We start from the raw sequence: 72089 nt of genomic DNA, 5'->3' as shown, positions 1-72089 counted from the left end.
CAATATGCGCTGATCTTTAGAGCAGGTTTCAAAGAAACCACATCATTGATGTCAGGCAGGCTAGTGGAATTCAACAAAATTTGCCACAAAACTCTATTTTTTCTAGGAGAGTTTCCCAGTCACAACCCCTAGGTTGCAATTCCACCTTTTCAAGTATGGAGAAGGAAAATTTCTTGAAATCATTACGTCTTATACTATGTCGAAAAAGGGCATTACACTGGTGAGACCTTTTTATAGCAAAAGTGTGTTGGTAAATACAGGACTTAAGGGCACCAATTCTCTTTCCTATGTAGAAGGTGGACAGGAGGAACAAAAGGCAATATAAACCAGCCCCCTGGTGTTGCAGTCATATCTGCCTTTAACAGGAATCAAATATGGAAAGCCAGACACTTAAAAACTGTTACCTTCCAGGATGAACCTATATTGCCTACATGAACCACATTTCTTTATACCCCAATTCCGCATAAATTTATTTGAGTTCCTACCACTCCATTCAAACATGTTTTTTAGATTCCAATTGTTTTTATAAACAAATCTAGGGGTAGCCCCAAGCTTCTCCAGGAGACATAAGCTCCCAAAAACTGTGGTCCAGTGGCTTTTTATAGCATCCTGAAGGGAATCTATCCCTCTACTGTATAGCAATACCAAAGCCTGAACATAGTCATTACCATTCAACTCTAGCATAGGGGTTACTGGATCTCGACCATTGCTGTTGCCATCACCGAATCCCAGGATGGGATGGTATCTGGATGGTCAATTTTCACAAACATACCTAGACACCTCCTCTACCACAGATCTGGGTATCCCCTCTCCTTAAAATTATCAATCAGAATCTGAACTTCATGCAGAAATTGGGAATCATCAGACACCAACTGGCTTGTTCTGATAAGCTGGTCTTCACCAAGTTACGCTTTTGCCATATGGCGTGCTGGCTATCGTAATGTAGGTAAGAGTTAGAGAAGGTAGCTTTTCTGAATATCGTAGATTCATATTTTTGCTTAGGTGTGTTCTCGTACAGCATAATGTCTAGGAAACTAATCCTATTTTCATCAGAATTACAGGTAAATTCCAAATATTCTGTGGAATGGTTCACAAAATGTATGAATGGAGACAATTGTTCATCATTAACGCCCCATAAAATAAAAATATCATCCAACTATCTCAGATATACTTTGAGATAAGACGAAAAAGGTGAATTGAACACTACTGTGGTCTCCCAAGTCCATAGCACCATATTTGCAAAAATGGGGGCAGATGCTGCCCCCATTGCTACACCCCTGTGCTGTTTAAAAAATTCACCTTCAAAGAACACAAAGGTATTGGATAATACAGTTTCCATACATTGCAACAACAGTTGTATGTCAACATTCCTCAAGTCAGTTCCCTTGACCATTGCATGATGAAATATCTCTAAGCTTCATCACGAGGTATAACAGAGAACATGTCTTTAATGTCTGTGGTAACCAGTATTGCATGTTAAAAAAAAACTAGTACTCGAGATTACCTCCAAAAAATGCCAGGAGTCCTTTAACAAGTGTGGTTTGACAACCATAAAAGATTTTAACATCATGTTCACAAACTTGGCCAAGGGCTCAGTTTTAGACCCACCCGAAGCCATGATAGGTCTCAAAGGAGGGTCTTCCACACATTTGTGGATCTTGGGGATATGAAAGATTCCCGGTATATGAGGATCTTTAACCGTAAAGACGTCTCTGAGCTCAACAGAGGGAAGAAAAGTCAAAAAAATGTCTTCTATAAGATAATCAATAGCCTGATAGGCAATGTTGATCTTGTTATGGGAGGCTTCTACAAAGACTCTTCCATTGTGTAAGTATTCAAGCATATTGGAAGTGTGAAGACTCTGGTCCATAATAACCACACCACCACCCTTACCCAGATTCATGATACAAATATTTTTATCCTTGACAAGGACCTCCACCTGTCAACCTTGGGATTCTGGATCCTGGCTAAGGCTCTTGCCACCCCTATAATGCCTTTTTTAGGCAAGATTCAAATGACAAATTCACCACCGTAACAGGTACAAGCAAGGAAAATCTGAGGGTAATGCTACTCAATGCTAGAAGTCTAAACCTCAAAATGCACTCACTCGAGGCACTCCTTAAAATGAAGAACATCGACATCTGTGCAGTGACAGAGACCTGGTTCAAGGTTCCAGAGAGCACCCCTGCATTACCAGGCTATAATTCATACCACACCTTTCGGCCACCTAACCTGGACTGAAACACTAAAGTCAGAGTCATGTTCATATTCATTAAGGATATCCACACCTCCAGGCAAGTTGCTCAGCATAATGCATCCTAGATTATCCAAGTGCAACTAACTCTGGGCAAGACCGCAATCCAAATTGCAGCTTGCTACAGATCGCCAATGTGCCCCAGGATTCCTACTCCTCATTTCCTGATACACTGGAAAATATTAGGGTACAACCTAACACCCTAATAATGGGTGATTTCAACTACCCCACCATTAACTGGGAAAACTACTCATGTACCAACTCTTGTGTTTAACGTTTTCTGGAATTCATAAATTCCAATGCCTTGGATCAACTTATCCACACCCCCAACAGGGGTAGCAATAAACTACACCTGGTCATTACCAACATGGGTAACCGATGCTCCACACCAGAGGTCATTTCCTTGTTGGTCAGATCCAACCACAAGCTAATCACTCTAGACATCCACATCCCACCCCCCCACCCCCCATTAGGGAAACCACCGTAAAAACATTTCTCCAAAGTCAACTTCACGCTTCTTAAGACAGAAGTGGCAAACTTCTCGACACCCATGCTGACAGACATTATGACTGCTGAATCCTACACAAATGGACTTTATAAGAACCTACACGAGTGCATGGATCGTGTAATCCCTAACAGAACTAAGATGCTATCCTCCTAAAAAAGCAAGCCAATCTGGTGGTCCCCTGCCATAAACAAACTCTACAACAGAAGAAACTGTTGCAAAAAAGAGTAAAATCCCATGATTGGAGGAACTCCCTGGTTAGCCTCAGTAAGAAGCTGAGATCCCTCATAAAATCCTCCAAAGCTAGTTACGAAAACAAAATCGCCACTGATTCTAAAGACAACCACAAAGCATTCTATAGCTATGTCAAGAATCGCAATGGCAACACTCAGATCTGCTCTGAGTTACAGCACAATGGCACTAAATATACAGAACCAACTGATATTGCCAACATCCTGGCAGATAGGTTCAGTGGTAACTTTACCCACTCTCATCCCCTAAAGGACCCATCTCTATACTGAAAGAATGTAAAGTTCCTGTAATCATGGCTGCACAGGTAAAAAACACACTCTCCAAAGCCAAGAACACAGCATCCATGGGACCTGACAGCATCCCAGGCTGCATTCTACATGAACTACAGAATGAACTGGCACCCCACCTAAGTACCATGTTCAGTCATAGCCTCACCTCAGGCTTTGTGCCCAATGAATGGCACACAGCAACGATTATCCCACTCCACAAAGGGGGAGCCACCACGGACCCCGGGAACTACCACCCCATTAGCCTGATGAGCCTGGTCTGCAAGGCTATGGAATGTATCATCATGGAACTTATAAACAATGACATTGGTAATCTCCAAACTCTGGACCCCACCCAGTTCGGGTTTGTAAAAGGCAGATCATGTCTCCTAAACCCGATTGACTTCTTTGAAGCGGTCACCAAAGCCGTAGATGTGGGTAAGGTGGTTCACACAGCTATCTAGATCTCGCCAAGGCTTTCCACTCTGGAATTATAGATAAACTCACTAAACTAGGTATAAATCCCTATGTCACAGGATGGGTTGCCAACTGGCTCAATGACAGAACCCACACTGTGAAAGTAGCAGTCTCCAAATCCAACTTCAGACCAGTGACAAGTGGAGTACCACAGGGTTCAGTCCTGGGTCCTCTCCTGTTTGGCATCTACTTCTCTAAAGTACAGGCTAACAAAGAAGGTCTTTGGCTAATGAAGTTAGCAGATGACTGCAAACTAGGAGCCATAATCAAAACTCCTAATGATGTGGACAACCTTCAAAAGAGCCTCAGTGAGACAGATGCCTGGTGTCAAAGCCATGGCCTCAAGCTCAGTGCCAAACAGTGCATTGTCATCCCTTTTGATAAAAACTTTGTACCCATGAACTACCACAGAGGCGGTAGTCTACTTAACACTGAAAGTGTGATAAGAGACCTTGGGACACAGGTGGACAGTAGTCTCTCCTTTGATAATCACATCACCACAGTAGTCAGGGAATCCTTCTCCGTGGCACACCTTATCACAAAAGGTTTCTCATCCAGGAAAAAAGAGGTCATTCTACCTGTCACTCATTAGACCCATTATAGAGTACAATGCCCCTTTTGGTATGTACTTCACAAGACATCTATAACAACTGGAAAGGCTGCAGAAATACCTCACAAAAAAGATTACTGGCCTCAAACAGATGCCCTGTGCAGACTGTCTCAAAAAACTCCAGCTTTGCTACAAAATGAACTGGCATCTCACCTAATTGTCATGTTTAATCATAGCCTCACCTCAGGCCTCGTGCCCACTGAATGGCACACAGCTACAGTTATCCTGCTCCACAAGGGAGGATCCACCTTGGATCCCGGGAACTACCGTTCCATCAGTCTGACAAGCCTGATTTGCAAGGGCATGGAACACATTATCATGGAACTTATAAACAAAGACATTGGCAACCTTCAAACACTGGACCCCACCCAGTTTGGGTTTGTGAAGGGCCGATCTTGTCTCCTGAATCTGATTGACTTCTTCGAATCAGTCTCCAGAGCTGTGGACAAGGGTAAGGCAGTCCACACAGCCTATCTGGACCTCGCCAAGGCCTTTGACACCATCCCCCACTCTGGAATCATAGATAAACTTACTAACCTGGGCATAAATCCCTACGTCACTCGATGGGTTGCTAAATGGCTTACTGACAGAACCCAGACAGTAAAAGTAGCTGACTCCAAATCCAGCTCCAGACAAGTGACAAGTGGAGTACCTCAGGGTTCAGTCCTGGGACCACTCTTGTTTGGCATCTACTTCTCTTAAGTACAGGCCAACAGTAAGGGACTCTGGCTAACAAAGTTTGCAGATGACTGCAAACTGGGAGCCATTATTGAATCCCCAAATTATGTGGATATTCTACAAAAGGGCCTTACAGAAACAGATGCCTAGTGCCAGAGCCATGGGCTCAAGCTTAATGCCAAGAAATGTATAGTTATCCCCTTTGGAAAAAAACATGTACCCATGAATTACCACATAGGTGGCAGGACACTAAACATCGAAAGTGTGATGAGAGACTTAGGGGCACAGGTGGACAGTGGTCTCACTTTCGATAACCACATTGCCACAACAGTCAGGAAATCCTTCTATGTGGCACATCTCATCACTAAGGGCTTTTCATCCAGAAAAAAAGGAGGTCATTGTCCCACTGTACTCATCCCTCATTAGACCCATTATAGAGTATAATGCCCTGTTTGGTATGTACCTCACAATACATCTGCAGCAGCTGGAAAGGCCACAGAAATATCTCACTAAAAGAATCACAGGCCTAAAGCAGATGCCATATATTGACCATCTAAAAAAACTCCAGCTATACTCTGTGGCATATCGTCTACTCAGAGGTGATCTCTGCTTAACATACAAGGCCATGTCAAACCCTGAGCTGTTGGACATGCTCCACTTAAAGAAATCCCAATCCCTCAGAGCCACACGTTCCAGGGATCTAAACCTTGTCATCACAATGAACAAAACATGCTGGAGGGATAGGTTCCTGACCCAGAGACTCCCCATACTCTCGAATAGACTGCCCATACATATCAAGCAGAGAGACTCATTGGCCCTCTTCAAAAGGAACCTTGATGACTGGATGGGAGATAGAAAATTCACCCCGGGGATCATGTCAGTCGCCCTGCTAGACAGGGGCCTGGAGAAGTAAATATTGTGGGAAGAAATATCCAGGGAATTGCTATGGCTAGGCTTGCATAGGCCCTAGGGCCGATAGCCTAGTACCAACCTATGAACCTATGAATCACATATTGCCTACTCTGAGGCAATCTCTGCCTAACATACAAAGCTATGTCAAACCCAGAGCTGTTGGACATGCTCCACGTAAAGAAATCCCAATCCCTCCGAGCTACACGCTCTAGGGACCTAAACCTTGTCACCACAATAAACAGAACATGCTGGAGGGATAGATTCCTGTCCCAGAGACTTCCCATACTCTGGAACAAACTACCTATCTGTATCAAACAAAGCTCCTCATTAGCACTCTTCAAAAAAAATCTTGATGATTGGATGGGATTTAGTAAATTCACCCCGGGGATCACTTCTGTGGCTCTGCTTGACAGGGGCACAGGAAAATAATTTTCTTTGGTGGCAAAAGCCAGGGTACCTTTTGGCTAGGCTTATATAGGCCCTAGGGCCAATAGCCTAGTACCTACCTGTGAACCTATGAAGGAATTCCTCTCAGCAAAAGTTAAATTGTGGAATTTGGATTTGCTGTTCTTTTGCCTCCATTTCCTTACACTTCGCTCACAAAGCTGCTCAAATAAATTAATACCAGGTAGCAAAGGAGGGTTAAAAGTACTGGCCCTTTAAGGTCAGATGAAGTATTATCAATAGAAGGTGGAAGGATACACCTGAGGTTAAGCTTCGTAGTGAAACATTTAAGTTCTGTAATAACATCCCCCACACCAAGTTGCCTAGAAGACACAAATTTAAAGTCTTTTTGTAACAAGGAACCTAGGGCATCTGTGACCATGAAGACAGAATAGTTGAATGTTTTACAACCCCCAAAGCTGAAAATAGAAACAGTACCTGATAAATTGTTGAGGGAATTGTCTAAACATGTCATCTCTGATATTTCTGATTGCATTGCCCTCTGTTCCAAAAGTCCTGGTTGGAAAGGTTATTCCTGGATCCACCCTAATAGTTATTTTCACCTCTTTTCCTTCTTTCCTCTATTCTTTTACACCTTCTTGGACTACTAGAGTGGTCGTTGTGGTTGTTAGGGTTGGTACAATTATCTTGCCCAGCCTGTTCAGGTACCAGGCTAATACATTCCTGCGAAACTGCAGTACCAGGGGGGGTTGGATAAGCCCTCTTATTCCTGTAGTCACCAATGCCCCTGGTAATTTTCTTTTACTTCTTCTGAAAGGCACTGCACTTGTAGTCATAGGCCTGATGTAAAACATCCTGAAACTCATGAGAGCGAGGAGGAAACAGCAGATCTTTCTTGATGTCAGAGTCGAGCTTTAGAAGTTCCTCTTCATATCCCGAACTATAAGGTTCATAAATTCAATTCCTGTACAGTCAAAAAAAATCAAGCAATTCCATGTGAAACACTGATCCGCTATTCACATTGTTTGGATATTTAAAAATATGTAATCCTTTCGGGACCAGTTTGTTAGTGATACAATAATGCAGGAAAGAAGTGTCCATCTGCAAATCTTTGAATTTAAACAGTATTTTTTCAAACTGTTTTATTTTAAAGTCCAGGGTCAGTTCTTGGTCAGAACACTGTGCTGATTCAAGACTGTCAGCACCAGAAGAGGTTTCATTAAACATGAACTTGGCCTCAAGGCATCCCTGGATATCCAAAGTAAAATCAGGAGATGGTTCATGTAATGGCTGCCCACCAGCTCCCACAGTCATGTTGCTGTCAGTATTGAAGGCATTACCACGAACAACATTGTTGATAGAACACCCTTGACTGTTAGTACACATAGCTCCATTTTGGGTTAAAGCAACTGCTAAAGACTGAATTTGGTCTCATAATTTGTCCATACAATCCAAAAGGATGGTTAACTCTCCAGATGCTTCTTTGTTGCCTGAAACGGCACCAGGGGACCTGGAACTATATCCAAATAGCATTTTGGTTTGAGACATAAAAAAAAATGAACAACAAACCAAAACAAGGTTCCACAACATCATACTGTCAATCCAAAAATACAAAATAAATACTACAAGGGTAAATCCAAACCTTTTTAATGTCTTAAAACTGGAAGTCTTAGCGCTTTCATTCACCACCATTGAACTTCATCAGAAACTGGTTAAAAATAAACTAAGTCCCCTTATGTAACCTTTTGAAAATTGTGCCAAAAATTTTAAAGTGACATACATCAAATAAAAATTACACAAACCCATCACTTTAAAACACAGATCATTCAGTGATGTAAAAAATACAGCTATGAATTGAAATGCATCTTATTTAAACTAAAACTTAAAAGGTTGTAAAAATGATCATAATACGGTGCAGAGGTGTAGTTATGGACAAGTGTCTTTACACTTCCAAAATGCTTGAATACTTACACAATGGAATATTCTTCATGGAAGCCTCCCATAACAAGATCAACATTGCCTATCAGGCTATTGATTATCTTACAGAAGACATTTTTTTGACTTTTGATCCCCCTGTTGACCTCAGAGACTTCTTTACGGTTAAACATCCTCATATACTGGGAATGTTTGGTATCCCCAAGATCCACAAATGTGTGGAAAACCCTACTTTGAGACCTATCGTGGCTTCTACTGGGTCTAAAACTGAGCCCTTGGCCAAGTTTGTGGACATGAAGTTAAAATCTTTTATGGTTGAGAAATCACACTTGTTAAGGGACTCCTGGCATTTTTTTTTGTGGTAATCTCGGGTACTAGTTTTTTTGAACATGCAGTACTGGTTACCATAAACATTAAAGACTTGTTCTCTGTTATACCTCATTATGAAGGCTTAGAGATGTTTTATCATGCAATGGTCAAGGGAACTGATTTGAAGAATGTTGACATACAACTGTTGTTGCAATGTATGGAAATGGTATTATCCAATAACTTTTTGTTCTTCAAAGGTGAATTTTTTAAACAGCACAGGGGTGTAGCAATGGGGCAGCATCTGCCCCCATTTTTACAAATATGGTGCTATGGACTTGGGAGACCACTGTAGTGTTCAATTCACCTTTTTCATCTTATCTCAAAGTATATCTGAAAAATATGGATGATATTTTTATTTTATGTGGCGGTAATGAGGAACAATTGTCTCAGTTCATAAATTTTTTGAACCATTCCACAGAATGTTTGGAATTTACCTGTAATTCCGGTGAAAATAGGATTAGTTTCCTAGACATTATGCTGTATAAGAACACACCTAAGCAAAAATATGAATCTATGATATTCAGAAAAGCTACCGTCTCTAACTCTTACCTACATTACGATAGCCAGCACGCCATATGGCAAAAGCGTAACTTGGTGAAGGCCAGCTTATTAGAACAAGCCTATTGGTGTCTGATGACTCCCAATTTATGCATGAAGTTCAGATTCTGATTGATAATTTTTAAGGAGAGGGGATTCCCAGAATCCATGGTAGAAGGTTTCTAGGTATGTTTGTGAAAATCAGCCGTCCAAATACCATCCTATCCTGGGATTCGGTGATGGCAACAGCAATGGTCGAGAGCCAGTAACTCCTATGTCAGAGTTGAATGGTAATGACTATGTTCAGGATTTGGTATTGCCATACAGTAGAGGGATATATTCCCTTCAGGATTCTATAAAAAGCCACTGGACCACAGCTTTTGGGAGCTTAGGGCTCCTGGAGAGGCTTGAGGCTACCCCTAGATTTGTTTATAAAAACAATTGGAATCTAAAAAACATGTTTGAATGGAGTGGTAGGAACTCAGATAAATTTATAAGGAATTGAGATATGAAGAAATGTGGTCCATGTAGGCAATGTAGGCTCATCCTGGAGGGTAACAGTTTATTTTATTAATTTATTTATCTTTTGTATACTGGGAAAGTCCAACTTAGAACAAAGCCAATTTTCAGTGGAGGCCCAGGGAGAAATACTCTAGACGCATGTCTTTGTTATGTTGGAGGAAACTGGAGCACCCGGAGGAAACCCACAGGAACACAGGGAGGACATGCAGACTCCGCACAGAAAGTACCCCAGCCAAGAAACGGACTGGAGAACCTCTTGCTGTGAGGTGACAACACTACCACTGCACCACTGCACCATCCAAAGCCAGTTTTCAAGTGTCTGGCTTTCCAAATTTGATTACTGTTAAAGGCAGAGCTATGACTGCAACACCAAGGAGGTGGTTTATATTGCCTTTTGTTCCTCCTGTCTTGCCTTCCCTTATGTCCCATATTTACCAACACACTTATGCTATAAAAAGGTCTCACCAGTGTAATGCCCTTTTTCAACATAGTATAAGATGTAACGATTTCAATAACTGTCCCTTCTCCGTACTTGAAAAAGTGGATTTGCAACCTAGGGGTGGTGACTGGGAAACTCTCCTAGAAAAAAGAGAGTTTTTTTGGCAAATTTTGTTAAATGCCACTAGCCTGCCTGGCATCAAAGATGTGGTTTCTTTGAAACCTGCTCTAAAGATCAGAGCATCTTGTATTTCATAAATGTATTGTGACTATAATTACACCCTTTTAAGTTTTATTTTAAATAAGATGCATTTCAATTCATAGCTGTATTTTTTACATCAGTGAATGGTCTGTATTTCAAAGTGATGGCTTTGTGTATGTTTATTTGATGTATGTCAGTTTAAAAAGTTTGGCGGAATTTTCAAAAGGTTATATAAGGGGACTTAGTTTATTTTAAACCAGTTTCTGATAAAGTTCAATGGTGGTGAATGAAAGCGCAAAGACTTCTGGTTTTAAGACATTAAAAAGGTTTGGATTTACCCTTGCAGCATTTATTTTGTATATTTGTAGACTTAGAAAATAGAATAGGCTTGCAGTAGCATGAGTTTACAGAAGGGAATTATCCAACTCCAAACATTAATGGTTTAACACTAACTGGCAGAAAAACAGAATTTTATGAAAAATGGCCCAAACATAAGGCCAGACTTTAGACATTCTGGGAAAACTGTACAGCAGAAGTATGTCCCTTTATGTTAGCCCCATGACTAGTTCCTGAAAACTCACCTACAATGTGCAACAATGATGTATCCCGGCAACATATCATACCTGAAAAGGTAACATTGCCACAATACTATGCTCCTGGTTAATGTGCTGCCTGGTTTGAAACCCCTTAAACACCTACACAACCACAAACATCCCCTTCCCCCAAAAATTCATTACTTCACTATGACACTGCTGGCTAGAACCCTAGCCACAGCACTCAGAACTAACCTTAACCCACCCCCCTCAACTCGCTCTTTCCTAATGACAGTCCTATTTAGTACCCTCACAAAGCTGAACATCCTTAATCTGTTGCTTATCCCTGACATTTCCTTTGAACCTTTTCTTCTCTTATGTTACCTATGCAGCTAGTGAGGAATTAAAACATGGCCTACATCTGCAAAATTCCCAAAACATGCCTTCCTTAAACTTCTAGCTCCCACATAAACACCATTCCCAATATATCTCAAACCCCCCCGCATACCTACAATATTTCCTGAAACCCAACCGACAAAATTCACCCACAGCAGAAGTGAAATGTTTCTTTTGCTACTCTCTCTAAAACCTTAACCTGGCATGTGACATTACCAATGCCTACTTGGGGGAGAGATTTGTCATCCAAAGATACTATGCCTAAGGAACAAACTCCAGCATCCTGTCAAACAGAACCAAATTGAGCTTGGCTGGCTTGCAAGAGCCCTATAGCTGTTAGCCTAATAACTTCCTATGCTCCTATGATTGTTGTGACTCAACTCTACCTGGGAGAACCTCACACTCCCCCTAAACCATCCCCAAAAGTGCTTTACCCTGGCCCCAACCTACCTCTACCTCACTTGCCCCCAGAGAATCCAAAACACAGTACTCCAATATGCCTTACTGATCCATATACATAGGACTACCTGTGACCTCGTTGTGCTCCACTCCAGACACCAACGCATTCACCCCAGCAGAATCCATTACCTTGCAACTCCCCTCAGGCTACTGTCCATTGCTCACTCTGTGCACTGCCCTATGTGGGCTTATTATGCACCATTCTGGCAACCAGGACATCCACTACAATAGTCTCCATCACCTTTCGGGCCTCCTTCATTCTGGCCATTGATTGAGGTCCGGTCTGTGCCTCCCCACCTGTGCCCTCACTCTGTGGAGCTCCAGAAAAACCCTTCGCTGCAACATCCATCAACTTTTGAGACCAGATAATTTAAACCACCAGCTGATACAATCTCTGTCCTGACAACAGCTGTGACCACATAATGTGACACTCCAACAGCTGAAACACCCCTCGTAGCACCACCATCTGCAAAGAAAAGAAAAATGTAAATCATCTGACATACAAGCACATTTGAAGACAACCTGCCCCCTGCTGAATGCTCGCATTAAATACACCTTCCTTCATCACATCTAAGGCCCTACAACTACTTAGGCCAAAACCTCAGAGTCTCACAGGATGGCACATTACCTCCTCTTCGACTGCAAGGCTGTATGTGGGCACACTAACTGCAGTGTAGTTATTTTGCTTACTTCACATACACACTGTGAGGTGGAGGTGTAATTGTGCCATTAATTACCAGAATGTGAAGAAATAATGGCCAGCACTCTTCTACCTCCACCAAATCTATGCTAGCTTGACCACAAATAACTCAACCCACTGAGCTTACTCTCCCAGGCAATCAAACTTATAACCTGCACATGAACGCACACAGTCTCAAACCTCCTCCAATGAATCCAGGGGTCTCAGCCGCAAATTGCAACCATGGGAATTGACTTTTTTTTTAAATCTGGACATTCTGGGAATCAGTAAAATTGTGAGGCATGAGGCAAACACTCCCCCGGGTACCTGCTCCACCAAAGGAAGATCCATTCCTTTCAATGTCTTAATGCAGGCAATCTGAAGAAGCTTGACAGAATGAGAACACAAAGGCTCAAAATAGGGTTGCATTCGAAGTATTGCTCTGACAAACCAAGAAGGATGTTAGACAGGATTACAGTGCCATCTGTACTATGTGATGGCACTGCCCACTCATGATGATCATTGCAGTAGACTAGTTGTAATGCAACACATTTTCACAAATCACAAGTTGCCTATCCCTTAGGCACAGCTTTAAACCAAAATTGGGTACATTTAATTGAATGGAACAAGAACACATGAATCCAAAACCCATTCGATGCATGTAATACTCAAGAATGACTCTTCCACCTAGAAGAGCTCGACAGATCCCCCCGCCACCCTTCCCACTGTTAGACCTGGGAAACAAGCCTGAAATCCTGTCACTGTAAGAAATGCAACTGATCAAAGCCAGTATAGAAAGTCAAAATAAAACATACAAGGCCATGTCAAATCCAGAGCTGTTGAACATGCTACACGTAAAGAAATCCCAATTCCTCAGAGCCATATGCTCCAGGGATCTAAACCTTGTCATCACAATGAACAAAACATGCTGGAGGGATAGGTTCCAGACCCAGAGACTCCCCAGACTCTGGAATAGACTGCCCATACATGTCAAGCAGAGCGCTTCTTTGGCCCTCTTCAAAAGGAACCTTGTTGATTGGATGGGAGATAGGAAATTCACCCCGGGGATCACATCAGTCGGCCTGCTAGACACGGGTCCAGGGAAGTAAATATTGTGGGAAGAAATAGCCAGGGAATTGTTATGGCTAGGCTTGTATTGGCCCAAGGGCCGATAGCCTAGTACTAACCTATGAACCTAAAATAACAGAAACTAAGCATATACTAAAATTCACTATGGAACAGTACTCTTTCTGTCCATTTTATCTGACTTTTAATGGTTAGAGGCTGAGAGATAGGACACCACAAGCCCCTGGCTCCTCCAGAACCAGGCAAAGAAAGAATACCCTAAACATTAGGGAAAGGGAAACACACCTAGGAAAACTGTACTGTGCACACCGATAATACAATATGTAGAACACCATCCACTTACCATGCCACTAATTTGCAAGCAAACTTTATTAAAATAGACCAAAGCTATGAGGTAAAATTCTTGACATTCTGTGAAAATCTGTACAGTAGAGGTATGGCATGGACCAAATGTCCACACAACCACTACACCCCCTGCAATGCCCCAGCTAGCCAAATGGCAGGAAGCCCCTCCAACATCCCCACACCACCACGTCAGCCAGACCAATAAAAAAAAAACACCCATCTGCACACCATCTCCGAACCATACCCTGGCATTACCTGTATGCATTGAAATCCCATCCAAAACCTCCCAACAACCAGGGGTTGCACAGCACACTAACCACAAAATGACTCAGTAGCAAGACAAGAAAAATTTTGCCAAAGGCAGGAAAATGGCCTTTCCTCCCCCCAGCATATGGTTCTGCATTAGCATGAATTGACCGAAGGGTATTAAGTCTGAAAGTCAAATGTCTGCCCTTATTTCCTAAATGCTGTCCCTGTGGGAGAGCCATTACTTGCTAGAAAACCTCAGCTTCATTAGCAGGACAAAATATGAGGAACACTTCCGACATTCTACGAATCTGTACAGCTGATAGGTATGCAAAGAGTTGACTTCCCACTCATGCACAACACTCACCCATTACTTGGCTCACACCCCAGCCTGTGAAAAAACAGTCACTTCACCTTCAACAAGCAAGCCCAACAGTGAGGTGCCATCATTGCTACTCCACCACCACCAACGGTCATTTCCCAATGCAAGGATTGCTGTATTGCTACATGTATAAAAGCACCTATCCCTAGCATGTTACCTCTGCAAAACACACAGTTATGTCTACCTGTAGAAAAGACCATTATTAAACTGATCGCTGGATGAGTCAGATCAGTAGGAAAATGACCATCCTGCACACACTTCAAGAAATTCACTCAGCGCTCATTTGTAAAGACATTATTAACTAAAACCTTTGTGCTTAATGTATACCTCTTAGGTCAAAAAATGCATACATTGCAATTCATACTAATGTGCTTTACTTTGACCTCCCCCACGATAGCTCCTGTCCTGGTCTGTACCAACTTTCAACTCACCTCTATAATTAAACTATCTGTGCTTCAAATAAAACTCTCATTAACTATAGCACATGGCTGAAGTGTGCCTTAACATGAGGTTGATGCAGTTGAAACACAGCTAAATTATCACCAAGTTGAATAGTAGGTCCAAGATGAACTGCAAGAGTCTTGGAAGTAACCACTGCAAAGTTTATTTTATTTGGAATACCATCACATATCATTGATGTCCACCAATACAACAAAGTTATGAGTCATAAACCTTTCTATGCTACACCCCCCCAATCTCCAATGCAAGACATGAGCTAGTGACCATGACACGAAGCAGTCGCTCCATCTTTTTGAACAGCAGACAGGGGAAACGTAACTGCAAAAGTGTCTTTTAAGACCAAACCTTAAACCCTGTGCTTATCTGCTCACACCTAAGCCATTAAACCAAGTCCCACCCATACAGATGATAAATACCGCTCTTACCCCATAGGAAGGTATTGGATTTATGTCAGCATGCCTATTCGGAAGTATATGAAGTCTGCAACACAACTGCCATCCTTTCCGTTAACTACAATCTCTGTGACTCACAGAAAACCACCAGTTCCAAGGGAATAGACTAAAATAAAGAAACCTGGACATTAAACAAAATCAAAATTTTACTTTTATTCCTTTTAACCCCATCCTCCCCCATAACGGTCAAGCCACAATACGCATGCGCCATGAACCACTGTAAGCTAAAAGCCCTTGGACACAGCACTTTGTTATCCACAACTCTGGTTGGCACAGTCCAGCCATAAGAGACAACGAGTCACTACCCGATCACCACCAATGCCCCTCTAAGCCGCAGAATCACTCCCAGTAACTCACCCAGCCCTGTAACTGTCCGACAAGGAATAAAACAAAATATTTATAGAAAACTTAGAACCACAAAGAGCTGCTATCAATGAGTACCATAGGATAGCTTCCCCAAGCACCCCACCAATGATCCATATCCACAAAATGATAAGCAGCCTGCCACCAACTGCCATACAACAGCAGCCATTAACCAACCATACTGCAAGCCAAAGTTTAAGTTGTAGGGTCTGTAAACTGAAATAGTCCCAAAATATAATGCCTACCAACCTGACCAACCTGAGGAGGGGGAAAAATTGTTTATAGCTCCACATAAACATTACCTACCTCTGCCATACCACAAGGCCTATCTGAGCGCAGCAGTACCTAAAGGTCGTCTCGGATGTAAGCCTGAACTGTAGCAGGTTTACACCAAAATGTGATATCTTACCCAGTTGCACTCTCACAAAACTTAAGCCCTTCTCTAAACTTACCTCACTTCCTCCCAGTCATCCTACTTCCTATTTAGCCATCCCCCCAACTAGCTTCTTCCTTTAACCTCTTGAAAGGCATTACTATTTCCATCTAAACCCCCCTCTGTAGATGTCCCTGGACAAATTGGTCTGTTACCAAACCCTATTTACTATATCAGCTTTCCACATTTATAAGAACAATAATTAGAACAAGTCCCTATTTTGGGCCTTTGTCCCCCATTATATTTGGCTTTGTCCAGATTTATTGTACTAAGAAGTTAAGACTTGTTAACTGCTAAGCTCTCTGGCCAGAAGTACTACTTTTCAAGAAAAAAAACAGGAGTACCACCTAAGTGATTTGTTCAGAATCACAGAATAGGTAAATAAAGGTGAATGGAGTCAAACTCTGTACCACTGGCTACAAAAAGTAGTTTGTCAGCAGGGCTGTTTGTGTTAACTGCCAGATAATGTGCCAAGGTAAAACATAAGAAAGAAAGATGAACTGGTTTATTATAAGGCCATGCAGAAAATATCACATGAGGGATAAAGGAATACTGTAATGAGGAGATTGTCTTATAATGAGGGACATGTGTACTATTTACCTGGGAAAAGTCCATAGAAGTTTTCATATAACAAATGAAACGACAGGTTTTAGTATGTTTTTCTCTTTTTTTTTTAGTTTGGTGACATAGTTACTGTATTGTATGTTTCACAGAAATTTGTTGTAAATATTTACATATCTGTTAAGATTAATTTAAGCTGTCAGAATGTCATTTGCTTTAAGGACATAAGTGGTAAGTTAGAATATCTAAGAGGCATTGATGGTGGCCTTTTTGCGATGTGTGTTTGAAGAGTGGTCAGTTATTTGAAAAGGATTTTATGTACAAAAAGAAGTTGAGGGCACTGAATGCAGTTTTTGAATTATGTCTGGTTTAAGGCTTTCAGTGTTAAACAATGTTGTGTTCTGATATGCTTTCCCAAAGGACGTCTAGCTATTTTGTGATAACTAATTCTAATCTGTCTAAAGTAGACACCTGGACATTTTGTAAAGCAATAATTACAAAAACAAGTTGCTGTTAGATATTTTTTTTCTCTTGCTATTTTACTTTTTCTATCACCTGCTCTCTCTATCAACTTCCCCCCTGCTTCTGATTACTGATGTACACGCTGTTGTCTATAACAATGAAGATTTGATATACAGCGCTTTCTGTACTCTTAACTTAAACTTTGAGTTAATTGTCATTACATCCCCTCTATATGGTGAAGTCCTTATGTATTGGAGATATATGAATGACTTTATCATATTGTTTTATTGCCTTTTTTGTAAATAACACCTTTAAAATCTCATGCTACAAGGGGGAAGCCAAGCATTATAATGCATGTTTATATTACATCATGTATATTGTACTGTTTGTAAACATTTTTATGGTGTATGTAATACTTTGTGGAGCTTTTCTACCCAGGCCTCTGCTGAAAAATGGCACAAGATCAGTCAGATATTCCCGGTCAACAAATGTCAAATAAATAAATAAATAAATAAATAATGTATTTCAGCTCTACTATAGTTTAATGGCGTAGTAACATGGAACGCCAGAATGGATACTTAAAATGAAGGTGCTACTGAAGTGTCTCATCAGACATGAACAACCCTTCATCAGATATGTCCTTTATTAAAAACTTATATTATTAATGATGTGACAATGAATGTGGCAATCAACTAACCCAGAAAAAGGTGTGTTTACTAGTACATTCGCAGCTCTTCTTTTCTAATTTCTTACTTTCCAATTGCTTGTTTGCCACATTAGAGCCATTGTCGAATGTGTATTAGCTTCTTCTTCTTCTTTCGGCTGCTCCCATTAGGGGTCGCCACAGTGGATCATCTGTTTCCATTTCTTCCTGTCCACTGCATCTTGCTCTGTCACACCAACCCCCTGCATGTCCTCTCTCACCACATCCATAAACCTTATCTTAGGCCTCACCACATCCATAAACCCTATCTTAGGCCTTCCTCTTTTCCTGTTACCTGGCAGCTTCATCCTTAGCATCTTTTTCCCAATATACTCTGCATCCCTCCTCAGCACATGTCCAAGCCAACGTAATCATGCCTCTCTGGCTTTGTCTACAAACCTTCCAACCTGGGCTGAGCCTCTAATATACTTATTCCTAATCCTGTCCATCCTCGTCACACCCAGTACAAATCTTAACATCTTCAACTCTGCCACGTCAAGCTCTGACTCCTGCCTTTTTGTCAGTGCCACTGTCTCCAACCCATATAACATAGCTGGTCTCACTACCCTCTTAAAGACCTTCCCTTTCACTCTTACTGGTACTCATCTGTCACAAATCACTCCTGACACTCTTCTCCACCCACTCCATCCTGCCTGCACTCTCTTCTTCACCTCTCTTCCACACTCACCATTACTCTGAACTTTTCATCCCAAGTACTTAAACTCACCCACCTTCACTACCTCTACTCCCTGCATCCTCACCATTTCTCTATCCTCCCTCTCATTCACAAACATATATTCTGTCTTAGTTCTGCTGACCTTCATTCCTCTTCTCTCTAGAGCATATCTCCACCTCTCCAGGGTCTCCTCCACCTGTTCCCTACTCTCACTACAGATCACAATGTCATCTGCAAACATCATAGTCCACTGGGACTCCTGTCTGATCTCGTCTGTCAACCTGTCCATCACCATTGCAAATAAGAAAGGGCTCAGAGCTGATCCTTGATGTAATCCCACCTCCACCTTAAACGCATCCGTCACTCCCACCGCAGACCTCACTGCTGTCATACTACCCTCGTACATATCCTGTACCACTCTTACATACTTCTCTGACACTCCTGACTTCCTCATACAATACCACAACTCCTCTCTAGGCACCCTGTCATATGCTTTCTCTAAATCCACAAAGACACAATGCAACTCCTTGTGACCTTGTCTGTACTTCTCCATCAACACTCGCAGAGCAAACATCGCATCTGTAGTGCTCTTTCCTGGCATGAAACCATACTGCAGATCATTAATCATCACCTCCCTTCTTAACCTAGCTTCCACTACTCTTTCCCCTAACTTCATGCTGTGCCTGATCAATTTAATCCCTCTGTAGTTACTACAGCTCTGCACATCACCCTTATTCTTAAAAATTGGTGCCAAAACACTTTTTCTCCATTCCTCAGGCATCCTCTCACTTTCCAAGATTTCATTAAACAATCAAGTTAAAAACTCCACTGCCATTTCACCTAAACACATCCATGCTGCCACAGGTATGTCATCTGGACCAACAGCCTTTCCATTCTTCATCCTCTTCATACCTGATCTTACTCTCTCCTTGCTAATCTGCTTCACTTCATGATTCACTATCCACACATCATCCAACCTTCTCTCCCTCTCATTCTCTTCATTCATCAACCCCTCAAAGTACTCTTTCTATCTGCTCAACACACTTTCCTCGCTTGTGAGTACGTTTCCCTCATTATCCTTTAGCACCCTTACCTGCTGCACATCTTTACTAGCTCAGTCCCTCTGTCTAGCCAATCGGTACAGGTCCTTTTCTCCCTCCATAGTGTCCAACCTTTTATACAACTCTTCATACGCCTTATCCTTAGCCTTCACCACCTATCTCTTTGCCATTCACCTCATCTCCTTATACTCTTGTCTACTTTCTTCATCTCTTTGACAATCCCATTTCTTCTTCGCCAACCTCTTTCTCTGTATACTCTCCTGTACTTCTTCATTCCACCACCAGGTCTCCTTGTCCTCCTTCCTCTTTCCAGATGTCACACCAAGCACCTTTCTAGCCATCTCTCTTACTAGCTCTGCTGTAGTTACCCAGCTATTCAGTAACTCTTCACTGCCACCCAGAGCCTGTCTTAACTCTTCCCTGAACATCACCTCACAATTACCCTTTTTCAATTTCCACCATTTGATCCTTGGTGCTGCCCTCATACTCATCCTCCTCTTTTTGATCACCAATGTCATCCTACAAACCACCATCCTATGCTGCCTAACTACACTTTCCCCTGCCACCCCTCCAATCTCCTTCAGACTGGCCCTTCTACATAAGATATAATCCACCTGTGTGCATCTTCCTCCACTCTTGTATGTCACCCTTTGCTCCTCCCTCTTGTTAAAATACGTATTCATCACAGCCATGTCCATCTGTACTAGCAATAGTGTCTTATTCCATCGATTTTGTTCAACTATATATGCCCAAGTGAGGTCCCTATTCCTTTCTTACTTAATCACCACATCCTCACCCTTGCCCGCTTCCATTTTAAAGTTTGTTTTCACACTTTTCATATCGAATGTTAATAATCAACATTTAATGATGGAAGAATTCTCCTTACCACGGAGCATATCAACTCTTACATTTGACGCAAAAAGTGTGTTATTTTTTTTTTTTATTAATTTTGTTGGCATCGCCCTTGAAACATTTCCTGAAGCTGTAAACTTCTAATATGACATCATGAAAGGTCAAACCCACAATACCTCAGTACCTACGCTAGTCTATACCCTACAATTTTTCCATGATAAGTACAGGAAAAGAAGAGTCTTATACCCTAGTAAGACATTGTGTGAGCTGTGTTTCACAGGCGAATACCCTACATTGAAAATGAACATCAGATAATATATTAGGAAACCCATAATGCACAAAAGTAGCTGTATCTCATAAGAACTGTAGTGTTTTTCATTACCCAAAATACTTTGCTGCTGTTTGCTAATTATTGCCAATACCTAACTTGACATCATTGTGTGGCTGTGGTCATAAGGAGATACTGACTCAAAAGTGAAACTAAAACATCAAAAAAATGTGTCACAATCCTGGTTTTGTTTTTAAATCACTTTCAGCTTTAACATCATGTATATATCTCCAAATGATATTAACTGTAAAATATATGACAAGTGTAACAATACACTAAGATATTATCTCATGTCTTGGTAAATTGATGGGGTCATTGTCTAGGCTTGAAATCATCCACTGGATCAAAATCCTAGTATGAAGGTTATAAATATGACCATATGGGGCCCACATTCCTTTTGTTTCCTTTGTTTCCCCTTTATCACCTTTCCCTACTTTTATAAAAACAACAAGTGTAAAGGATGTTGAGTAGAAGACTTCTTTTTGACTAGTTTGTAGACACTGTTTGCAAAAATACAAGACAAGGACAATACCTATAGAGAGGAATACGAATTTTTGTGTTTTGCTGAATAGCAAATGTGGACATAAGATGAGAGTAGCATTTTGCTGGAAGAGTGTAGTTTACTGATTTATGACCCAAACTGTCTGAGATGTATATGAGTATGTTCCTGGAACAGCAGTGTTGTTTGGACTGAACTATTACCACAAGAATGGAGGACTGCAATGGTTATCCCACTTCACAAGAGTGGACCATCAACTAACCCTGGAAGGTACAGACCTATTAGTCTGACTATCAAGACCACTGGTTCAGACCCAAAAGTATTTTATTCTCTAGCACCTCGGTACAAAACCTTCCAGGAGTTACAATATTCAGCTAAAAATGTGCTACTTTTATACAAAAAACACAAACACAATCAATCAACATTACAATCAAACAATTAAATAAAATACTCCATTAACCTCTCCATTCAGTCCCATACGGACCAAATTACCACAGCATTTTAACAACAGAAGAGGCAGGTGGCAATGACTTTGTTAATATTAACTGTAATATGGTTGTAAATCTCTCTGGATGTATTTTGTCAGATGAGCAATTTGCTGTTTTGAATTTGGGGCTGAAATATGTCCCTACTGTGCTACCTAGGAGACATATTTTAAACTAGGAATTTTCCATTTTGTTCGTAAGTTGTATTGTAAGGTTTTTTATACTAATAGTGATATTAAGTTACCATGTGCTGATGTTTCTATGGAAGAAAGTTTTCATTCTTGTTTTTCAGATTTGAATATGTCAATGGAACGTGGAAAATAATGCGTATTGTTCTATTGACACCTCTGTTGTGTATATGCAAACCAGTTATATCCTCCCCTATTCTAATGAAAAAAATATATATTTTAATTCAATGTTAAACTTTGCCATGAATGAAATGTGTGATAAGTTGTTATATAATAAGAACAATATTTCTTATAATTTGACATTAAGAGAGGGGAAATCTCTAAAAGAACTACAAGAAATAAGGGATTTAATTATAAAGCCATCGGATAAGGGAAATAAAATAGTAGTAATGCATTTTCATCAATCGCACAAAATGTGCTTGGAGCATTTACAGAATAAAGATGTATATGAAAATAGTGACATGAAAAGTTATAAACAAGCTATAACTAAGTTTCAAGAACTGCTACAAAAAGGTGTGAGGCGAGGGTATTTTACAGATGATGAAGCACATAAAAAATTAATAGTGAAGGTTGTGTTCTAGCTACATTTTTCTGTTTGTCTAAATTGCACAAAAATGAATAATCCACCAGGACATCCCATTATTTCAGCTTGCAAATATTTCATACATGGAGTTGGGCTTTTGTTACATAATGTTTTTTTATCGTATGTTTTGAAAATTCCATCCTATATTAAGGCTAGTTTTGATTTTTTGGATAAGATTTCTCATGTTAAGTGGAATAAAAACATGTACTGGATAACGTTAGATGTTAAAAGTTTATATACATCAATCTAACATAAGGATTGACTTCATGCTATAATGTATTTTGGGCGATAGCCCCTTAAATTATTTGGTTGATTTGACTTATTTTTGTTTATGTAATAATTTTGTTACATATAATAATGAAAGTTTTAGTCAAAAACAGGGAACAGCCATGGGGGCACAATTTGCCCTCATCTATGCAAAATTATTCATGGCTTATTTTGAATTAGTATGTTTGCATAAATGTAATTTTGTTAAGAATTATGTAACATATTATTTTTGTTTTATAGATGATTTAATTTTTTTTTATATGTGAAGGGGAGAAGAGTGAAATTTTGCAGTTTGTTGCTGATTTACAACAAAATACATTCAATTTGTCTTTTGATGGGCTACAATATGGAACCCAGGTCTCTTATCTAGATATGACACTTGAGGGTTTGGATGATGGCAAAATTTGTACTGGGTGTGATGCCCGTGTACTGGCCCAGCAATCAAGGAGCCTCAGTCCTCACCACTAACACTAGTGAGGGGCATCCATATAGGGAAAGGATAATAAATACACACACAGTAAAATACAATTTCCCTTAAGAGCACACAGAGATCACAGTCAATCTGGGGCTGGTTTCTCCCTTTCTCTCCACGTCCCCAATAAGACTCCCCACTGGCACAGCTATAGGGTCCAGATCTCAACCTAGTGGGAAAGCTAAAACCTTCAGCACTCTGTCTGTCCAACCAGTGCTTCGTGTCCCTGCCCAAGTAGCTGACACACACACACTTTGAGATAAGAATGTATACAATCACACAGACACTCCTTGGGAAGGCTGGCACAGGTTCTCCAGCTGTGCCTGTTTTACCCAGACTAGACGGTAGTATCACTTGCCACCACCCACTAATATTTATCAGCTACTAAAAGGCCCTTATGAAAGCGTGTCCAATTATACTGTGCAATATTATTATCCAAATGGTAAGTGTAACTGAACAGTCAAGGCTTATTTGGAGTGACTTGGACAGTATCACTATAAACATGCAATGTACTCTAGAGCTTAAATTATCTCTACATAAAACAGCCACAGTTGAAAGGTTTAAAAATATTTAATAATAAATAATAAGAACACAAGACAATACTTCTTACTACACAGTGCTAGTCAAGAGTTCAGAGAGCACAGAGAAATATTTAAAATAATACAGTAGAAAAGTTCTGACATCAATACAGAAAAAAAAAACTAATCTAATCTTCCTAGTTCCTAGCTATATCTAAGAGCAAACACAGTTCTAAAATAAACTTACATATAGAACACAGGCAGAGTGCTGGAGAGTTGGGTGTTCTCAAGACAAATGCTAAATGCCCTCATTCTTTCTGTCCTTTAATTGATAACACAGTACCACTGATTCATTTCAGATTATTTATTATTATTTATTATTTAACATTTGTTTACCAGGATGGTCCAACTGGACAACTAGTGTCCACTTTCAGCGGAGTCCTGGGGGGAAAAGCGCTAGAAATAAATTACAGAATATAAACAATATACATACATATATATATATATATATATATATATATATATATATATATATATATATATATATATATAGCAATAACAGATCTATATTATAACCATGAAAGCCCATTTCAGCAAATACGTAAATGTCGACACATATTGCACGACCCACAAATACACCAAACACCCTAAACCGCAAAATTCAAAATCTCAAATCTGCATAGTTGGCCCTTCTGCGGTATAGCTCCATAAGGTAAGTGTGCGATAGTTATGGACCTTAGGGTTAGAGTGTGGGTTAAGGTAAGTGCAAAGATACTAATGTATGTTAGGTTTAGTGTAGGGTTAGAAGTAGGGTTTCGGTTAGTGTATGCATGTGGTTTATTTAATTTGTTTGGGTGGGTAGTATGTAGAGAGCGATGGGGTTGGCCAGCTATGCCGGTTCGAGATTTTGAATTTTGCAGTTTAGGGCGTTCGGTGTATTCACGGTTCGCGCAATATGTGCCTACGTTTATGTATTCACTGAAATGGGCTTTCGCGGTTATTATATAGACCCGCAATAACACAGGTTACAAATGTAAAAGGTTAATACAGTAATACAGAGGAATTATAAACAAGAATAAGTGTACTACTCTGTAGTCAAGTAGAATTATAGTATACTATAAGCATGCAAACAATATTACAATATATACAAAGAAAGAGGGAGAAATACAGTAGATTGTTTGAGTGGACTCTCCATAAGCAGAATGGGAGAACAGAGAGGTCCTCCTGCAAATACCCTCCATTAGCAGATTAGGAGTTCAGGGAGGTCCTTTGCAGGTCTGAAGTCAGGAGGCAGGATATTCCAGTTCTTTGCAACTTCACTGGTGAAGAGAGAGTTGCTCAAGCTATTTATACATCGGACACTTTCTAGGAGGGCTTTGTTGGTAGATCGTAACTGCCTGTTAGGGTTGTAGAAGGTTATGAGGCTGGACAGAGCAGGGTTTTTCCAGGATAGTATAGTATTTGGTGTGCCAGGTTAAGCTGGTGGTATTGTAGTAAATTTGGGAATTCTAACCAGTGTAGTTTGTTCAGGGATTGGCAGTGGTCGGACCGTGAACTGGTGTTGGCAGCGAATCTTGCGATTTTGTTAAAACGTGTGGAGAGTTTGTTAAGGTCAGTTTTATTTAGGTTTGTTAGTACTGGACATGCATATAGGATAGTTGCTAGCAGGTGGGTTCTGGCTATGGTGATTCTAGCTTCTGAAGTTAGGTATTGTTTACAGCAATATAGGGTTCCTAGCTTTTTGTGTACTTTGGTGACAGTGAGGAATATGTGTTTGTTGTGCTTTAGTTGTTGGTCAATGGTGAGTCCAATTAACTCAGCTTCTGGTACTGGGGTGATGAGAGTCTTATTACCTGAGGATATGGAGAAGGTAACATCCTGGGTTTTGGTAGGGTGGAACAACATAAGCTGTGTTTTCTTCGGGTTTAATATTAGTTGGGAATTATTAAGCCAATATTCTAGTTCAGTGAAGGATTGTTGTTTTTTTTTTTTGTTGTAGAAGTTTAATGTTGGATGTGGAGCATATTAGGGTTGTGTCGTCGGCATATTGTACATTTCTTTCTGGTTCCCAGGCTAACAGAAACACAGAGGTTAATAGCCCTTTAGATCTTGCAGCTGGTCAGGAAGCCAGATAAATAAAATAAATTATACATGTAAATTCTAGTCATTAACCCTAGCCTCAAAACAATAGGGAGAATGCTTCCTTCTAGACATCTCGGCTATGAGTTTTAGATCCAAGAATTTCACAATGCTTGACTTATCAGCTTTCTTATAGCAGAGTGCACAGTTGTACATTTTTTTTCAATTCAACATCCAATACAGTCTTTTCACATTTAAGAAAACCAGCCTGTGGCTTACATTAATATTTACAAATGACAGAATTATCTACAAAATTCTATCTAGCTAGGCTGGTAGCCTTCACCTATCTTCACACTAGGGTACATAGGAAATTTTTAGATGGAAGCCAGCACTTGTACTCTACTAGTTGTCATCCCCCCATGTTCTATCATCTTTGCCATATGGTGAATTTTCAAGATTATCTACAATATGTAATGTTACTGCGGTGGTGGTGCTGTGGTAGCGTTGTCACCTCACAGAAAGACGTCCTGTTTGATTCTCAGCTAAAGTGTCTTCTGTGTGGAGACATGCGTGAATGGGCGTACCTTCATTGAAGGTTGTGCGTCAGAGCTGGCAACTCGGTACATAAAAATCTACTGCCAATTATTAGTGGATCGGAGTTCTGCTGTGGCAACCCCTAACCGGGAAAAGCCGAAAGATACAACAACAACATCTACAATATGTAATGTTGAGACAAATTTGTTGGAAGAAATCTACAATACTTCCATCATGTTTTATAATAGAGGTTATAGTAGGAAAGCAACAGAAGAAGCTAAGCAAAAACTTTTTGTGTTAAAATCAAAAAATAATGTTAGTGACAGGTTGTGGGTCAATGGGGGGTAGAGAGAATGGTCGAAACAAGAATGAGCTAATGTATTTTGTTAGCACATATAACATTCAAAGTGAAGAAGTTAGTAGTATTGTAAAATACTATTGGAATTTTCTCCACAAAGATGGAGATTTGAGTAAAATTTTGAGTAAGCACCTTATGATGTCATACAAACAGGGAAGACGTTTAAAGGGCACGCTTGTTCATGGAAAGTTTCTCTTACCAAAAAGTAACTTAAGTGTTTGTCCAACATCTATAGGCACTTATAAATGCAACAGTTGTTGTATTTGCAAATATATAATATGTTCCTTTGAATATATGAATAAAATCAAATATGTACCAAGGGGATGTTTTTCATGTAACATCAAGGGGGTTATTAATGCCTTAAGATGCCCGTGTGGTTTCTTTTATATTGGTGAAACAAAAAGAAGTTTTAAAGTGAGGTTAATGGAACATAACAGAACATAAAAAATCAAAAGGAAGACAAGATTTTGGCATGTCATTTTAGAGATGTACATGGCAGTCATTTTTCTGTGCTTCAAGGTTATATTTTAGAGCAAGTATTTGTTGAAAATGCTGATGAAATTCTTTTGAAGGAAAAACTGTTATACAAAGAGTCTTATCTTTATTCTTAAGTATGAGACTTTTGCCCCTATGGGACTGAATGGAGAGGTTAATTGGAAGTATTTTATTTAATTGTTTGATTGTATTATTGATTGATTGAGTTTGTTTTTTTGTATAAAAGGTAGCACATTTTTAGCTGAATTTTGTAACTCCTGGAAGGTTTTGTACCAAGGCGCTAGAGAATAAAATAGTTTTGGGTCGGAACCAGTGGTCTTGATTTTCTCATTGTTGCTAGTTGTATGGACTATTAGTCTGACTAGTCTAATATGCAATGCCATGTTATGGATTATCATGAAAATGATCAATACAGACAGGCATTGGACCCAACCCAGTTTGGCTTTGTCAATGGAAGGTCATGCCAACTAAATCTGGTGAGATCACCAAAACAATGAATTAGCGGAAATGGTGTATACCACCTACCTGGACCTGGCTAAGGCCTTCAATCCAATAACTCGCTCAGGCATAGTTGACAAACTTCTCAAATTGCCATAGCCCCCTATAAAACTCACTGCAATGTCAGTTGGCTCACCAACAGGACCTAGGAAGTCAGGATTGGTGAGACCATATTCATTAAGACACTGGTTACCAGCAGTGTTCCTCAGGGTTCCAGGCTAGGACAGCTTCTATCTGGTATCTACTTCTCAGAGGTAAAGGATATTGACAAGGGCCTTTGGCTGGCCAAGTTCATAGATGACTGCAAACTGGGCGACATCATTGATTCTCCCAAGACACAGACATCTTGGAAGAGGCTCTAACATAGACAAATGACTGGTGCTTTCTAGGAAAACTGCCAGGCAGTGCATTACTCCATCAATAAGATACCCCTAAAAGTTGACCCCGTAGTCAAGGTATCCGGCAACATATGTAAACGGTAATCTGGCCTTTGGCGAAAATGTGGCCAAGATAGTAAGAAAATCATTTTATGTTGCCCAACTGATAAGTAAGGACATGGCATCCATGTCCAAGGAAGTCACAGTGCCACTTTATTCAGCACTTATCAGGCACATTAGTAAGTATAATGCCGCCTTTGGTACATACCTAAATAGACATATGCAACAGTTGGTTCGCCCACAAAGATTCCTTGCCAGAAAAATGAAGGGTATACCTGCATTGTACTACATGGATCACCTTAAACCCTATTTCTATACTCAGTCTCCTACAGGTTACTGAGAGGTGATCTGTGCCTTGCATACAAGGCATCCCTGGATGCAGTTCTGATGGACCTTTTGCATATCCTGAAAATGAACAACATCAGAAACACTAGATCCAAGGATTTAAATTTTGCTTGTGACATAAATATGTATCTCACAGGATGCCTTTGCTCTGGAACAGGCTCACCACCCATGTGAGGCAGAGTTTATACCTAACTCTATTTAAGAATAACCTTGACTAATAGATGAAAATTGGATATTCTCCCCAGGTCTGACCTCTATGTCCCTGATAGACCAAGGCAGACAGTAATGCCCGAATTAACATACCCTCCACAGAACTTCTAGAAACCTCTTAACGAACATACCTTCTATTAATATATGCTAGTGATACATAAGAATACAGTTGGGTTGGACTGCATGATTAGGCCTGTAAAGGCCCTGGTGGTCATTAGCCTACTATATACCTATGAACCTATGACCATATTTTCAATGATTTATAGCCATTTTTGTAGGAATGGAAAGAAACCACTGTCATGGTTTTGTGTTAAAAGTTTCAAAGGCTATCACTATGGGCCACACCAATAGCGACTTTAGAAAAGACAAAATGGATATGACAGCACTTTCACACAGAAGGTACATATTAGTGGTAGGGAATAAATAATCAGAAATTAGGTGATATTAAAGTTTAGGAATTAATTACCTGAGGTGAAGAAGAGAAGACAAGTCAGTTTTGGAGACAAGTAATCTGTACAACTCTAGTATAGGTGCTCTACTTACTGTGGAAGCCTTCTAATTTTCAGAAGTTTGATTATGTTTAGTAAATGAGTCAGAATGAATGCAGATGGCTTTGATATTATTTAATTAGGAGAACAGAATCCATTAGTTCCTTACCACCTTGTTTTTGGTTCAAGTTAGGCAATATCATACAAGTTAATTGAAGCCATTTGTGGATGTATGTATGGGTCCATGTTGTTGGCCTAGTCAGTGCTAACATCTCTAGTATAAAGGTTCCAGAGCTGACATTAGTGGATAGCCACTGTAAAGATTATTTATTCTTATTATGAGGGTCATAATTAAGTTTCATATACAAGTATACAATTTTCTGATGTACAGTGGGTGCTAGAAAAACAGGGGAGACAGGTGACCATTTCATCCCATGAAGACACTCACCAAATAACATTAGAATGACATTAACCAGTCAATTATTAAAGTCAATTATTTTTCCTTGATTTTGGCACACATTTTGGTGCAGGTAGTATGCTAGCCAGTGCCAGGACCTTGCTTTCTTTGAAGACGAGCAAAGCACTAAATAATGTCGATTTGCATCTTCTCAATGGTGAAATGCTGAAGATCTTTCATTCCCACATGGGTAAAAATTATGTTATTTTATTAGTTTTTGTAATAACAATGTCATAATCGTATACGGGGTGGTACAAGAAGCTAATAACCCTAGTGATATCCTAACCCTAGTATCAGAGAAGCAGCTGTTAACTTTGTCCTGTGACAACATGGCATGTGTTGTCTCTGTGTGTCTGACAATGAAGAAACTGATAATTATGATATTTCTGGAATGTGCTACAGGCTTACAGGACTGTAAGAATACAAACTTGCAGTACAGGTGACATTTAGTAGTCTTAGGATTGGTGCATTGTGGGTGTGGTGTAAGTTTTTGGTTAAGGAAGACTTATGACGCTTTATATTTGTATGTTTGTATGTGTTTATATGGGTGTATATGAATGTGTGTATGTGTGTGTGTGTGTGTGTGTGTGTGTGTGTGTGTGTGTGTGTGTGTGTGTGTGTGTGTGTGTGTGAATATATACATGTATACATGTATATATATGAGTATAGTATTAAAACCTTACATTAAAATATTATACACATTGCATTTATTTCTACTGGGTGAAACTTTAAGAAATGGCCCGTACTAAACCAGTCATTAAAGGTAAAAATGCTCTCATTTTCTTTATAGTCACCTTAAAAAACAAACAAACAAACGTAACAGTACATGCAGTGAAAATTTGTCTGAAAAGTGGCACTGTTACGAGAAATTGTTTTAGTAAGAAAATATGTAGGCTTGGGGTTAGGGTCAACAGCACGGTTAGGATCAGCAAAGGGCTGGGGTTAGAGGTGACAGTAGGGTTAGGTTTAGCACAGCGCTGAGGTTAGGGGTGACAGCAGGGTTAGGGTTAGCACACACAAGTACTGATGTCCTAGCTGTAAGCATCTGTGCATTGCTTAATCAGGCCATGCATCCACTGTTGGACATGATTATACACAAATGAGTGTGATTGCAAAACAGTTTGTTGGCCTCCTTTTCTTCAGTTGACCTGTATTTAGACTATCACAGTTTGCAGACTATGAAGGTTTACGTTGAAGGTGCAAGGGTGCTATTTTACTTGACATGTAGTGGAAGCTTGTTCCAGAAGTATTACTTTTTGGTTTGGTATTGTTGCAACACTTTGGTTGTCAATGAAAAAGTCTGTTTGCTGAGTTCTATTTGATTATATGAAGGTTGACTGTTTTTGTTGACCACAGACCAAGGCTAATGTAATCACACAGACACACGCATTCACATATACACGCATAGACATGCATACACATGTGCACGCACATACACACACATACACATTGCAACATATTGAGCCTAATTGGAACCAGCATGTGATGACACGTCACAGCTGGAAACGGACTCTGGCCTTTAGAGAAACAGAGTCTGAGGTGCTCAGCAGGCGTATGTAAAATTAAAAGCTATGCAACAGTACATTGTAAATAAACCTGCAATTAAAACATCACTGCACCACATTCTGTATTGAAGGACAGCTGATATTACATATAATGGCTTTCCAGCTGATATATTGTTTTGATTGGAGTTTGCAAAAGTTGAGACTTTATAGAGGTACAAGACAGAAAATAGAAAAGACAGATAATGCAAGAGAGCCAAGCTGCAAAACAGTATACAAGGGAAACTGAGAGGAAACACAGAAGTAGTGGAGATAACCTGAAAACAGGTAGGGTCAGCAAAACCAGACAGCTGATATAGTTGAGATAAGAGTCAAGAATGATTCGAGAGTGTATCCAGGAAGGAAGTAGGGATAAAGAGCAGATCAGGGTTTCTGAAAGAAAAAAAGTGGAGGAAACACAACACGTAAGGACACATAACTTAAAAAGTATTCTTGAGAAGGTACATTTCTGAAATGAAAAGGGTGATAAGGGTAAAGAATTAAAATATATGCAAAAGAGTGTGAATTTTTTAAACACGCACACAATAAGAAAACAAGCCCTGGAAATCTGTCTACCATACCTCTCAACTGTCCAGATGTTTGCAAAATGTCCAGATTTTTGCCTTATATATTTGGTCTATTCCTCATAAAATACATGTCTTTCTGTGAAATCACTGAAGACTGAAATCACTAAATAATGATATACATTTGAGTTTCAGAGCTCATATCCGTGAGAAAATGTGCACTAACATGAATCATGTCATTCTAGTAACTTTCTGAGTTTATACAAGCAATATTTAAAATCTGTCCCTACTTTTGGGCTTTTGTCCCCCTCTATATTAGGCTTTGTCCAGATTTCTTATGCTGAGGTTGACAGCTATGTTCTCTAGACATGCAATAAACAAAGAAGATAAACAAAGGCAGAAAAGCAAATGGCAGATAAAATGCAAAAGACAAAGAAGTTATAGCACATATGCAAATAGCATCTACCTGGCATGATCCTCTAGAAAAAAAAGTATGCTGTAATACTACAGAAATCATTTTGTAAAATTCACACACTTAGTGACTATTGCAAGTTTTACAGTGGGTACAAAAAGTTTGCACACTCCTGTTAAAATGCCAGGTTTTTGTGATATAAAAAATGAGACTACAATAAAGCATTTCAAAAATGTTTCCACCTTTAATGTGAACTATAACCTGTACAATTCAATTGAAAAACAAACTAATCTGTTAGGGGAAAAATATAAAAAATAAAAAAACGTACAATACACTGGTTGCATAAGTATGCACACCCTTAAACTAATACTTTGTTGTGTGTGAACACCCTTAAACTAATACTTTGTTGAAGCACCTTTTGATTTAATTACAGCATTCAGTCTTCTTGGGTACACACCTGCCGGGGGAAGGCTGGCACAGGTTCTCCAGCTATGCTCCCTCCTGCCAGGCTATAAGATAGTAATCACTGCCACCAACTACTCTTATCAGCTACTAATAAGGCCCTTCCCAAAGGGTGACCAATTTCACTGTGTAATATTACTGTTATCCAAATAGTAAGTATGACTGAGCAGCAAGACTATTGGAGTGGCTTGGACAGTATCACCAAATACATGCAATGTACACTAAGAGCTTAAATTATCTCTACACAAAACAGCCACAATTGAAAGGTTTAAAAATATTTAATAATAAATAATAAGAACACAAGACAATACTCATCAATTCAGCACAGTGCTAATTAAGAGTTCAGAGATCACAGGAAACGTTTAAAACAGTATTGTAGGATAGTCTGACATAAATATAGAAAACAGCTAGGCTAATCTGGCTATATTTCTATCTAACTCTAAGACAAATACTAAGTTCTAAATAACTACTTACATACAGAGCAAAGCAAGTGCCTGGTGAGTTGTTGTCAGCTTTAGACAAAATCCAAAATGCTCAAACCTTTCTCTTTGAGATAGTCTTAAATTGATATACATATTACTGCTGAGTCATTTTACATTACATCATTTTTAACACCTCTGCTGGAGTATTCCAGGCTCACAGACCTCAAAATTTAACATTTGTTTGTAATCTTGCACCTGCCAGGAAACCACATCAGTAAAGGCCACTTTCCATATAAAACCTAGTAATTAACGCCTGTCCTAAGACAATAGAAAGAATTTCTTAATCCAGACATCCTGTCTCCGAGCTTGAGATCAAACAGTCACAAAATGCTTCACTTATAGGTTAAAAGGTTCATACGTGTGTACTAGGCTAATGGCCTTGGAGCCTTTGCAAGCCTATCCCATAGAAGTGTCCTGGCATCGTGCAGCCTGACATTAGTTCCCAGTGCCTCTATCAAGTAGAGCCACTGGAGTGTTTCTGGGGTGAACTTTCTATTTCCCATGCACTCATCAAGATTTCTCTTGAAGAGGGCCAGTGAGGTGCTCTGCCTGACATGTATGGGAAGTCTATTCCAGAGTATGGGCAGTCTCTGGGTTATGAACTTGTCCCTCCATCATGTTCTGTTGATTGTGGTAATGAGGTTAAGGTCTCTGGAGCGTGTGGTGTGGAGGGATTGGGATTTCTTTAGATGTAGCATATCTAACAGAGCTGGGTCAGGCATGGCTTTGTAAGTCAAGCAGAGATCGCCTCGTAATAGACGGCATGAGACAGAGAATAGTTGGAGGTTTTTGAGTCTGTCCATGTAGGACATGTGTTTAAGGCCTGGGATTCTCTTTCTGAGGTACTTTTGTGGCCTTTCCAGCTGTTGCATGTGTCTAGTGAGGTACATGCCAAATAGGGCTTTATACTTGATGACTGGCCTAATGAGGGAAGAGTAGAGAGAGAAATGACCTATTTCTTCCTGGATTCAAAACCCTTAGTAATGAGATGTGCCATATAGAAGGACTTTCTGACCACAGTGGCAATGTGGTGGACAAAGGAGAGGTTGCTGTCAACCTATGTCCCCAGATCTCTTATAACACCTTCAGTGTTCAGTGGGTCCCATTGATGTGGTAATTAGTGGGAACTGAGTTTTTCCCAAAGGGGATGACTCCGCATTTTTTGGCATTAAGCTTAAGGCCATGGTTTTGACACCAGTCACTGGGTCTCAGTGAGGCCTTTCTGTAGGATGTCTGCATCACTTGTGAAGTTAATAATGGCTCCCAGCTTGCAGTCATCTACAAACTTGTCCAGCCAGAGTCCCTCCGTGTTGGCCTGGACTTCTGAGAAGTAAATGTCAAACAGAAGAGGACCCAGGACTGATTCCTGTGGGACTCCACTTGTGACTGGTCGGCAGTCTGACTTGGAGTATGCTACTTTCACACTGTGGGTTCTATCAGCTTTCTTCCAGCAGTGTGCACTGTGGTTACATGTTTGAAGATCAGAACATATAACACAGTTTTCTTACATTTAGTTTTCTTACATTTGTAAAAACACACCTGTGGCTCACATTAATATTTACAATGACATAGAATTATCTACAAAATTCTATCTAGCTAGGCTAGCAGACTTCACATACCCCCCCCCCCCCCCAGGAGAACTCAAGCTAGTTTTTCAAGTGACCCTTGAGAAATGTTGCTTGAGAGGGTTAGGTCTATCTGGGGATACCTTATCCCATTCCCTGTCTTGAGAGCCCATCTGCGTTGGCATTGCTAATCCCACTGCAGTGCTGCACTGACATTTATTTATTTTATTTATTTATTTTACATTTGTTAACCGGGCTAGTCCAGCTGGATGTATATCCATTTTCAGTGGAGGCCCAGGGAGATAAGCTCCATTTGTGAACACAGAGATACAGTAAAGACATCACAATATCATACAAAAAAAATTTTTTTCATCTGATCATATCACACATATATATCCTGCAACAATAATACAAGGAAAGGATGTTATAATGCTAAGTATCAGCTAATTCTTGAGGAAAGAATAGATTTCTTTCCAATGATTATACAGAAATAGGAAAGGTAATTTTACAGAATGTTATTTGAGAAAAAAATATACAGAATGATTGAAACATAACATTCATGACAAGACTTATAAAAATTACTTGAGATATTCACTACTTAAAAGGGCTATAGCATAATAGTTTAGCAAGAGGATGCAGCATAGTGGTAGAGTAGAGGAAATCAGAGGATTAGTCAGGGTTGGAACAGGGGCATGACCTGTGTGTCTTAAGGTGTTTCTTGAGCCTTTGTTTAAAAAGCGGCAGTGAGGGAAGTATAGTTAGCTCTTGTGGCAGCATATTCCATTTTTTTTCCAGCTGTATTGTTGAATAAGGAGTCACCTGCCAGGTTATTAGACTTGCTTGTGTTAGCAAGAAGTTTCCTGGAAGATCATAAGGAGTTGAGATTTCTGTAAGGGGTAATACGGTTGGAATGTATCGGGGTGTTGTTTGGTTGGTAAAATATTTTATGAACTATGGTAAGTTGTGAAAATATCAAAATGTTTTTTAGTTCTAACCATTCAAGTTGCTGTAGGTTCAGACAATGGTGAGTTCTATAATAGTTCTCAGTGGCAAATCTGGCTATATTATTATAGGAATTGGCTAGTTTGACAAGATTCGTTTTTTTAGGTTAGTGTATATGGGTGAAGCATACAGAAGAGATGAAATTAAATGGGAGTGAGCAATTTTAACTCTGGATGTTGGGGTTAAGAAAGGTTTTATTCTATATAAGGAGCATATTTTTCTGTTTACTGTTTTAATGGTATTGTTAATATGGTTATCAAAGGTGAGATTGTTATCAGTTGTGATGCCTAGCAGTTTGGTGCAGGAGTCTGGGGATATAAGGGTGCCATTAGTGGATTTTATTGAGAAATCAATGGGGGGGGGGACTTAGTGTTGGGTGAAAAGAGCAAGAGCTTGGTCTTCTTAGCTTTCAACAGGAGGCAGCGTTAAGAACCAAGCTTCTACTGTGCTGAAGACTTTCTGGGTTAGGGCTTGCAGTTCAGATGAAGTATTGGCAGTACACATGAGCATAGAATCGTCCACATATTATATAGTGGTTGCTTGAGGGATTACAGCATGTAGGTTACTGATGAACAAGGGAAAAGGAGAGGACCTAGAATGGAGCCCTGAGGGGACTCCAAGGGAGATGGGCAGGTGGGAGGATAGCCTATTCGCCCTGAGAACTGCCTGTTGCCTATTATTAAGGTAGGATTTAAACCAGAGGATAGACTTGTTGTCTAGAGAGAGGGATTCAAGGATCTTTATAAGCAAGGACTGGTTAACCATATCGAAAGCTTTAGATAAATCAATAAAAATTGCTGAGGAAAGGCTATTGCTATTACAGTTACAGTTGATGGAGTCGGTGAAAGAAAGGAGAGCTGTAGTGGTGCTGTGGTAGGGCCTGAAACCATGTTGGCAGTTTGCTAAGATATTGTGTTGGGTTAAGTGGTCTATTAGCTGGTGATGAATGCATTTTTCCATAACCTTAGCTAGGGGTGATAAGAGAGCTATAGGCCTGTAATTGGAATAATCATTAGAGTTACCACCTTTATGTAAAGGGATTATATGGAAGATTTTCCAAATGTCTTGGATGTTTCCTTCATTGATGGTTCTATTTATAAGGATAGCTATAGGGTAGGATACTGATTTAGCAGCTCTTTGCAGATATTCTGACAGTAACTGGTCTGCAGAGGGGGTGCAAGGCTTAAATTTTTGGATGATGTTTTGGATGTAGGTAGTAGAGATGGGTTGAAGTTGGAAGGTAGGTAGATTGTCAGGTAAAGAGACTTGGAGAATAGTGCTGTCTATGGATAGTTGATGGGATAAGGATTGCATAGTGTCTATAAAAAAGTGTTGAAGGCATTGACAATTTGCTGGGGGGTATTATTATCAGCTCCTAGTGGGGATGGTGTGCTAGAGTGACCAGGATGAAGGAGCCTATTTAAGCTTGACCAGAACTTTTGTGGATTATTATGGTGAGTTTGCTGTAGTTTACAATAGTAGTTCGTTTTATCAGTGAGAATAGCTCTTTTTGTGATATTTCTCAATTGTCTAAAGGTTTGATTATCAGAGATGGATTTAGTAGCTCTCCATTTAGTCCAAGATTTGTTCCTTAGTAATATTTTTTGTCTACTATCTTTTGACAGCCAAGGGGCAGTCTTGGACTTCATTCTAATAGTTAGTTTGGGCGCGTGTTCATCTAGGATTGTTAAAAATTTAGAGTTGAAATATTTAACAGCCTCTTCAAGAGGGAGAGTTTTTAGAGGGTTCCAGTCACAGGCGTCAAGTTAATTCTGGAAAGATATAAGGTTAAAATGCTTATTTGACCTTAAAATCCTGAATGTGGGGGAGTTAGGAATGTCATTATTTTGTCTTACAATGTAAGTCAAAGTATGATCACTCACATCATCAGGTAAGGTTCCAACTTTATAAGTTTGTTGTCTGTTTGTAAGAATCCAATCTAAGATACTCTCTTTTTATTTGGTTTGTTAATTCTAGTAGTGGAGGTGATTGTTTGGTTAAAGCCATGTAGGTTAATATGTGAGGAAGGGTTGTCAGTGTTGATACATTTCCAGTCAGTATTACAGTTCCCTAATATAATTTTTTCTTGTGGATAGGTAGTGGAAACCCAGCTTACAAAATTCTCTGTTGTAGTGTTATTATTACCTGGAGGAAGGTAGGTACAGGTGATGTTTAGGGATTTGCTAGTGTTTAGTTTGTCTAGAAATAAGGATTTCTGCCTTACTGTCTAGGGGGGGGGGGATAAAGGGTACTGTGGAGATCTGTAAACCAGTTCTATACAGAATGGCTACTCCTCCACCCTTACGTTTTGCACGTCGAGTCTCAGCATATTATAGCCTGGGGGTGTTATCTCATTGCCTTTAGTTCCTGGTTTTAACCAAGTTTCTGTAAGATAGAAGATATCAAAGGAATGAATGTCTAGAAGGGCATGGAGATGGGCAACTTTGTTTTATGACACTGCGGATATTAAGATGACCTATTAGTAAGGAGTTTGGGAGACTGGTTAAGGTGGTTAGGGTAGAAGAAGTGGTGTTGGGAGCTGTGACTGTGGTAACATTGGTTGGGCCTGGGTTGGGGTAGATATCACCATCTTTTAAGGTGGGAGCTTTTAGTCTTGAAGTAGGGTTTTAAAAGTAACTAGTTAGATTTTTTTGGTTTCCTTATGGAGGAATTATGGACTTTCATATGTGTGAGGCGATGGTATTTGGCTAGTAGGTAGCATGGAGTAAATGTAATATTTATATAAGAATGGATAAGGGTAGAAGTTTGACAAGTTGTTTGTTTTGGAGAGTAGTTGAAGTGAACATAATTCACTTTTTCAAAGGAGGTGAGGAGATAGGCAGAAGTGAGGGCTGGTATAAGTATGGCTATAAGTATTAACTTAGTTTGGCGAGCTTTATTTTTTGTGGGCATGTTGCTAAGATTTGCTGTGGAAGTACAAAAAGGTAGCTTGTACTATAACAAAAAGATGGTTGGGCAGGAATAAGGGAACTGTAGAATAAGAAGGAAATGAAAAGTCTTTGGAGGAAATATTTTAAGGGAAAAAGTAAATAGGGAAAAGTGCTCAGGGTAAGGGTGTATGAGAAAGAGGGGAAGGAGACAGGTGAAACTAAGGAGGGGAGTGGCTAGTTAGTCTAGATTGGTTGGAGTATTTGATAGGTAGGTGTGGGTGTGTGACTAGGGAAGTATAAGACTAGGACTACAGGGGGTGGGTGGGATTTGGGGGTAGGGTATGGGGAGCTGAGTGAGCCCGCAGGGCGAACGGAGCAGGAAGAGCCAAGGAGATGGATGAGCAAGTCAGCAAGGAAACAATCAGTAAGGTGGATAGCAGCACAAGTCAGTAAAGGCTCAGGGGTGAGGTACAGTAATGCTAAGAGAGACAGAGGGGGAGGAGGGGGTTATAGAGATAAGAGAAGAGCAATAGAGCAAAGTAGGACAGAGAGTATCAAGATAACTTGTATGTACTCTACAGTTATGTAGTACAAAGGTTGGGGAAGGGCAATAGAGCAATACAGGATAGTCAATATCTAGTAGCTATTTAGTTTACAATGAAGTATTTATAAGTAGGTGAGTGCCGCCATCTAGTGGGCGGATCAGTTTATTACAGAGAAGGGCTAGGGCTCCTAAGGGGGGAGCGATGGACTGGGGAGAGCAGGTTGAGTGGGTTAAGTGGTAGGATTACAATATTGCTATTGGGTGTGCAGACTACTTTATAAAAGGTACATACACTTGGTTTCTTTGGACAGTTAATTACAGCTTCAGTTTGGGAGACCAATACAGTAGTGGAAAATAAAGCATTTGCTGTAGGATGTTTTCAACAGTCAGGAATCTAGGGTACCTCAAGACAGGATACACCAGGGATGATTTACTAGAAGAGAAGTGATATAAAACAATTACTATCATAGGGTCACTAACAGTAACTAGCTGAGAAATACAGGATTAAGTTGTGTGAGGTTGTGCTTTGCGGGTATGCAAAGAGAGGGAACACTGCATAGAGAAATAACTTGCAACAGAAACTGCAATGTAATACTACTAAATAGGCAGGAAAAGCAAATAACATTATTAACAGCAACTACGTTACATTAAAGAGACTTCAAACAATTAGCATACATGATGCATTTCAGAAAGTTGGCTTTACATACATTTACAGCATACAGGCTAAACACAGCTATTGCTAATATGTTTGTCTAGGTAGAAGAGCGGAGAGCATTTAATTCAGTCAGCTATAGCCCCCTGATATACGCAACACCAAAGAGTGAGCATTTTCCACTTTGGCTTGCATAAATGTATGACAAAACAGGCTAAAACAGTTATCATTAATAATTTAAGATAATAAAAATGGGGAAGGGATTGGATACAGGCAGAAATAGCACTCAGAAGCATACAAAGCTAAGGAGCGAGCATTTTCCACTGAACCACTATTGTTTTACATAGATATATGGCACTCAGGCTAAAACAGCTATCGCTCGTGAAATTTAGTTGACATATCATATGCTTGCAACTCTAGGCTCCAATTTAGCAACTTGGCATTTTGCTGGCTGGCTTGGTGTATCCATGTTAGGGGATTGTGATCTGTAACTACAGTGAATTTTCTTCCATACAGATAAGGCTGAAGTTTCTGCAGTGCCCACATTATGGCTAGACATTCCTTTTTTACAGCTGCATAGCATTCCTCCCTGGGTTGGAGCCTACGACTGAGATAAATCACTGGGTGCTCTTCTCCTTCTGAAGAAATCTGGCTAAGTATAGCCTCCATCCAATCCCATGGTTCAAAGCATCCACCTGCACAACAAATTCTTTGTTGTAATCTGGACTGGCTAACACAGGGGATCCTCATAAAGCTTCTTTAAGCTTCTGGAATGCCTGCTCTCATGCTATGGTCCACACTACCTTATCTGGCCTGTTCTTCCTTGTCAGGTCTGTCAGGGGAGCAGCTATGGTACTATAACTGGGGACAAACTTTCTGTAGTACCCTGCTGTCCTTAAGAATGCCTTCACCTGGTTTTTGGTTACAGGTGCAGGCCATGCCTGAATGGCTTCCACTTTGGCAAGTTCTGGCCTGATCTTACCACTCCCCACTGTATGTCCCAGGTGGGAGACCTCTGCCATACCCACTTGACATTTGCTCAGCTTAATGGTCAACCCTGCCATTTGTAGTCTGCCCAGCACCTCCCTGACATGTTAAAGGTGCTCTTCCCAGGAATGGCTGTAGATGGCAATATCATCTAGGTAAGCAAGAGTAAACCCTCCTGCTCCTGCTAGGACATGATCTACCAGCATCTGGAAAGTTGCTGGGGCATTTTTCATCCCAAAGGGCATCTTTGTGAACTCATACAAGCCACAAGGAGTCACAAAGGCTGACCTCTCTCTAGCACTGGGAGTCCCCTTGGTAAGATCAATGGTGGTAAGATACTTAGGCAAACCCAGCTGCTCTAGGGCTTAATCTGTCCTAGGCATGGGGTAAGCAATCTGACTCTGTGTGACTATTTAATTTCCTGTGGTCCACACAGAACCTGGTGCTTCCATCCTTCTTTGGCACCAGCACCACTGGGGAGGCCCAGGGACTGTTGGACTCTTGATTTACTCCTAGTTCCAACATTTCCTGTATCTCCTCCCACAGAGCCTGTTTGACTCTCTCAGGCATCCTATAAGGGGCCTACCTAATAGGCCTTTGGGGTTCTGCATCCACCTTGTGCTGCACCAGGTGGGTGCACCCTGGTTTCCCAGTGAACATGTCCCCAAATTCCTGTAACACTGCTCAGATTTCTTGAACCTGGGTAGGAGATAGCTGCCGGGACATTGCTACTCTTTCCACTGAGCTGTCAGTCCGAGCCTCACTGAGGAGAACAGTCACCACATCTCCCTCAGACTTTTCCTGCAATCCACTGCAAATGCTCAGCACAAGGGCCTCCCTATCATGGTAAGGTTTCATCATGTTAACATGGTACAATTTGTGCCCCTGCATCCTGTCTAGCAGTTCCACCATGTAGTTAATATCACTGACCTTCCTTACCACCTTGTAGGGTCCCTCCCAAGCTGCCTGCAGCTTGTTGTGTCGAACAGGAATGAGAACCATTACCTGCTGCCCTAGAGCATACTCTTTAGCTCAAGCATTCCTGTCATACCAGACCTTTTTCTGCTGTTGTGCTTCTGCCAGGTCCTCCTGGGCCAAGCCCATGAATTCCCTGAGCCTTATCCTGCTCATATGCCACAGCAGACTCCTTGTAAGATTCACACTCACCTTCCCACTCATCACAAATTAAATCTAGAGGTCCCCTCATCCTATGCCCATACAACTACTCAAAGGGTGAAAAACCTGTGGATTCCTGGGGCACGTCTCTGTAAGCAAACAACAGATGGGGCAAATATTTGTCCCATTCCCTCTTAAACTGGTCTGCAAATGCCCGTAGCATGGACTTGATTGTAGAGTTTAAACTCTCAACAATCACCATTAGTCTGGGGATGGTAAGGGGTGGTCTTTAGGTGCTTTAACCCACAGTACTTCCACAGGCAAGCCAGCAGGTCTAACACAAAATTGGCACCTCAGTAAGTATTTCTTTTGGGAAACCTACCCTGCTGAAAATCTCTAACAAAGCATTTGCCACCTTTTCCACCTCAATGGAGGACAAAGCCACTGTCTCAGGGTATCTTGTAGCATAATCTACTACCACTAGGATATACTTTTTCCCTGTGGAACTTGGGGTATTCAAAAGCCCCACAATATCCATAGTTACCCTCTGAAATAGCTCCTCAATCACAGGCAAAGGCATCAAAGGAGCTCTCACCTTGTCCCTGCCTTGCCTACCTTTTTAACTGCTCACAGGACCTGCAGTACCCTGTTACATCTCTGGAAATTCCAGGCCAATAGAAGTTCTGCATAATGCGTCCCTTTGTACGTTTTATGCCCATATGACCTGCAAAGGGAATATCATGGGCTATGGCTAGAAGTGCCAGATGGTAGGCTCTAGGCACTACCAACTGCTGTATTCTCTCACCTTCTCGCCCTCCTTCAGGGTTCCACTGTCCATATAGTAGCCATATGTCCCAGTATACAGATTCCCCCTTCCCTTGAGAATCAGGTCCCTCACAAGCTACCTGCCTCAGTCCTTCTAATGTAGGGTCTGAGAGCTGAGCCTGTCTCACTTCTCTCTTAGTAACCCTTCCCAGCTCCCCTTCCACAGGAAGTCTAGCATTGTCTGACAGCGGTGCCTCACTGTCAGCCTGGGTACTATTACTCACCTCTGCCTTGCAGTCACTCTGTCCAAGGGAACATCAGTACCAACAAGCAGCTGTGGCTCCCCTTCAGTCTCACTGCTACAGGGTAGCTCCCTCCTAGAAGTAACCACCTCACCAGTTCTGGCTGCAACTGTGCGGTCTGACTGGGTCTCCCCCAGGCTACCAGACTCACATGCTTGTCTCCAACCCTGACTGTGTGTAACTGCATGAGCACATGGTACTGCATTGTCAAAATCATTCCCTATCAGGACATCTGCAGGACATCCTCAAACACACCTACTTGCTGGCTTCCTTTTCCACCCTCCCAGTCAAGGTGAACCCTAGCCAAAGGGATTTGGAATGGGGTCCCTTGTAAAGCTCTGATTGAAGCAGATTGCCCGAGCAAGTAGTGCTCCTCTGTAATCATTGCAGGCTTCACAATGGTTGTCAGAGGCTGTGGCTCTCTTAGCAATGGCATCTTTGCCATTCACTATGATAGGATATAACCTTTGGTGGTAGTTTGGTACCCTTGTTGTCTCAAGACAACCTACTGTTGGCATTTTGTCCTTCCCACTTACATGCTTCCTCACCTTTTGTTCCTCACCTTGCCTCCGTGGACATCTATATGCTACATGGCCCCACTGGTTGCATTCAAAACATTTAACCCTAGGTCCTGTATGTGTACCTGGACTAGTGGCTTCCCCTGCTACTGTCAGATTCTGTAGGGGTAGTCTGGGATTCCCACCATGGATTCCTTTAGACCCATGAGCAGCACTGGGTGCCCCTTTCCTGTGCAGTGATGCCCTGCTTGCTAGGTATAGGTCTCCCTTCTCCCCCAATTCATATGAAGTAGCACATTGTCTACCAGTTAAACAGAGCCTCATGTACTCAGGCAAAGTGCTAAGGGCTTGTTCCCTCACCAAAAGCCCTTCAAAAGTGGTGACCTGACATCCACTCACCCACCTATGAAAATAAGTGCTTAGTTCAGCAACAAATACACATACATTTTCATCTGCCTTGCGTCTATGCTCACGAAATCTTTTCCTATAAGCCTCAGGTGTTAGCTTAAAAAATTCTAGCAAACAGTTTTTAACAGCAGTATAATCAAAACATTCACAATCAGCTAATTTAGACAGCAGAGTTACAGCTTTACCATGGAGTAAGGTGGTCAGGAACCGTACCCAGAACCTATGGTCAACATCATACTATTTACATATCCTCTCAAATATATGAATGAAACTATCAAATTTATCCACCTCTGTAAACTGAGGAAGAAATGTATTGACCTTTTGTGCTTCTGGGGTCCGGTTACTCCCTTTCCCATTACCTCCATGACTCTGGCAAAGAGTCAGCATCTCCTTTTCATGCTGCCTCTGCCTCTCCTTCTCCTCAGCTTCCAGGCATAGCAGCTTCTCATTCTCCTCAGCCTGTAGACGTCTCAGTCTCTCTGCTGCTTCTGCTTCCAAATTCCTGGCCTTCAACTCAAGTCTCTTTAGCTTCAGATGGATTTTTAAGTCCTCTGCAAAAAGGTTGAGCTGTCCATTCTCTGAGCGTTGTACATCTCCACGGCCAGTCTGATCATCCTCCTGGTTGCTATTCTCTGATGCAGCTGTGACCAAAGCTGCAATCATGTCTGCTTTAGTCATGTTTCCATGCACCAGTCCTTTAGCCTGGCACATCTCAGCTAACTGGCTCCTTGTCAGCTTACAGTTATCCTCTGCTGACATGCTTGCCTGCTCTCCCTGACTAACTATGCTAGCAAAACAAATAAAACAACTGTGATCTGAACTCTGAATATTCACTGTGTGGCTGATTTAGAGTACAAAAACACCTTCGGTGATCACTGTACACAAGCTACAGGAATTCACTATCCATACCACTACAAGCCAATTAATATGTGATGTGGCTAACTCACAACTATCAAACAATATTTGATGTGGATATCCCACCACTGCCAAACAATTAATATGTGATATCCGTGCACTGGCCCAGTAATCAAGGAGCCTCAATCCTCACCACTAGCACCAGTGAGGGTATGCACATTGGGAGGATAACAGGTACATACACAGTAAAGTACAATTTCCCTTAAGAGCACACAGAGATCACGGTCAGTCTGGGGCTGGTTTCTCCCTTTCTCTCCAGATCCCCAGTAAGACTCCCCACTGGCACAGCTATAGGGTTCAGATCTCAGCCGAGTAGTCAAGCCAAAACTTCCAGTACCCTCTCTGTCCAACCAGTGCTTCATGTCCCTGCCCAAGTAGCTGTTGAGATTTGGTTTATATACAAACACACAGACAATCCCAGGAAAGGCTGGCACAGGTTCTCCAGCTATGCCACTCCTGCCAGGCTATAAGGTAGTAATCACTGCCACCATCCACTCTTATCTCCCACTTATAAGGCCCTTCCCAAAGGGTGACCAATTTCACTGTGTAATATTACTGTTATCCAAATAGCAAGTGTGACTGAGCAGCAAGACTATTGGGGTGGCTTGGGCAGTATCACCAAATACATGCAATGTACTCTAAGAGCTTAAATTATTTCTACACAAAACAACCACAGCTGAAAGGTTTAAAATATTTAATAATAAATAATAAGAACACAAGACATTACTCATCAATTCAACACAGTGCTAACAAGAGTTCAGAGATCAAATGAAACTTTTAAAACAATATTATAGTATAGTCTGACATAAATATAGAAAACAGCTAGGCAAATCTGGCTATATTTCTATCTAACTCTAAGAGAAATGGTAAGTTCTAAATAGCTACTTACATACAGAGCAAAGCAAGTGCCTGGTGAGTTGTTGTCAGCTCCAAAATGCTAAATCTTTCTCTTTGAGATAGTCTTAACTTTATATACACATTACTGCTGAGTCATTTCACATTACATCATTTTTGACACCTCTGCTGAAGTTTCCCAGGCTCACAGAACTCAAAATGTAATATTTGTTTGTAATCTTGCACTTGCCAGGAAACCACAGCAATAAAGAACACTTTACATATAAAACCTAGTAATTAACTCTTGTCCTAAGACAATAGAAAGAATTTCTTAAACCAGACATCCTGTCTCCGAGATTGAGATCAGTCACATAATGCTTCACTTATCAGCTTTCTTCCAACAGGGTGCACTGTGGTTAAATTTTTGAAGCTCAAAACATATAACACATTTTTCTTACATTTAGTTTTCTTACATTTGTAAAAACACGCCATTGGATCACGTTAATATTTACCATGACATAGAATTATCTACCAAATTCTATCTAGCTTGGCTGGCATTCTTTACATACCTATAAAGAGAAATGAAAGTACACCATTTCTTTCTCATTAGCTATAGAGTAAAATGCCAGAGTGGGAAAAATTCAGTTGAGCAGTTTGAATACTTAGAACAATGAAAACTATACATCAGTGATAGGCATAAACCATAACATAGTGTAAAGTTTCACACTCAAACTAAGCTACACACACACACACACACACACACACACACACACACACACACACACACACACACACACACACACACACACAAAACTGTCTGCCTGTGAGAAACTGTTGTTCTCGTTTTTGTTTGTTTTCTATTAGTTATACAGTTTAAAATGACTACAAGTCATTGGATCTAATGCCAGTACATTTCAGGTAACTAATAAGTGGCATACCTTCCAACCTCTTAAAGCAAAATAATCTGGACAAAGCCTAAAATGATGGGGGGGGGCAAATAGGGGCAGATTTTAAATATTGCTCTTACAAACTTAGAAAGTTGATAGAATAATAGGTGTTGCATTAGCATGAATTTTCTGAAGGATTTGGAGTCTTAAATTTAAATGTTTGTCATTATTTAATGACTTCAATCCTCATCTATTTGCCAGAAGAAACAGATTTTAGGAGGAACACAGCAAAATTATGAGGCAAAAAAATTGGAGATTCTGTAAAAATCTGTACAGTTGAGAGGTATGAGAATGGCAATAAGGTGAATGCATACATTAAAAGTTTTACAATGATCAAGGAATACAGTTGTTAAATTATCATATGTCTTTAAGTTCAGATATAGTTAACTTTTAAGGTTGCCATTTTAATAGATTGAATTGTACGGACTCTGTGCTGAAACTGTAAAAAAAGGTCATTATCAGGAGTAGAAATTATGATTTCTAGACATCGTCTTCTGGTAGTTTTGCTAGTGAAGAAAAGATTGCTATGGACCAATAGTTGAAGAAATAATTTCAAACATCACTTTGAAGCAACTAGATGAAGCTTTATGGGAATGATAGCAAGCAGCAACCGATGGAGTCCCATAATGAATGATTCTTTATAAGCTCATCCACTAACGCTAATATTTATTAGAATAGCAAAGACTGAGAGAAAGAAGAGAGATGTTACACCACTATCATTACAAAAACCTAAGTAACCTAATGCTGAACATCAAATGATTAGTGTAACCATAAAGGGAGAGGAACAAAACAACAAATACTATTACCCATCTAACAAATTCATGTGGTATTTCTTTATTTTGAGGACAAGACAAGTGTTACTAACTATTTCAGTCAGTCACATTACTTGTCAGAAATGAATCACTTAGCATTCATATAAGTCTGGCTCCAACCTATTAAAATCAATCAAGAGCCAGTCAGTTGTTTTGACAAGACGTTTCTATTAATGCCAACAGACTAAAGGAAAAGTGCCAAAACAACTTTTGGCAAGAGTAGAGTTTTGTTCTTTCTGCGCTGCTATGCAACCTCACAGTAGGTGTATATAAGTGTGGGAGTGTGGGGTTGCCCCCACTACATGTGAGGTATGAGAGGCTTGCCCCCTACAACCCCTACAAAAAGTTACCTCTATGGTTCCCTAAAAGCATTTTCAGCAGGATTGTTCTTGCAAATTTACTTTTGGGTAAAGTGAATTTGACCAAGTGACATGATTTCAACCAATCTACCAAAACCAGAGAAATTACATAAAATTTTATTTCATTTACCTAATCCACAAAAACTTTAAAGCTACATCATCTTCCAAGCCTTTTTAGCCTCGCAGGCAAATTTATCAATGATCATTTCAATTCCATGTTAGTATCTGTGTTTTTCTATTAAAACTTAAATATATATATATATTTATTTATTTTAGTTTGTGAGTAGATGAGTGAACTGGTCACATGACCCTTTTTGGTCACAAACAAGGCATTAGAGCAAAAACATGTACGTTAATAATACACATATAATCAAATGAACAGTACAATATGTTAGGTATTTAGGAGTATATAAAGTTAGGATATATACACTTAAACAGCAGTGGAAAAAGAATGACATTCATAAATATTGTGACTCCATGAGTAAGAAAAACTTTAGAAGTTGTATTGTAGTAATAACACAGTATTGTATCTATTGATGTACCACTAAGAATATATATAAAATATGTACCAGATAATGAAGACAAGGACACACATATATGTGAATCAAGCTTTTAGCTGAAACTGTACATTAAATTTTGGGTGAAAATGTCAGGAAGAGAGAGCTAAATGGGGTAGTCTGTGTCTATAAAGCAAAGGCACTTCAATTGGGTGTTTAGGTATTGTTTAAGTTGCTTCCAAAAGAGTCTGAAGTCAATTGTTTTCCTTCTTTCCTTCAGGAGAACATTCCACTTAGAAAGATCAATTTCAGAGAAGGATTTTTTACCAACATAGACTTTGTAGGGGGTGGAATAAGATGTAGGGCTTCTTGACTGCCGAAAGAGAAGTCAGTTGTATAAGTGTTTAGCAACACAATGCCCAAGTGGGTAATAGAAGTCTTATAGTGTTTTATGGATTAGGCAATTAAGCAAAAGGTTAGCTCTGGCAGGGATAGGAAAGCATTTACTTCTTCATTTAGTGATGTAATGATGCTCTCTTTACCTGTCAAGTAGATAATTCATAGGAGTTTATTTTCTGTCTTGTGGATAGAAGATATGTGTGCTGAAGTGCCTAGTGTAAAATATCAATTCAAAAAATTAGACGAGATATTCACCCCAACCCTGGTCCCACTATTGATAAAACCATCACTCCAATCCCAAAATTAACCAGTCACCTAATACATCACAGCAAAAAACAGAATCCAAACTAACCTTACTAAATATGAACTTTAGAAGTATGTGCAATAAAATCCATGACATACGTGCCTACATTGCCACGTATACTCCTGATGTAGTGATAGCTACTGAAACCTGGTTAAAAAAGAAATTAAGGATAATGAGACCCCCCCCCCCGATACAATATACTGAAGCATGACAGACAAAACAAGCGTGCAGGTGGTGTATCAATCATCTATAAAATTTCCATATCCATCACCTTACTTCCACAGGAAATACCCACATTTAACAATGCTGAACTTCTAATAACACTCGTAAAAATTAACAATAGGAAAACTATATGTTTAACAGTAATTTATATACCACCAGGGAATAACACTAATACTGCTGAAAGCATCCTGTACTGGATATCCCAACAAATTACCCATGAAACTATTGGAGACTTAAATATAGACTGGCAAATCATAAATTCTACTACCCCCCACTAAATCCATAAATATGTACAACTTCAGACAATTAGTAAACACCTATTAAAATCAATAAAACTTTAGGGAGACACTTGACATTAGATTGGATTCTTACAAACAAACCAGACCAACTGACAAAAGTAAGCTGTCTCTCAGATAGCATAAGTGACCAGTGCCACATACCAACATATGCCATTAGAAGTCATGATAACCTAGATAAGCATATTATCTATAATCAAATACAAAATACAGCCAATGTCAGCAAAGACATTTCAAAGAAACACTAAAAAAATATAACTGGAATGTACTTAGAACAATGCCACTAGATAATACTGCTGTAGAACAATTTAATAACATATTCTTACAAACCTTAAATAATCTAGCATCAGTACATAATAAAAGAGTAGTCTAACACTGCACCATGGCGAACAAAGGAAATGTATTTGTTTATTTATTTATTTATTTACATTTGTTGACCAGGAGTGTCCGACTGGACGTAGGTCCATTTTCAGAGGAGGCCCGGGGAGAATAGCTCCACAGTTAAAATATACAGTCAGTAGTTACATTGGATTTACATAGCGATTAACAATTTGATTAACATAGTAATTAATTACATAGTTACAGATGAAGAACATAGAACATCAGTAGACAACTAGAATCTTTATCTGCGAAGTACATCACAGACATTAACAATTGTTACAATAAGAAGTTCCTGCTGTATAATAAGTAGTAGGCTTATGAGCATCCGAGCTTGCTATAATCAAGATAGTTAGTGGGGTGGAAAGAAAGGTAGTGGTTGGATGGGGTGGGTGATATTAGAGTGGGAGTTGCAAGGGAAATAAAAAAAATCATGACAAAAAGTGATAAAGCCTGGAAAAACTAGTATAAAAATAGAACTCAAAATGCCCTCCAGCAATTTAGACATCTTTGAAACCATGCAAAACTATATGCCAAACAGGATAAACAAACATACCATACCAACCTACAAGAAAAACATATAAACAACCTAAAACTTTTTTGGTCATCACTAAATAAACATCTCCACCCTGGGAAGACCACCACTCCCTCTTCAAAAACAGAGACTATGACAGTTTAATTCCTGCTTTATATAATCAATATTCTCTCTCTCTTAGACACTAATACATTTGCCCCCCCCCTCTTTACCACTGTCCAGTCAAAACCATCCATGATTCTTCAGTTTTAGTCCAGTACCTACCTCACTTGTAAGGAAGTTGCTCCTTAAATTACAAATGACTTCTGTAGCTATAGACCACCTACCATCAGACTACCTAAGAATGGCTGCAGAAATCATAGCTTTCCCTGTGTCTATACTAATTAATAGGTCCATAGCAGAAAGATATATCCCATCACTGTGGAAAAAATCCTACATACCACTGCACAAAAACGGCACATCTACAGAGTTTAATAACTACCTATAGAAATTCTCTCCCTCCTATCCAAAATGTTAGAAACATGCATCCAAGTATAGCTGATGCAGTACCGAACGTCAAATAACCTGCTCTCAGAAACACAGCATGGCTTTAGGCCCCAGCATAGCACCACTACTGCTTTCACTTCATTTTACCAATATAATAAACCAACATAGAAACAACGGTCTGCTTGTGTCCAGCATATTCTTAGACTTGTCAAAGGCATTTGATACTGTCTCACGCCATCAACTGCTTGTCCAACTCTCCTCAATAGGACTTTCACAATAATGCACGGACGAACACTAAAAACCAAAAACTGAAAAAGTTCTTTAGTTCACCAAAGGACCAAACAGATACAATGTATTTAGCACTTTCAATCACATTTAATTCGAGACCTTCTTCAGAAACATCATTCACTTGCCCACCCTTCCTTTTTATAGACACAAACAGGAAATGACAAAATGATCGTTAATCAAATACAATTAAAATTAACTATAAAAATACAACTATATATATATATATATATATATATATATATATATATATATATATATATATATATATATATACATATAAATATTACATAATCATATGTCAAAAAATATTGATTATCTATACAACAAAAAACATTTTAAACTGATAGTTTCATTCAACCTGAGTGCTCTGTCAGCCCCCAAGTATAACTGCCAATAAGCTTCCTTACACTCTAAAATATTGTTCAAATCACCAGCAAAACGTGATTTGTCTACTTTATCCAAGATAAAAAATTCAAACTTTTTAAACTCATTACATGTGATGGCATGTCTAGATAATGCGTTATTTTTGTCCTTTTTCTTGATAGCTAAATAATGTTGGTAAATGCTCCGTTTTAGACATCTTTTGGTCTTACCTATGTAATAATTCCCACACTTCACACAAGTTGCTAGATAGACCACCAACTCACTATTGCAATTGAAATAATCCTTGGCCCAAAAAGTGTCATTGGAATTCCCAATCGTGACAAAAGATGTGTTACTAATAAATCTACACTGTCTACAATTGTTACAATGAAATCATATATTCAGTGTCTCCACTTCTACCTTCAGTCATAGAATTTGAACATGTTAGTTCTATCATAATGTCCTTGGATAGTAAAATGGGTTTGGCCACATTCTGTCTCAACAACATAACTTCACTTTCTATTTTTCTAACCCAGTTAGAATCATATCCACGATTTTGAAACAAAAGTCTCAAAATACACACCTCTCTTATGAATGTGTCATCATTTGAGGTCAACCTACTCAACCTTATCAGTGATACCTTATCGGTATCAACCTTATCGGTGAGTGACTTTATATACTGTTATCTCTGTCCCCTCTTTTTTTTGGAGAGGATTTTTTCCATTTGTTGAATAGCTTATTTATGCTATTCGTCCATCAAGGGAGTTCATTTTTGCAGTAATCATAAGTTTATCTCAGCCAGTTACTGCCTCCTCTATGCAGCTATGAATATGGGTGGGAGGTTGATGTAATGGTTAAGGTGTTTACCTTACAGACACAAGGTGCAGGGTTTGAGTCTCACATGGGGTAATTGGCTAGGCTTAAAATGGACCACAAGTGCAGTTAGCCTAGTACTAATCTATGAACCTATGAACCTGGTTGTGCAGTGTTTTTATGTACAGCTTAGAGTAGGTCTCAGTGTCATCCAGGTTCAGAGGGGGTTGGAAGTTTAATAAGCTGTCACTTAGTTTAAGGTAATTTGTCTGGATAAAGTTCCTAACAGGTTTGGAGTTTGATTGGGGTTCTAAGTTAGTTTTAATAATAAAGGAGATCATTTTGTGGTCAGATCATACCAGGGAGGAGTTAATGCATGGGAGTGAGCAGTATCCCCCCATGTTCATTAGGTCCAGGTCTAGGATATTTGTACCCCTAGTCGGGAAGCTAACTAGTTGCTCCAGGATGTTTGCATTGACAAAGTCTTAAAACCTCTGAGCAAGTAAATTATGGGTCGTACAAGTCTCCTAGTTATGGATGGGTAGATGAAGACACATATAAGTATAGTGTTAGGCTGAATGTTAAATAGATTTAGGTAGGAGGTGTGGTTTTCCAGTCTCATGTTAGGGGATTTGTAGCTAGAAAGGATATGATAGGGGGTCGCACCTATGGTTGGTTGGGCATGGAGCAGCTCAAGTAGATCATATTGTAGGACCTGTCTAGCAGTATACTTGTCCTTTATAAACACTGAGACACTTCTTCACTTTGTTTTATCCTGAGCTGAGGGGGATCAAAATGTATGAAAGGCATTGTAGCCTTTGATAGCCGGGGTACTTTCTTTGGTTCTGAAACATATTTCTGTGACTGTACATATGTCTGCATTCTCCAGCCCTTCCAGGGACTGCAGTATTTTATTTAAACTCCTGGCACTGAGCAGAAGTACCTTTAGGTTGTTGCGAGTGATTTTTGTTATGTTGGAGTGTTTAACAACTTGGCATGGGCTAAAAAAGGCACTATGGGGATAGATAAAGTTTTTGCCAGTATCCAGAAGCCAAGTGGTGACAAGTGCAAACCATATCTGGCAAAGCATCATGGTCTGTCGATCATGTTTCCCCAGGATTACAGATATCGGATCCCCTCTTTGTGACACCAGAAACTAAGCTGATTGTTGAAGGCAATCATTTTTTTGCCAGTACTATGGCATCGTCATTGGTGAAAGTAGGATGCTACAAAAGGCTAAATTCATACCCACCTGGGAAACATATTCAGACAGCTCAATCATGTTTCTCTTCATATAGTTGAGTGAGGTACATCTTAGGTTGTTTGTGCCCACATGGACTATGACCATGTCATACTGGTACTTGTGGTTTAAAGACCTAAGGGCATGTGTGAGCTGGCGGTTCTTGGTTCCAGACAGACAGCTCACTGTGACCTTCTCTTTGTTTAGTCTGGTAAGGTGAATATCAGTATGTCTTACAATGGAATTCCTAATAACTAGAATTTTTGGCTGTATGGTGTGTTGCCTTATGGGTTTGGAACAGGGCTACTACAATTTTCAGATTTACATGTTGTGTGAGGTGCTGTCTTTTTTGAGTGCATGCAGGGCCACTGAGGGATGCTTTTAGGAGGTCTTGGAGGAATGGGTAGATTGCAAGTGAAAACCTCCACATATGTGGGTCTATGTGTTTGTTCCTTAGTGTTGGTAGCGAGTGTTTTGGGTGTAATGCTAACAACTTGGTTTGCATTTTTGGGGTATGTATGTCTGAACTTTGCCTCCAATGACATTCTGTATCTACATCTCTCACACACTGTTTGTCTATTTTAAAATTAAATGGTTGTCAGTGAACATGAGGCAATTACCATACTGCCCCCGGATGCTCATATCCACTATACTACAAACAGAGATGACAGGGAAGCACCTATCCATTACATCAGATCTTTAATAGATGGGAAGGAGTAGGGGAGAGTCACTTAAAGGTCTAACTGAGAGTGTTTAGTAGTATGCTGTTAGATGACCTGCAGTGGTGCTGCCCTCTGTGCAAACTGGTAGCTCTTAGGGCAGCTATGGCTATGAACTAGCTTCCTGCTTAACTGACCTCATTCTTCATATCCTCTAACCTCACACCTGCATTTTACCTGTTTCTCCCTGGTTCCTCTTACTAACTTTTTCAATGACTGCTCTCATTGTCCCCACTCTTTACTCCTCTAACTGCTCCCGTATGATACTACTCAATACTTGTCTTTTATTAACCTTGCTGCCAGTTTATTTCCACCCCTGTCTTACTTATTCAAGTGTTCCACCACTTCCTACATAACCTACAGGCAGAATATCTAACTGTCATCAGTGTTGCAGCCATATTATACCTGATCATATCTGTCTTGTTCAATACCAGACCTGACATACCTGTGGACAGCTCCAACGCAGATACAAATTATTCACCGCTACAAAACTGAGCCTCCAACATGCCATTTCCGTCTGCCATCTTTCATTCTTTATCCTCTTCATTTTCCTGTAACAATCTAGAATGCACATCAGACATGGGAATTATTCTCTAACCCTTTTGATACATTCCATGATTCCTTCCAAATTCCTTCTTTCTACCCCGCACTTTCTTTGGCGCACTGCTTCTTTAACCTACTGATAACCCCTTTCAAAGATATTTTTTTTAATACTTTTCTGTGCACTCTTCCAGGTTGCTATTTTGACCTCTTTCTTACCAGAAGCTCCACCCCTTCTCCTTTTCCAACTCCTCCCCTTCCTTTACTGTCTCTCCTGTCTTTCCTGCCATTTTCCATGTTTTCATTATTATAGACTTGTACAACAGCCAATCCCCTTTACTTACTCCACACCCATGCACTCTAAAGTTGAAGATCATAAAATATCCTTCTCTCTTTCTAAATCACAAATCCTGTATCTTCTTGATCTGCTTTCCCACACTGGTCTAAGCCCATCACATACTTTATTTGTTATGTATTTATACCACAAACGGCTTCACATTTTTATCATTACTGACTTCAGCATCCAAAACCTTTCTTTTCTCCTTCCAGTTCTAGTTACCCCACCTTAATGAACTATCCTCCAACCCCCCTATTTTGTTGGAATACTTTTATCATCATTGTGTATCATCTAAACTCCAGCATCCCTCACCTTCTTTTTCTTTTCACTACCCTTAACCTGTTTTAAAACACATCCTCTCCTTCCCTTCCATAGAAAATTATCCAAGACCTTTTAGATAGCAGCAGAAATTTTATTTTGTGATATTAAACCTATGTATTTTTCTATGCAAATAACTAACAGAAGAAACAGCTCTAATTATATCTGTTCTGACCCATAAAGTATTAACTCTTTGACCTTTTATCTAGTATCTGTGCTATCATTTCCAAACCCACCCACTTCCTTTACCTGACTCCCCAAACATGGCATATGTTTCTAATGCTTAATATTTCCTTTCACTTACAGAATGATAGGCCCAACTCTCTCCGCCTTCCATCCCCGATCTAATTACCAGTGACTTTGTTTTTGATGGTAACACAAGCCTAATACTTTTTTCAAATTTTTGTGATACTTGCAACATCCTTTGTAAATGAGCATTCGCATCTTCTAACACCATCATACAGTTGTCACCAGTCACATGCTGTGTATCTGCTAAATTTATCCTCGCTTCCTCTAATATTCCTCTACAACTTTATACAAGCTTCTCCATCACTTTTAACAAGGAACTAGGTATCATGGAGCACCCCTGCTGCTTTGTGGCACTATATAAGAATATCCCCTCCCTTCTACCCCAATTCACCAAAAGGCATATCCAAGACTTCTTATAAAAGCCTTTGCTCGCACTACAAATCTGCCATCTCTAATTAGATATCCCAATGAATCAGACATCACCTCTTATCCGATTGTATTAAAGGCCTCCTGTATACCCCAAAGCACCATCTCAGCTGTCTCATTCCCTTTCATCTCTGCCCATACTAAAAATACCGAGCACCTTCTAGTGATATGCTGATGAACTCCCTTTCATGAAAACTACCAGGCTATCCTACACCAACTTTGGTGGCATTTTACCAGCCATACTACTATGTCCTTTACCAGTGACTATATAATGATATAGGCTGATAGTTTGCTATGTCTTCTTGATGCCTTTATCCATGGCTAGGACTACAGACGTTGCTCCATCATAGTCACACTCATCAGCATCTTACAGCAGATATTTCTTCTTATAAAAATCTACAGGAAAACCATCCGGCTCCCCTGCTTCACCTCCCTTCATGTATCAACTGACCATTCTTACTCTACCCCCATGCTTTAATGCAAAAGATGTTCTAAAGTCTTCTTTAATACTCTAACTGCCACTAACTCCTCCACATTTTCTATTCCTAGGACCCCAAACCCAAAACTATTTCTTATTCCTTAATTTGCATACACACAGCATTGCTTTTACTTCTCCCTTCTCACACCACATTTTAGTCTCCTGCTCATTTGCTCTTTTAACTTGTCTGTTTCTATTTTTTTAATCAGATTCCTTATCCTGCACCCCTGCTCTGACTATTGCTCCCCCTTATCATATCAGTCTCATTCTGTTACTACTTCCTATGCTTTTCCAGTCTTCCTCTTTCCTTCTGTCCTTTCTGTCCCCATTTACTCCATTATCACCCCACCATGTTGCTTTTATAACATCCCATTCCCATCTTTATGCTATTCTTTCATTGTCTCTGTTTTATTTCATCACCTGTGTAAACATATGTTGTAGCCATATTGTTTCTTTCACTCCCGTCTGGTTCCCCAGGGTCCAACTCCATCCTTTGTCTTCTCTGTAAACCTCTACTTTTCTATGACCATCACATGGTCACATGGTCATATGCTTTGTCTTCTCTGTAAACCTCTACTTTTCTATGACCATCACATGGTCATATATACCATTCTCCAAGGTCTCTATACTTTCCATCTCTTCCACCAGATCTAGTAATACCATACCTTTCTTTAATACCTTCAGGGACCATTTGTGGAATCCACCTCCCCCACGTGATCCAAGACCACAAAGAATTTTCCTCCCACTATACATTAATTCCTGTCCTTCGTGATTCTCCTAATTCACGATTCTTACAGCTGCCAATCATGCTAATGACATCTTTTGCCTGTTATGGCACATAGTAAGATGCTGCCTTTACTACTCATCTCCCCAAAACATCTAATTCATAAATGTCCTTCTTCCTTACTGATGTCCCCTTTTACATAATGTCCACTCATTCACACCTTTTGTGCAGGACAGCTTTAACAATTTGCAGCTGCTTTTGTAATATTCTTATGCCCCATAGTCTCATTTTCACTTATTCCACAAATTCCATATGGACTCCATTCGTCCCTCACTAATTTTATGAAAACCCTTTCTCTTTTAATTGGATTATTTATACCCCAACATTCCATCTACTAAAATAGCTCTTGAGGGTAGCTGTAGCAGTATGGAGAAAAAGGCATATCACAGAAGTCTCACATAAGACTGGCAAATATGTAATCAGGTGCCAGTGTATGGGAACAAAGACTCCATTCTGCATGAAAGTGCTGAAGGGGGGAACTAATAAATGAAAATGCAGTGTGGCAGAAAGGGACTGGAATACGAAACTGAAGGCAAATGGGATGAAACTGAGTACAGGCAAAACATTTGTCATGACAACAAATAAAGGGAATCAAAAGAAGGTGAAAACTTAGGTAGATGTTAAAACAGTGGCGCAGGTTAACAGCTTCAGGTATCTAGAATGGGTGAGTGAGGGGAACAGACATTAGAATGAGGAGATCAAGGGTGCTACAGCCAAATGATACAGATTGTCAAAAGTTGTGGGAGACAGAAGGATACCTTAGAAGCTAAAAAGTAAGTGGTACAAAACAGTGGTGTGACCAGTACTACTGTATGTTACAGAAAATGGGCAGTAAAGACAGAGCACTTGAGGAAGCTGGAGGTGATAGAAATGAAGTACCTGATACTGGTGGTAGGATGCACACATATCAGAACAGAAGCCAAGATCACTCCAGTTGCAAAGTATGGTGAACTGTTCATGTGCAGCAATGCAGAAGACATTTTCCTGAAGAAGATTTAATAATGACAGGAAGAAAGCAAGAGGAAATAAGGACACCCAGGCAAGAGAGAGAGAAATTACATGACAGAAGACATCTGGCAGTCAGTTATGACTGTCAAAGAAGATTGGAGGCACTGAATCAAGAAAAGTAGGGACAGCTGACATGATATCCTGACCCCATGAGGAAAAATGGAAAACCGTGGCTGATGATAATGATGGTGCAACTATATTATGCTAATGCTCTGCTATTACCCTAAACTCATCCAGTAATATAACAGTACTGTAACACACAATCAATAGTATTGGCCATTCCATAGTACCTGCAGAGCCCAAAATTCAACATTGCTTGCTTCTTCTAAAAGCTTATTTGCTTCTTGTAATTGGAACAGTCATCTTCCACTTTTTCTGCTTTCTTTTCAAACTAGTCACTCAACATAGATGCCCATCATTCTCTTCCAAACTAATAGTTAAAGCATCCAACTTCCCCTTTAGCAATATTAATGAGGAAGTAGTCTCATTAAGATGTTCAAGCTTAAATCTTCAGCTGGAGATACAGCATTCTTTTATATTCCTACAGCCATTACTGGGGTGTGGCAAAGGGGGCATTTGCCCTGGGTTCAAGCTGTTAGGGGACACAATCAGCTGTTGCTAATGAGGTATGACCGATGTGTTGACATTTATATAAGAAGCCATGGGTGATGGCAATGCAAATAACTGAATTTTTGGAGTTCAGTGCTTTACTAAATGTAGCAAGCAGCTTGTTACAATTGCACAGCTGCAGAAAGATGCTTACTGCAGTTACAGCTTTGAATGAAACTTTTTATTGAAGGGAGCACCATTCTGCCTATCTGCCCTAGGCACCAGGTGACTTAGCTACAGGTCTGAATATTGCATCCACCTGTTAGAATAATCTATTATTGGACATGTAAATGGTACCACCTCTTATAACCTAACAAGAAAATAAAAATAATGTATCATTGCTGAAAATAAGTGCAAATCTTTCAGAGAGTCTGGTTGAGAGTATTTCAGATTAAAACCTTTACAGCAATATTTGATAACCAGACATCACCAAGTATTATATTTTTTATTATTAAAGTTTTGCATTTTTATAACTAGATTACTAAGCATTGTAACTGTAATTCCGAATACATTGTACTATATTATTACTATGTGCACGTACATATGTTTGTGATTTATTCTGTTCTTCTCTGAGCCTGGGTCATGTGTAAAAGGGGTATTTGGGTCAGCTCACTTATCCTGTCAATCAATCAATCAATCAATCAATCAATCAATCAATCAATCAATCAATCAATCAATCAATCACTCAGCCTTATGTTCTTCAATCATTGCAGCATCAGTCTTGTAAAATGTTATCTACATTTGACTTATTCATGCATCATGTAGTATGATATCGAATGTCCTGTTGTCATTCATTGTTCTATTTCTGCTGTGAAACTTGTCACCTCATGAGTTCAATTTTCTTAATCCTGTAATTTAGCACACAGAAAAGTTTGTATTGTTTCATAGGTTCATACGTAAATAAGTAGGTACTAGGCTATCTGCCCGAGGGCATTTATAAGCCTAGCCAGAGTGTGTCGGATTTCGCCACCCCATTGATTAATTAACTGATCCTCTCTCAAGCAGAGCCAATGAAGTGATCCCAGCGGTGTATTTTCTGTTACCTATCCACTCATCAAGGTTTCTCTTGAAGAGTGTTAGTGAGGGGCTCTGCCTAATGTAGTTTGGAATTTTGTTCCAAAGCATGGGGAGTCTCTGTGACAGGAATCTATCCCTCCAGCATGTTCTAATTATTGTTGTGGCGAGGTTTAGCTCACTAGAGCACGTGGCTCGCAGTGACTTGGATTTCTTTAGGTGGAGCATGTCCATCAATTCTGAGTTGGACATGGCTTTGTAAGTCAGGCAGAGATCACCTCTGAGTAAGCAATATGCCACTGAGTATAGCTGGAGTTTTTTCAGTCGGGCTGCATAGGACATATGTTTGAGGCCAGTAATCCTCTTGGTGAGGTACTTTTGTGGTCTTTCCAGCTGTTGGAAGTGTCTGGTACATCCCAAATGGGGCATTGTACTCTATGATGGGTCTGATGAGTGACTAGTAGAGCGGCACTATAACCTCTTTATTTCTAGATGCGAACCCTTTAGTAATTAGATGGGCTACATAGAAGGATTTCCTAACTACTTTGGCAATATGATTCTCAAAGGAGAGATTACTATCTACCTGGGTCCCCAGATCTCTTATTACCTCTTCTGTATTAAGGGGGCTGCCACCTATATGGTAATTTGTGGGTGTTTTGTTTTTCCCAAAAGGGGTGGCTATGCATTTTTTGGCATTTAGCTTGAGGCCATGACTTTGACACCAGGTGTCCATCTCAGTAAGGCCCTTTTTGGAGGATGTCCATGTCAGCTGGAGAGGCTAATATGGCTTCCAGTTTGCAGTCATCGGCGAACTTGGTTAGCCATAGTCCTCCTGTGTTTGCCTGTACTTCTGAGAAGTATAGGCTGAACAGTAGGGGTCCCAGGACCGAGCCTTGTGTGACACCACTTGTGACTGGTTTAGAGTCGGACCTGGAGCCCACTATTCTTACCATGTGAGTTCTGTCTGTAAGCCAGTTGGCAACCCATCTCGTGACGTAGGGGGTTTATGTTCAGGCTGGTGAGTTTTTCTGTAATAACCGAGTGGGGAATGGTGTTGAAAGCCTCGGCGAGGTCAAGGTAGGCTGTGTGAACAACCTTTCCCTTGTCTATGGCCTTGGTGACTGTCTCAAAGAAGTCAACCAGGTTTAGTAGGTATGATCTGCCCTTAACAAAGCCGAACTGGGTTGGGTCAAGTGTTTGGAGGTTCCCAATGTCTTTGTTAATGAGTTCCATGATGATACGCTCCATAGCCTTGCAGACCAGGCTAGTCAGGCTTATGGGGCGATAGTTACCAGGGTCAGTTGTGGCCCCTCCTTTGTGGAGTGGAATAACCGTTGCTCTGTGTCATTCTATGGACATGTAGCCTGTGGGGAGGCTGAGGCTGAGCAACGTGTTTCAGTGGGGGGTTAATTCGTTCTGTAGTTCATGCAAGATGCAGCCTGGGACACCATCTGGCCCCACTGATGTTGTGTTTTTGGCTTTTGATACGGCTATTTTCACCTGTGCATCTGTGATTTCCGGGACACTACACTTTTCCGGTATTGTTGTGGGCCCTTTTGGGGGTGAGAGGGGGGTGAAGTTTGCACTGAATCTATCTGCTAGGATGCTGGCAATATCAGTAGGTTCAGTATATTTTGTGCTATTTTGCACTAGTTCAGTGCATATCTGTGAGTTGCCACTTAGATTCTTAACATAGCTAAAGAAGGCTTTGTGGTTATCTTTTGAATCCTTGGCTATTTTTCTTTCGAAGTCAGCCTTGGATGATTTTATGAAGGACCTGAGTTTCTTACTGATACTGATCAGGGATGTCTTTCCTTCTTGGGATTTGCTTTTTTTCTGAACTAGTTTCCTCCTTCTATTGTATAGCCTGTTTATGGCAGGGGTCCACCAGGCTGGTTTCCTTCTCTTAGAGGAGTGAGTCTTGGTTCTGCTAGGGATGGCATGATCCATGCATCCTTGTAGGTGCTCATAGAGTGCATTTGTAAAGGTTTCTGCATCTTGGGTAGCATTATCCTTTAGTGTGGGGGCTGTGAAACTCACTGCCTCTGTCTTAAGTAAGGTGAAGTTTGCTTTAGAAAAGTTTTTTACTGTGTTTCCTTAGTTGGGGGTGGTGGTGGGGTGTGGACATCCATACTGATTAGTTTATGGTCTGATCTAACCAGTGATGGGTTGACTTCAGGTGTGGAACACCTGTCGCCCATGTTTGTGATGACCAGGTCCAATATGTTTTCACCTTTCAAACTGCTGAACGGAAAACTGATGAAAGATAATAAGATGGACTCTCTCCAGTAGCCCTCCGGAAGCCAAAAAACAATTCAATACAATGATGAAATCAACAGAGAAAAAATGTATATTAAGCTTAACACAAGCTTTTCATCAGTTTGAAAAAAAACAACTTCTTCAGAACGGATACAACATCATCCAACAACCCCCCTATATATCCCTTCATTACCTATCACATGGTTTTAATACGCATATTTTGTAATATTTTTTTAAAGTATGTAGTAAACTATATGTTTTTTATCCGTTGATTTCATTGTTGCATTGTATTGTTTTTTGGCTTTCGGAGGGATACTGGAGAGAGTCCATCTTATTATCTTTCATCATGTTTTCACCTTTGGTAGGGGAGTTTACCAGCTGATCCAGGGCATTTGAGCTGATGAATTCCAGGAAGTGCTGGGCCTGGGAGTTTGTACTCGAGTAGTTTTCCCAGTTAATGGTAGGGTAATTGAAATCGCCTAATATCAGGGTGTTCGGCAGGACCTTCATGTTTTCCAGTGTCTCCAGAAAGGAGGACCGGTGGTCCTGGGTCATGGAGGGTGATCTGTAGCAGGCCACAATTTGCATTTCAGATTTGCCCGATGTTAGTTGCACATGGATGATCTTAGAGGTATCATGCTGTGCCATTAACCTGGAGGTGTAGGTATCCTTGATGAATATGGATACACCCCCTCCTTTTGTGTTTTGGTCCATGTTATGTGGCCAAAACGTGTGGTACGAGTTGTAGCCCGGTAGTGCTGGGGTGCTCTCTGGAGCCTTGAACCAGGTTTCAGTTACTGCACAGATGTCGACGTTCTCCATACTGAGGAGTGCTTCAAGCGCATGCATTTTTAGATTTAAACTCCTGGCATTCAGTAGCAAAACCCTCAGTTTTTTGTTAATTGTGCTGTTTATGGAGGTGAGTTTAACTTTTGAGCCTTGCCTAAAAAAGGTACTATGGGGGCAGGAAGAGCCTTGGCCAGTATTCAAAAGCCTAGGGGTGACAGGTGCAAGCCATCTCTTGCGAAGCAACGCGGCTTATCGAGCATGTCATCCCAGGCTGACAGACACTGGATCCCCTTTGAATGACACCAGAAGCTTAGCCAATTGTTGAAATTTATCATTTTTTCTTTATAATGAGGTATCATTCTTGGTGAGGGAAGGATGCTACTCAGGGTTAGGGTCATACCAGCCTGGGCTACATGATCAGAGAGCTCTTCCATGTCTCTTTTCATGGTCCAGGGAGGTACGTCTCAGGTCATTCACACCAACATGAACAATGACAGTCATATTTGTACTTGTTCTAGAGTGACCTGAGTGCTTGTGTTATGTTGCGAATTCTGGCTCCCGACAAGTAGCTAACAGTAACCTTCTGCTTGTCCAGCCTAGTGAGTGGGATGTCAGTGTGCCTGACTATAGAGTCACCTATTACTAGTGTGTTAGGTATGTTATTTCGCCTTAAGGGCTGTGATTGTGCAGCACACTGATTTTGTGTGTTATGTGTTGTCTGGTTTGTGACGGGAGGTGCAGGTTGTTTGGGTGTCTGCTTTGGAGGTCTCTGATGCTTTTGCAGGTTTTTATTTAGAGCCTCCGAGTATGATTTTATGTATTTATGTGTATTTTTTGCCAGTGCTGGTTTAGTAGGTCTATGTGTGGCTGGAGGTGTGGTGCAAGTGTTAGCCTTCTCCTCTTGACTGTCTGTTCCAGTCTTGGGTGGAGACAGCTTAGCTTCCAGTTTGGGTGTATAATTGCATCTCTCCCATATGTTAGTGTTTTGTGGTAGGAGGAGAGGGTTGTCTGTGTACATGAGGCAGTTGTAACATTGCCTCAGGATACCCAGATTCACCAGCTGGACTGGAGAGTACACCTATAATTGCCCTTTGGTCATGCCTGAATAGTAGGGTGAGCTGCTTAGTCACTTAGTTGGTGATGGGTGAATAAAGAGCCTTGCTCTGCTGGGCAATCAAGTGTCGGGGTATATTAGTGTTTGCTATTAGGTCTCAGCAAGGGCTGGGCTGTAGGATGCTTTTTGAGTGCTTAGGTTGAGAGTTAGACTAGTTTCAATGGAAAAACTGAAGAGGAGACTTAGTGGAGCCAGGAATAATTTAACCCTAGCTAACCGGCACTCCCCGGTGCACAAAACCATGCAAACAGGTTTTTTTTATAGCAGGGAAATTATGCTTCTCTATTATTCTATCTTTGTAGGTATGCTAAAGTGACTAATAGGTAGGTTTAAGGCTGAAAAAGGACAAAGTGGATCAGACTATTTACTTGGGTGAAAATGAATGAACCTGCCGCTCAGAATAGTTATGTGGGCTTCCACACCAGCTTAATCAATTATCATCACTGAAATATGTTGCGTGTATCACTTTCTCACAGATGGTATGCTAAATATTGAATTTAACACTAAATTTACATCATCCACTCATACACAGTAAACAGGCCTGTTTTTCATTATGCTAGATAAGAACAAAATGAATTTATCTATCATTATTAATAAATTTAGTTCACAAATCCTTTATTTTCCTATTCAGTATCACTGACAAACAAGAGCCTTCATAGGTAAGTAACATGTTAAGACAGAGAATCAATCCTGGATGAGACTCCAGTCCATCATAGTACATGTATACACACACATACATACATGCTCACACACACAGCCACTCACACATGCACATGCTCCGTGCACAAACACATGTTCACACACACACACACACACACACACACACACACACACACACACACACACACACACACACACACACACACACACACACACACACACACACACACACACACACACACACACACACACACACACACACACACACACACACATGCGCGGGCAAGCTCACACACACACACACACACACACACACACACACACACACACACACACACACACACAAGTGCGTGCACATATATACATATAAAGGCTCCAGTGAGCCCCCCTGCATTACCAGGCTATAACTCATACCACACTTTTCGGCCACCTAACCTGGACCAGAACACTAAAGGCAGAGGTGTGTCCATATTCATTAATGATATCCACACCTTCAGGCTAGTTGCTCAGCATACTGCATCAGAGGTTATCCAAGTGCAGCTAACTCTGGGCAAAACTGCAATCCAAATTGTAGCTTGCTACAGATCCCCCACCATGCCCCAGGATTCCCATTCCTCTTTTCTTGATATACTGGAAAATATTAGGGTTCAACCAAACACCCTAATAATGGGTGATTTCAACTACCCCACCATTAACTGGGAAAACTACTCATGTACCAACTCCTTCACTCAACATTTTCTGAAATTCATAAACTCCAATGCCTTGGATCAAATTATCCACACCCCCATGACGGGCAACAATATCCTATACGTAGTCATTACCAGCATGAGTGACTGGTGTTCCACACCTGAAGTCAACTCCTCGTTGGTCAGATCCGACCATAAGCTAATCACCCTAGATATCCACATCCCACCCCCACCCTCCCATTAAGGAAATCACGGTAAAAAATTTCTCCAAAGCCAACTTCATGCTTCTTAAGACAGAAGTGGTGAACTTCATGACACCCATGCAGAGGGACAATACAGTTACAACTGCTGAATTCTACATAGATACACCCTATAAGCACTTACACGAGTGCATGGATTGTGCTATCCCAAACAGAACCAAGATGCTATCCTCCAAAAAAAGGAAGCCAATCTGGTGATCCCCTGCCATAAACAAACTCTACAACAGAAGGAAAAAACTGTTACAAAAGAGAGTAAAATCCCATGAGTGGAGGAGTTCCCTGGCCAGCCTCAGTAAGAAGCTGAGATCCCTTATAAGATCCCCCAAAGCTAGCTACAAAAACAAAATCATCACTAATTCTAAGGAAAACCACAAAGCATTCTATAGCTATGTCAAGAATCTCAAAGGCAACACCCAGGTCTGCTCTGAGTTACAGCACAACGGCATGAAAATTACAGAACCAACTGATACTGCCAACGTCCTGGCAGACAGGTTCAGTGCTAACTTTACCCCCCCCTCACCCCCTAAAGGGCCCATATCTATACAGGAAGACTGCAGATTCCCTGTAATCACAACTATGCAGGTAAAAGCTGCACTCTCTAAAGCCAAAAACACAGCATCCATGGGACCGGACAACATCCTAGGCTGTGATTTACATGAACTTCAGAACGAACTGGCTCCCCACCTAACCACCATGTTCAATCATAGTCTCACATCAGGCTTTGTGCCCACTAAATGGTGCACAGCAACAGTTATCCCACTCCACAAAGGGGGAGCCACCACTGATCCTGGCAACTATCGCCCTATTAGCCTGACGAGCCTGGTCTGTAAGGCCATGTAACGTATCATCATGGAACTCATAAACAAAGACATTGGTACCCTCCAAACTCTGGACCCCACTCAGTTCGGGTTTGTGAAAGTCAGATCATGCGTCCTGAACCTGATCAACTTCTTTGAGGCAGTCGCCAAAGCTGTAGATGAGGGTAAAGTGGTTCACACAACCTATCTTGACCTCACCAAGGCTTTCAACACCATTCCCCCATTCTGGAATTATAGCTAAACTCACTAAACTAGGTATAAATCCCTACATCACAAGATGGGTTGCCAATTGGCTCACTGACAGAACCCACACTGTAAAAGGTGCAGACTCCAAATCTGACTTCAAACCAGTGACAAGTGGAGTACCACAGGGTTCCATCCTGGGACCTCTCCTGTTTGGTATCTACTTCTTTGAAGTACAGGCTAACACAGAAGGCCTTTGGCTAATGAAGTTCGCAGATGACTGCAAACTAGGAGCCATAGTTGAGTCCCCAAATGATGTGGACATCATGCCGAAGAGCTTCACTGAGACATATGCCTGATGTCAGAGCCATAGCCTCAAGCTCAATGCCAAAAAGTGCGTTGTCATCCCCTTTGGTTAAAAACTCTGTACCCATTAAATACCACATAGGCAGCAGTCTGCTTAATGCCGAATGTGTGATAAGAGACCTGGGGACCCAGGTGGACAATAGTCTCTCCTTTGATAATAACATCGCCACAGTAGTCAGGAAATCCTTCTATGTGGCACACCTCATTAGAAAAGGGTTCTCATCTAGGAAAAAAGAGGTCAGTGTTCCCCTCTACTTGACAATTAGACCCATTATCGAGTACAATGCCCCTTTTGGAATGTACCTCACAAGACATCTGCAGCAGCTGGAAAGGCCTCAGAAGTACCTCCCAAAGAGGATTACTGACCTCAAACAGATGCCCTACGCAGACCGTCTCAAAAAACTCCAGCTTTACTCCGTTGCATATCGCCTACTCAGAGGCGATCTCTGCCTAACATACAAAGCTATGTCAAACCCAGAGCTGTTGGGCATGCTCCACTTAAAGAAATCCCAATCCCTCTGAGCTACATGCTCTAGGGACTTAAACCTTGTCACCACAATAAACAGAACATGCTGGAGGGATAGATTCCTGTCTCAGAGACTTCCCATACTCTGGAACAAGCTACCCATCTATGTCAAGCAATGTTCCTCATTAGCATTCTTCAAGAAAAATCTTGATAAGTGGATGGGAAATAGGAAATACACCTTGGGAATCACTTCTGTGGCTCTGCTAGACAGGGGCACAGGAAAATAACTTTCTTGGGTGGCGTAAGCCAGGGAACCTTGCTGGCTAGGCTTACTTAGGCCCTTGGGCCAATAGCCTAGTGCCTACCTATGAACACACACACAGGCAGTTTTTCTATCAGTAGATCTTAAAAAAGAACCTTGTGTAAACATACAGAAACAGGAACGACATGAGTACTCTGTACTTAAATATTGAGGCCAGGATTAAAGAAAAGGGAACCAATTATTGTTCATAGGTTCATAGGTTCATTGGTGTGTACTAGGCTAATGGCCCTGGAGCCTTTACAAGCCTAGCCCATAGTATTACCCTGGCATCGTGACACCCGACCTTAGTTCCCAGTGCCTCTGTTGAGTAGAGCCACTGGAGTGATTCCCAGGGTGAATTTTCTTTTAACCATTCACTCATCAAGATTTCTCTTGAAGAGGGCCAGTGAGGTGCTCTGCTTGACATGTATGGGAAGTCTATTCCATAGCATGGTCAGTCTTTGGGTTATGAATCTGTCTCTCCAGCTTGATCTGTTGATTGCGGTAATGAGGTTGAGGTCTCTGGAGCATGTGGTGTGGAGGGATTGGGATTTCTTTAGATGCAGCATTTCTAACAGAGCTGGGTCAGACATGGCTTTGTAAGGCAAGCAGAGATCGCCTCTAAGTAGGCGATATGAGGCAGAGAATAGTTGGAGTATTTTGAGTCTGTCCATATAGGACAAGTGTTTAAGGCCTAGGATCCTCTTTGTGAGGTACTTTTGCAGCCTGCCAGTTGTTGCAGGTGTCAAGTGAGGTACATGTCAAATGGGACATTGGACTCAATGATTGGCCTAATGAGGGTAGAGTAGATGGAGACAATGACCTCTTTCTTCCTGGATGCAAACCCTTAGTAATGAGATGTACCACATAGAAGGACTTTCTGACCACAGTGGCAATGTGGTGGTCAAAAGAGAGGTTGCTGTCAATCTGTGTTCCCAGATCTCTTATAACGCCTTCTGTGCTCAGTGGACTACCATCGATGTGGTAATTTATGGGAACTGGGTTTTTCCCAAAGGGGATAATGACACATTTTTTGGCATTGAGCTTAAGGCCATGGTTCTGACACCAGTCGTTGGTCTCGGTGAGGCCTTTTTGTAGGATGTCAACATCACTTGGGGAGTTAATAATAGCTCCCAAGTTGCAGTCATCTGCAAACTTTGTCAGCCAGAGTTCTTTCGTGTTGGCCTGGACTTCAGGAAAAGTAGATACCAAACAGGAGAGGACCCAGGACCGAACCCTGTGGGACTGCACTTGTGAGTGGTCAGCAGTCTGACTTGGAGTCAGCTACTTTCACACAGGTTCTGTCTGTAAGCCAGTTTGTAACCCACCTAGTGATATAGGGGTTGATGCCTAGCTTAGTGAGTTTTTTTATGATTCCAGAGTGGGGAATGGTATCAAAGGCTTTGGTCAGATCAAGGTAGGCTGTATGAACCACGTTGCCTTTATCCACAGCTCTGGTGATTGACTCAGAAAAGTCGACCAGGTTGAGAAGGCATGATCTACCCTTCACAAAACCAAACTGTGTGGGATCCAGTTCACTCTGTAGTTCATGTAGAACACAGCTGGGGATATTGTTAGGTCCCATAGAAGCTGTATTCTTGGCTTTGTACAGTGATGTTTTAACCTGTGCAGCAGTAATACTGAGTGCCTGGCAATCTACTGGTATTGTTATTGGTTCTTTGGTGGGGGAGAGAGTGGTAAGGTTGGCACTGAATCTGTCGGCCAGTATATTGGCAATATCTGTTGGTTCTGTATAGGAGGTACCATTGTGCAGTAGCTCAGAGCAAATCTGGGTATTGCCATGGAGATTCTATACATAACTATAGAAGGCCTTGTGGTTGTCTTTACTATCTGCTGCAATTCTGTTTTCATAACTAGCTTTAGCGGATTTGATGAGGGATCTCAATTTTTTGGTGAGGCTGATATTGGAGTTTTTCCCAGTCTTGGGACTTCACCTTATTCTGCATCAGTTTCCTCCTTCTGTTGTAGAGTTTGTTTATGGTAGGGGACCACCAGATTGTCTTCCTTTTTTTGGAAGAGAGGGTCTTGGTTCTATTGGGTATGACAAGATCCATGCATTTGTGTACGTGTTCGTACACTGCATTGGTGTATGATTCAGCGGTCATGCAACTATTCTCCATTTGCATGGGTGCTGTGAAGTTAGCCACCTCTGTTTTTATGAGCCCAAAGTTAGCTTTGGAGAAGTTTTTCATGGTGGTTACCTTTGTGGGGCAGGGATGTGGATTTTCAAGGTGATTAGTTTGTGGAAGGATCTAACCAGAGAGGAGTTGACTATTGGTGTAGAACAATGGACGCCCATGTTAGTAACGACCAGGTAAAGGATGTTGCTACCTCTAGTGGGGGTAAGAACGAACTGGTCCAAGGCATTGGAATTAATGAATTCCAGGAAACATTGGGCAAGTGTATTGGTACACGAGTAGTTTTCCCAGTTAATAGAGGGGTAGTTGAAGCTGCCCAATATGAGAGTGGTAGGTTGGACCCTAATATTCTCTAGGGTGCTTAAGAACATGGAGTGTGAGTCTTGGGACATGGTTGGGGATCTGTAGCAGGCTACGACCTGAATCGCTGTCTTACCCAATGTTAGTTGCACCTGATGTATCTCTGATGCGTTATGTTGGGCTACCAGTCTGCAGGTGTGTGCATCCTTTATGAATATGGAAAACCATCGCCTTTGGAGCTTCAGTCCAAGTTCTGGGGGACGAAAGGTGTGGAATGAGTTATAGCCTGGTAGTGCAGGGGTACTTTCTACTGTCTTGAACCAGGTCTCTGTTACACAATTGCACAAATGTCGATGTAATCCATTTTAATGAATGCTTCAAGCGAGTGCATTTTGAGATTTAGACTTCTTGCATTGAGCAGCATGACCCTCAGATTGCATTTGTTTGTAGCTGTTATGGTGGTAATTTGGTCTTTGGAACACCACCTAGAAAAGGCACTACAGGGGTGGCAAGAGCCTTGGTCAGTATCTGGAAGCCAAGGGGTGACAGATGCAGGCCATCTCTGCTAAAGCATCAAGGTCTGTCAATCATGTCATAACAAGAAGACAGATACTGGATCCCCTTAGAATTACACCAAAAATGTAACCAATTGTGGAAATCGATCATTTTCTGATTGCACTGTGATATCATACTGGGTGATGGTAGGAGGCTGCTCAGGGCTAGGGTCATACCCGCCTGGGCTACATAATCTGAGAGCTCCTCCATGTCTCTTTTCATGTAGTTCAGGGAGGTACGTGTCAGGTCATTCACACCCACATGTACAATGACAGAGTCATATTTGTACCTGTTGTTGAGGGACTAGAGTGTGTGCATTATGTGGCAGATCCTGGCACCTGACAGGCAGCTGACTGTTACTTTCTCCTTATTCAACCTAGTGAGTGGGACATCAGTGTGCCTCACTATTGAGTCACCTATGATTAGTGTGCTGGGCATGCTGTTTTGCCTTAGGGGCTTTGGTTGAGTGGCACACTGTTTAGGAGAGTTATGTGTCTCAAGATTAGTGTTGTGGTGGTTGAGTGCATTTCTGCCTTGGAGGTCTCTTCTGTTTGGGTAGATTTTTATTGAGAGCCTCCGCGAAGGTGGGTGTGTGGTTTGTGTTTTTATGTGAAGGCAGTGCTGGTCTGTGTTCTGGAGAGCTATATGTTCCATGTGGTGTGGTGCAAGTGTTGACCTTCTCCTCCTGACCTGCTATTCCGGTCTTGGCTGGAGAGTGTGTGGCTTCCAATTTGGATATATAAGTGCATATCTCGCAAGTCTGAGTGTTGGGAGGTAAGAGGAGAGGGTTGCCTGTGTACATGAGGCAGTCACTACATTGCCTCAGGATGCCCAGGTTAATAGGAGAAAGCACAGGGAACTGATCTTTAGACATGCCTGGAGGGCTGGGTATTAATAGTAAGTACTGGAGCTGTTTCCTTGTAGAACGTTTAGTTCTGGTAGCACTACCAGCACTTTTGTGTGCTACAATAACTGCTACCAGAAGTCTGGTAAAGTGCTAGACTAATAAGCTAGTAAAAGTGCAGGAGAGGAGAAAACTAGCTGATCTAAGGGAAAAATTGAAGAGCAGACTTTTTGGCAC

Source organism: Protopterus annectens, chromosome 2.part1, assembly GCF_019279795.1.
Source record: "Protopterus annectens isolate FY-2018-M chromosome 2.part1, PAN1.0, whole genome shotgun sequence".
Lineage (NCBI taxonomy): Eukaryota > Metazoa > Chordata > Ceratodontiformes > Protopteridae > Protopterus > Protopterus annectens.
This window is presented reverse-complemented; position numbering follows the sequence as displayed.